We start from the raw sequence: 72089 nt of genomic DNA on the forward strand, positions 1-72089 counted from the left end.
AAGCCTGAACAAAGAGTTCCAGATGGCAACATAGAGTGAGAAAGCCCCATCACCACAGACCAAAAATCTCCCCAAATCCAAAGAAGATTGGAAAAACCTTTAAAAATATTTCCTCTGAATAGAGGAAGGGGGTGAGTGCCACATGCAAATATAAAGTAGGAAATAATGGTGATTAAACCTTAGAGTGAATTCTTTGAAGATGGTAATTAGGGATTTTCCATCTTTGAATGTTCCCCCAGTGTGGGGCCCCTGTAAAGGACAAGGTTCTTACTAAGTGCTGGAGGGACTGAATGGGACTGCTTGCTAGAGAAGACATTGAATTTCACATTATCAACATAAACAATTACCGCTTTATCGAGCACCAGTACGTTTCAGTCACCGTGCTAAGCACTTCACATGTATTATAAAATTTAATCCTTACAACACTATGCCAACCTTATTTCATCCTTCATTTTTAGGTGCAGCAAACCAACCTCAGAAAGGTTAAAGAGTTTGCCTGTGATCTTGGAGCTAGTCAGTGATAGAGCTGGGCTCCAAACGAGGTCTGTCTAAATTCAAAGGTTGTATTCTACCACTGTACTAAGAAATGGAAGCAAAGTTCTAAAAATTCCACCTTTTCATGAATAGGCAACTAAAAAAATCAATGTATAAAATTAAGCTTGGCCAATAAAGAAATACTGCCAATATGAGAATATAGGTCAAGAAACTCAGAAAGATATCTCCTGTGTTGGGAAATCACAGGACACTCTGTGTAACAAAGAGGTTTAGTGTCATGAGGTTAGAATAAAAACATCCCCAAAAGTCAGAGGGCCAAGTGTTTAACTCAGCCCCCATACGTGCATTAAGAGGAAGAGAGTTTATATGTATACAGTTTTAAATCCTCACGTAGCCTTATGCAGGTCTGTAGTGTGTATGCTCTCCGTTCTCCTTAACTTAGCAGGAAAATGGGATGTGCAAGTCTCAAGTATAAATGTGAAAACTGTTTAAGTCATTGTTCAATTTTCTTCTGTATGTCAGATGTAATGACAGAGGACAATGATAGAAGTCTTGTTTTCATTACACCTCAGAAATAGAAAACAAAGAAATATAGGTATAGAAAGTATGGACGTCCTCAAATATGGACGGCCGGTGTGGTTTCGTCCCATTGGAGCCACCTGACTCCATTTCAGAGTCTCTACCATCATCTGTCTAGATCTATCATCTGTAAACTGAAGACCCCAATGTTAATCTCACATATCTCTACTAAGCTGCAAAGCCCTATATCCAATTAGCTTCCAGACAACTCCAGTTACATGTCACAAACAGTGCAAATTCAATATATCCAAAATTGAGCTCATTATCTTGCAGTCCAAATACGCTCTTTCTGTGGTACCCCCTATGCCAGGAAATAGCCCAGGTACTCTCACAGCCATTATAGCTGAAGACCCAGGGTCACCTTTGATCCCTCTCTCCCTCCCTCCACATCCAATCAGCCATCAAGTTCTGCCAGTTCCATCTTTGTATATTTCCCGATTTCATCTCTGCCTCTCCCTCTCTCCATTCCCAGTTCCACTCTTAGTTCATCATTATTTTTATATCAAATAAACCAAGTCTCCTTGTCATTCTCCCTGTAGTCTTGTTCTGACATAATTCTCTTTCCATACTGCATCCAGAATGATCTGTATATTTCATTTGGTTCTGTCACCTCACTGGCAGAAAGCTTTAACTTTTTCTCTAGACATTTCTGTGTAAAGTTGAAAAGTCTTCACATGACATACAAGGTCCTTCAGGATCTGTCACCTTCCTTTTTTAACAATTATTTTGTTCCTCTTTTATTGAGGTCTTTTTTTAAAGATTTTATTTATTTATTTGAGAGAGAGAGAGAGAACACAAGAAAGAGAGAGCGTGAGCAGTGAGAAGGGGCAGAGGGAGAGGAAGAAGTAGATTCCCCGCTGAGCAGGGAGCCCAACACAGGGCTCCACCCCAGGACCCTGGGATCATGACCTGAGCTGAAGGCAGATGCTTAACTGACTGAGCCGCCCAGATGACCCTTTTTACTGAGACATTTATATAAAGTGTACAAATCATAAATACATTGCTGGAAAACTTTTACATAAGCATGTACCTGCATAAGAACCATCCAGATCAAGATACAGAACTTTATTAAGTTTTTTATTTTAATTTCAGTATAGTTAACATACAGTGTTCTATTAGTTTCAGGATTACAATATAGTGATTCAACAATTCTATACATTACTCAGTGCTCATCACGATAACCCCCATTACTTATTTCATTCATTCCCCCACCCACCTCCCCTCTGGTGACCATCAGAGGGTCAAAAAAACCCAATAAACTGGTGATCCCAGTTTGTTTTCTATAGTTAAGAGCCTGTTTCTTGGTTTATCTCTCTTTTTTCTTTTGCTCATTTGTTTTGTTTCTTAAATTCCACATGTAAATGAAATCATAAGGTTTTTGTCTTGACTGGCTCATGTTGCTTAGCATAATACTCTCTAGCTCCATCCATGTCATTGCAAATGGCAAGATTTCATTCTTTTTTATGGCTGAATAATAATCCATTCTATATCTATATATGTGTGTGTGTGTGTGTGTGTGTACATATATCGATATATACACACACCACCTCTTCTTCATCCATTCATCTATCAATGGACATTTGGGTTGCTTCCATAACTTGGCAATGTAAATAATGCTACTACAACACAGGGGTGCACGTATCCCTTTGATTTAGTGTTTTCGTATTTTGTGGGTAAATACCCAGTAGTGCAATTATTGGATCATAAGGTAGTTCTATTTTTAACTTTTTGAGAAACCTCCATACTGTTTTCCACAATGGCAGCACCAGTTTGCATTCCCACCAACAGCGTACCATTACCACATCCTCACCAACACCTGTCGTTTCTTGTGTTGTTGAGTTTAGTCATTCTGACAGGTGTGAGAGATATCTCATTACAGTTTTGATTACATTTCCCTGATGATCAGTGATGTTGAGTCTCTTTTAATGTGTCCGTTGGTCATCTGGATGTCTTCTTTGGAGAAATGTCTGTTCATGTCTTATGTCTACTTTTTAATTTGATTACTTTGGTTGTTGACTTGTATCTTTTTTATATTTTGAGTATTAACTTTTTATCAGATATGCGATTTGCAAATATCTTCTTGCATTCTGCAGGTTGCCCCTTAGTTTTGTTGATGGTTTCCTTTGCTATGCAGAAGCTTTTTATTTTGATGTAGTCCCAATAGTCTATTTTTGCTTTTATTTCCCTTGCCTCAGGGAACATAGCTAGAAAATTGTTGCTACTGCCGATGTCAGAGAAATTACTGCCTGTGCTCTCTTCTGGGGTTTTTATGATTTCAAGTCTCACTTTTATATCTTTACTCTATTTTGAGTTTATTTTCATGTGTGGTGGAAGAAAGTGATACACTTTCTTTTGCATGCAGCTGACCAGTTTTCCTGAAACCATTTGTTGAAAACACTTTTTCCCATTGCATATTACTTCCTCCTTTGCTGAAGATTAGTTGACCATAGAGTTGAGGGTCCATTTCTAGGTTCTCTATTCTGTTCCATTGATTTGTACGTCTATTTTTTGTGCCAGTACCATACTGTTTTGATTACCACAGCTCTGTAGCATAACTGGAAATCTGGAATTATGTTACCACCAATTTTTCTTTTTTAAAATTTCTTTGGCTATTCAGGGTCTTTCATGGTTCCATACAAATTTCATAGTTGTTTGTTCTAGTTCTGTGAAAAACATTGCTAGTATTTTGATAAGGATTTCATTGAATCTATAGATTACTCGGCAGTATAGACATTTTAACAGTATTCTTCCAACCAATAAGCATGGAATGTCTTTCCATTTCTTTGTGTCATCTTGAATTTCCTTCACCAATGTTTTATAGTTTTCAGACTACAGGTCTTTTACCTCTTTGATTAAGTTTATTTCTAAGTATTTTATTATTTTTGGTACAGTTGTAAATGGTATTCTTTTCTTAGTTTCTCTTTCTGCTGCTTCATTATTAGTGTATAGAAATGAAACAGGTTTTTGTTCATTGATTTTATAACCTGTAATTATTCTGAATTCATTTATCAGTCCTAGTAGTTTTTCATGGAGCCTGCCGGTTTTCTCTATGTAGTAACATATTATCTGCAATAGTGAAAGTTTTACTTCTTTCTTACTGGTTAGATGCCTTTTACTTCTTTTCATTTTCTGATTACTGTGGCTAGGACTTCCAGTACTGTGTGGAATAAAAGTGGTGGCAGTGGACATCCTTCTTGTTCCTGTCCTTACGGGAAAAGTTCTCAGGTTTTCCCCCTTGGGGATGATGTTTACTGTGCTTTTTTCATATAAGGTCTTTATTATGGTGAAGTATGTTCTTTTTAGACCTACTTTGTTAAGGGTTTTTATTACGAATGGATGCTGTAATTTGTCAAATGTTTTTTTCTGCTTCTATTGAAATGATCATATGGTTTTTATCCTTTCTCTTAATGATGTGATGTATCACATTGATTGATTTATGAATATTAAACCACCTTCACATCCCAGGAATAAATCCCTTTTGATGGTGGTGAATGATTAGTGCTGGCTTCAGTTTGCTAGTATTTTGCTGAGAATTTTTGCATCTATGTTCATCAGAGATATGGGTCTGTAGCTCTCTTTTTTAGTGGTGTCTTTATTTGGCTTTGGTATGAGGGTAATATTGGCCTCATAGAATGAATTCGGAAGTTTTCCTTCCTCTTCTTCTTTGTTGAGTAGTTTGAGAAGAATAGGCTTTAACTCTTTCTTAAATGTTTGGTAGAATTTCTCTGTGAAGCCATCTGGTCCTAAACTTTTGTTGCTTGGGAGTTTTTCATTACTGATTCAATTTCATTGCCAGTAACTGGTCTGTTCAAAATTTCTATTTCTTCCTGCTTCAGTTTTGGTAGGTTACATGTTTCTAGAAATGTATTCATTTCTTCTAGGTTGTCCAATTTTTAGCATATATTTTTCTTAATATTCTGTTGTAATTGTTTATATTTCTGTGGTGTGGGTTGTTTTTCTCCTCTTTCATTTGTGATTTTGATTTGAGTCCTCTCTCTTGTTCTCTCTTTTGTTTTTTGTTTTGTTTCGTTTTATGAATCTGGCTAGAGAGATTTTTCAGTTTTGTTGATCTTTTCAAGGAACCATCTCCTGTTCCTCAAAAAGTCAAAAATAGAACTACCCTATGATTCAGCAATCACATTACAAGGTATTTACCCCCAAAATACAAAAATACTACTTTAAAAGGATACATGGACCTCCTTGGGTTGACTGTTAGGGGATCTCTGCACCCCCTGGATTTGGATATCAGTTTCCTCCCCCAGATTAGGGAAGTTTTCAGCTATTGTTTCTTCAAGTAAAATTTCCACTACCCCCCTTTCTCTCTCTTCTTCTTCTGAGATCCCTATAATGCAAATATTATTATGGTTGATGGGGTCACTGGGTTCCCTAAGTCTATTCTTATTTTGCATAAGTCTTTTTTCTCTCATTTGCTCAACTTGATTACTTTCCATTATTCTGTCTTCCAGATCATCAATTCATTCCTCTGTTTCCTCTAACCTGCTATTTATTCCATCAAATGTATTTTTATTTCATTTATTGTGTTCTTCATCTCTGATTGATTCTTTTTTTGTCTCTTTGTTAAGGGTCTTAGTGATGTCTTCCACTTTTTTCTCAAGTCCATTGAGTGTTTTTATGATCATTACTTTACAGTCTCTACCTCGCATATTACTTATATCTTTTTTGCTTAGGTCTCTTGCTGTGGTTTTGTCTTGTTCTTTCATTCGGGACATATACCTCTGTCCCCTTATTTTGTCTGTCTTTGTCTGTTCTGTGTGTTAGGAAAGTCAGCTACATCTCCTCTTGAAGGTAATGGTTTTATGAAGAAGACATCCTGTAGTACCCTGCAGTGCAGTGTCCTCTGTTCCCCAGGACCTGGCACTTCAGAGAATATCTCCCATGTGTGTTGCAGGTGCCCTGCTGTTCAGTACTGGCTGCTTTTTCCTTCAGTCCAGTTGTCTGCAGAAGATCTCTTTCCCTATTATGGACAGTGTTTGGTCCCAGGCAGGCGTGGGACACATCTTAACAAGGTGTGTGCTGGTCTGCTTGGAGATGATAACTACTGTGCCACAGCATCACTGGAACTGAGGTCCTGTGAAATGCACAGGTCAGGAGAAGAGGTCTTCTGGGGTTTGTGCAGGTCTTCTGGGGGAGGGGGCTTGCAGCACCAGGACTGAGGCTAGTGTGCCTGAGAAGGGTGGATCTGCTGAAGTACAGGGTGGATAAGGGTAAGAAAGTTAGGTAGTGAGTATTGGTGCCCTGCTGGTTCCTGCAGGTGGCCCTGTGCTTATGCTGAGGGGCAGGAGACAGAAATGGTGCCTGTCAGCTCTTTAATTCCTGGAGGGGTTTCCCCATGATCCCCACCTCTCCAGGCCATGAGTAAATAACTCTCCCTCCTATCTCCCCCCAGTGTTTTTCAAAAGGTTGCTTCCATACTCTATCTCCACTGATGTTTTTTGTGTTGTCTCTTTAAGTGTGAGGACTCCACTTCTAAAGCCCTTGGAGCTTTCTCAGAGTCAAGCCTGGCAATTTTTTAAAATTCCAGGCTTTAAGTCCCACTGGTTGTTAAGAATTCATGGGATTCAGCCCCTCTTACTTTCAAAACCAAATGCTATGGACATTTGTCTTCCTGTGGGCTCCCAGATATGATAGCCAGTTTTTCATTCTTCTCCATGCCCCTGACTGCCTCCCCACTATGGGCAGTGAAGATCCATTTCACTCCAAAACAGCATCTTCACCCTTCCTACCTTCTTCAGTGTGGTCTGTTCTCTATTTTCAGTTGTAGAGTTTGCTCTGCCTGTCTATGGGTTGTTTTCTGGGCTATTTATGCTGATGTCAGTGTTATCTGTGGGTTGAGGTGAGCTTAGGGTCCTCTTACTCCATCACCTCCCCAGCCCCTGAGATCAATCTATCACCTTCTTATCTCGCCATTCTTTACCCTTGTCATTCCTACCTTTTCCTTCTATAATCTAGTTAAAGCAAACTTCATACCTTATTTGAAATAGTCTGTACTCTCATCTCTATCATTTTTCTAAAGGCTATCCTTTTAAAAATAAACAAAAAGGCTACACAAATGTTTTCACACCTTTCATACTCTTTTCCTGCTAACTCCTCTCTACTCCTATTTCTGGTACAGTCTCTTCTAGGGAATTTGGATTCGGCTTCCATCTTTGGTTCTTCCATGGTGCCCTGTGCTTACCTTTGTCACGGTACTTACCATACTGTGTTATGACCATCTTCTTAACTATGGTGTATGCTTCTAAAGGACAGGAAGGTGTTGTATTCAGTTTGTATCTTTGTCACCTATTGTAATCTATAAAGCAATAGATGGTCATTAAAAGTTTATAGAATAAATTAACTTAGAAAAAGAAAAGAAAGGAAAAAGGCCTTCTATATGCTGAAAAAAGTTTTTTTTCAGACACATTTTTATAATTGGAGGACAAAGATGATCTGTTACTTTTTGAATTCAAGACTTCAATGGGGGAACTAAGAGGAATAAAGAGAGTCCTGATTTTAAAAATTTAAGTGAAATAAATATCAAAGTGAAATATTTAATTGCCCAAAGAGACAAATGGGTTCCTCGGCTGATAGATAATTGATTTACTGATTGATTTATAGATAGATGATAGATAAATAGATAGATAAGTAGATAGATATAGATAGATGATAGAAAGACAGATAATAGATAAGTAGATAAATATATAGATAAAGTAGATAGATGATAGATTGATAGATGATATAAATAGATATAAATATAGGTGATTGATATAAATATAGATATAGATAGGAAGGAAGGAAGGAAGGAAGGAAGCAGGGAAGATAGGGACACCATACATCTTTGATGGTGAAGTTGCAGCAGTAAGGGTCTGTAGAACAATAAATGGAGGCAAAAAGCATGAGTAATGGAAAGGTGGAGGCCAATGGAGTGTCAGAGGAGTCACCCCATGCCCCAAAAGGAAGTTATAGTCTGATCCCACAGATGCATGGCAAAATCTGTGGGAGACCAACCCCCTGGCACAAAAGCTGGAAAGAGGAAAAGAGAAACTAAACAAGAACTAAATAAGTGGGGAGAACAGAAGGTGGGAAGCATGAAGATAGAGAGCAAGAGCAGCAGAGCAGAGAGAAAATGTACAATCCCACTGAACCTGGAGAAAATAATGCATCAGTACCAAAAATATAGAAGTGAAAACAGCACTAAATTCAAGGCGTATACTTCTGGCTATGATGGAGTAACATAGATTCGATTCACCCTCCTGCCTTAAACAAGAAAATGGAAAATTTTAAATATGATTTTCAGACATCGGACAACAAGAAGCACCAATTATTCTTGAGAGAAGAGAAACAAAGAAAGTGGACCCTGGGATTGCTCCAGCTTATGGATTGGCCAGAGTTCTAAGTTAAGTTACTGTACAGGAAGAGAGAACCTAAACAAAGCCTGGCATTCTCCTTAAGTCAAGTAGACATAGTTGAGAATTCAGGGACGTCAAGGGGGCTAAATTTGCAGAATAAAGGAATGGAGAAGAGGAAGCTTCACAGAAAAGAAAGAGCTACACAGAGAAACTACACAGGGCGATAACTTCAGAGATTTGAAGAAAATTCCTTCCTACTCTTCAGAGGTATACTGATAAGCACATGGATGTGAAGAAACAGTCTGAAGTGAGATGGAGAAGCACCAGAAATGAGTAGGCAGAACAATCCCTGTGTTCCCATGGGGCAAGGGATAGCTGATGTTCTCACAACCAGAGTATAAAAACCTTGTAATACATGGTGAATGGTGCATTGGGTATACTCAGAGAGGGGAAAAAATCTCTAAATCAAAGTTTTCTCTGGTACCCCCTAACCAAGACTGAAAGCAAACTTCAAAGGGAAAGCTCTAGTCCCACCTAACAAAGTTTGAAAGCAAGCTTCAACTGTTTCCAATTTACTCTGCCCCAGAACAAAGCCCAAGAAAATTTAAAAGGAAAAAAGTACCCAACACCCAACAAGATAAAAATTACAATGTCTGACAGCCACTAAAAAATTACTGAACATGGCAAGTAGCAGGGAAATATATTCCATAACTGGGCGGGGGGGGGGGGGGGAGCAGATTGATCAATATAAACAGATCCAGAAACACCATAGATGAAAGAATTAGCAGACAGAGACATTAAAGCAGTTATAAGTGTCTTCCATACATTCAGGAAAGTAGAGAAGAGATTTAACATATTAAAGGGCCACATAGAGGGTATAAAAAATAGCTCTAAATTTGGGAGAGGAGCGCCTCAACGTCTTAGGTATCTCTATAGTATGTGAGAGGGAATCAAGAATATCCACTTGTATTATCTAGAACAATCATAGCATTTGTTGTCCAAACAAGTACACTTTAGAGAGTGAAAGGAGCAAAATTAATAGTTACCTCAGAAACATGAGCATAAATTGAGACTACCCAGGATTAGTTGTGACATATGCTGAGGAAAGGATTGTCTCCCAAAGCTTAGCAAGATTAAACTCAGGGCGATAAAGTGTGTAATACATGACCATTAAAACCAGTTGACAACATAAAGTTCCTCTACTTGAAGAGATGACCTTCAGCTTTTTTTGGAAATCTCAACCATCCCAACTAATGCATGCCATAAATCTGTCTGAAATTAATTTGCCTTCTGTAAGCCTCTCCACTCTGCTCATTACTGACTTTTTAAAGTGTTTATCTTCAGTTAGTTATCATACAGTGTAATATTACTTTCAGGTGTACAATACAGTGATTCAATACTTCCATACAACACCCAGTGCGCATCACAACAAGTGAACTCCTTAATCCCCATTATATATATATATACACACTACATCTTCTTTATCCACTCTTCAGTTGATGGACACTTGGGCTGTTTCTGTAATTTAGCTATTGTAGATAATGCTGCTATAAACATTGGAGTGCATGTATCCTTTTAAATTAGTATTTTTTATACATTTTTTAAAATTTAAATTCAATTAGCCAGGGCACCTGGGTGGTTCAGTCAGTTAAGCATCTGCCTTCAGCTCAGGTCGTGATCTCAGGGTCTTGGGATCAAGCCCCAAGTCAGGCTCCTGCCTTGGTGGGGAGTCTGCTTCTCCCTCTCCCTCTGCCCTTCCCCCTGCTCATGCTCTCTCACTCTCTATCTCAAATAAATAAATAAAAATCTTCAAAAAATAATAAATTGTTAGCCAACGTATAGTTTAGTTTCATTAGTGTCAGATGTACAGTTCAGTAATTTATCAGTTGCGTATAACACCCAGTGCTCATCACATCAGGTGCCCTCCTTAATGCCCATCACCCAATTACCCCAACCCCCCACCTACCTCCCCTCCAGCAACCCTCAGTTTGTTTTCTATGGTTAAGAGTCTCTCATGGTTTGTCTCACTCTCTGATTACTTTCCTTTCAGTTTTCCCTCCCTTCCCCTATGATCCTCTGCACTGTCTCTTATATTCCACATATGAGTGAAACCATATGATAATTGTCTTTCTCTGATTGACTTATTTCGCTCAGTGTAATACCCTCCAGTTTCATCCATGTCAATGCAAATGGTAGGTATTCATCCTTTCTGATGGCTGAGTAATATTCCATTATATATATAATTTTTATATATGTATGTGTGTGTATATATATATAGATAGATAGATGTAGATATAGATATATATGTATATATTTCACATCTTCTTTATTCATTCCTCTGTTGACGGACATCTGGGCCCTTTCCATAGTTTGGCTATTGTGGACATTGCTCTATAAACATTGGTGTGTGGATGTCTCTTCGGATCACTACATTTGTATCATTGGGGTAAATACCTAGTAGTGCAATTGCACTCAACACCCAAACAATGAATAATCCAGTCAAGAAATGGGAAGAAGACATGAACAGACATTTCTCCAAAGAAGACATACAAATGGTCGACAGACACAGGAAAAAGTGCTCAACATCACTTGACATCAGGGAAATACAAATCAAAACCACAATGAGATACCACCTCACACCAGTGAGAATGGCTAAAATTAAATTAGTATTTTTGTACTTTTTGGGTAAACATCAAGTATGATTTCTGGATCATAGAGTAGTTCTATTTTTAACTTTTTGAGAAACCTCCATACTCTTTTCTACAATGGCTGCACCAGTTTACATTCCCACCAACAGTGCAAGAGGGTTCCTCTTTCTCCACATCCTTTCCAACACCTCTTGCTTCTTGTGCTGCTGATTTTAGCCATTCTGGCCGGGATGAGGTAATACCCCATTGTAGTTTTGAATTGTATTTCCCTCATAATGAGTGCACTGAGCATCTTTTCATGTGTCTGTTGACCATATGTGTATCTTTGGAAAAATATCTTTTCATGTCTTCTGCCCACTTTTAATTGGATTATTTCTTTTTGGAGTGTTGAGTTTTATAAGTTCTTTACATATTTTGGGTATTAACCCTTTATCAGATATGTCATTTGCAAATATTCTCCCATTTTGTAGGTTGCCTTTTAGTTTTGTTAATTGTTTCCTTCACTGTGCAGAAGCTTTTTATTTTGATGAGGGAGCATACCTCAACATAATAAAAGCCATATATGAAAAACTCACAGCTAATATCATCCTCAATGGGGAAAAACTGAAAGTCTTAGAAGTCCTAACCACAGCAATCAGGCAAAAAAAAAAAAAAAAAGAAAGAAATAAAAGGCATCCAAATCAGCAAGGAAGAAGCAAAACTCTCACTATTTGCAGATGACATGATATTCTATATAGAAAACCCAAAAGCCTCCACCAAAAAACAAGAAAGAAAGAAAATGCTATTTTTTATTTGATTATTTGTTTCTCATGTATTGAGTTTGAGAAGTTCTTTATAGATCTTGGATACCAGCCTTCTATCTGTAGTGTCATTTACAAATATCTTCTCCCACTCCATGGGTTGCCTCTTTGTTTTGTTGACTGTTTCCTTTGCTGTGCAGAAGCTTTTTATCTTGATGAAGTCCCAAAAGTTCATTTTTTCTTTTGTTTCCCTTGCCTTTGGAGACGTGAAAGAAGTTGTTGTGGCCCATGTCAAAGAGGTTACAGCCTATGTTCTCCTCTATGATTTTGATGGATTCCTGTCTCACATCGAGGTCTTTCATCCATTTGGAGTTTATCTTTGTGTATGGTGTGAGACAGTAGTCAAGTTTCATTCTTCCGTATATAGCTGTCCAATTTTCCCAGCACCATTTATTGAAGAGACTCTTTTTTCCACTGGATGTTTTTTCCTGTTTTGTCAAAGATTAGTTGCCCATAAAGCCGAGGGTTCATTTCTGGGTTCTCTATTCTGTTCCATTGGTCTATGTGTCTGTTTTTGTGCCAGTACTGTGCTGTCTTGGTGATCACAACTTTGTAATATAGCTTGAAATAATCAAATCAAAAAATGGGCAGAACATATGAACAGACACTTTTCCAATGAAGACACACAAATGGCTAACAGACACATGAAAAAATGTTCAAAATCATTAGCCATCAGGGAAATTAAAATCAAAACCACATTGAGATACCACCTTACACCAGTTAGAATGGCAAAAATTGACAAGGCAAGAAACAACAAATGTTGGAGAGGATGTGGAGAAAGGGGATCCCTCCTACATTGTTGGTGGGAATGCAAGTTGGTACAGCCACTTCGGAAAACAGTGTGGAGGTCCCTCAAAAAGTTAAAAATAAAGCTACCCTATGGCCCAGCAATTGCACTACTGGGTATTTACCCCAAAGATACAGACATAGTGAAGAGAAGGGCCATATGCACCCCAATGTTCATAGCAGCATTGTCCACAATAGCTAAACTGTGGAAGGAGCTAAGATGCCCTTCAACAGACAAATGGATAAAGAAGATGTGGTCCATATATACAATGGAATATTATTCAGCCATCAGAAAGAATGATTACCCAACATTTGCAGCAACATGGATGGGACTGGAGGAGATTATGCTAAGTGAAATAAGTCAAGCAGAGAAAGACAATTATCATATGGTTTCACTCATTTATGGAACATAAGAAATAGCAGGAAGATTGGTAGGAGAAGGAAGGGAAAAATGAAGGGGGGTAAACAGAAGGGGGAATGAACCATGAGAGACTATGGACTCTGGGAAACAAACTGAGGGCTTCAGAGGGGAAGGAGGTGGGGGATGGCCTAGCCCTGTGATGGGTATTAAAGAGGGCACATATTGCATGGAGCACTGGATGTTATACGCAAACAATGAATCATGGAACGCTACATCAAAAACTAATAATGTACTGTACGGTGACTAACATAACATAATAAAAAATTAAAAAAAGAAAGAAAGAAGGAAAACTAGAGCTGATACACGAATTAAACGAAGTTGCAGGATACAAAATCGATGTAGAGAAATCCGTCACATTTCTATCTACCAATAATGAAGCATCAGAAACAGAAATTAAGGAATCAGTTCCATTTACAGTTGCACCAAAAAATATAAGATACCTAGGAATAAACTTACCAAAGAGGTGAAAGACCTGTACTGTGAAAACAAAACATTGATGAAAGAAATTCAAGGTGACAGAAAGAAATGGAAAGACATTCCATGCTCATGGACTGGAAGAACAAATATTGTTAAAATGTTTATCCAACCCAAAGCAATCTACACATTTAATGCAATCCCTAACAAAATACCAACAGCATTTTTCATAGAGCTAGAACAAACAATCCTAAAATTTGTATGGAACCACAGAAGACCCCCAATAGCCAAAGCAACCTTGCAAGAGAAAGCAAAGCCGAAGACATCACAATTCTGGACTTCAAGCTATATTACAAAGCTGTAGTCATCAAAACAATACGGTACTGGCACAAAAATAGATACATAGATCAGTAGAACAGAATAGAAAATCCAGAAATGAACCTACAACTATATGGTCAATTAATCTTTGACAAAAGAAGAAAGCATATCCAATAGGAAAAAGACAGTGTCTTTGAGAAATTGTATTGAGAAAACTGGACAGCAACATGCAAAAGAAAGAAAGTGGACCACTTTCTTATACCATACATGAAGAAAAATTCAAAATGGATTAAATACCTTAATGTGAAACCTGAAACCATAAAAATCCTAGAACACAAGCAGTTACTTCTTTGACATCAGCTGCAGCAACTTCTTTCTAGATACGTGTCCTTGGGCAAGGAAAACAAAAGCAAAAATAAACTATTGGGACTCCAAGACTGACTCTGACCTCTCTACTGCGTTGTGTCTAACTCTTCCACTACAGTTCCAGGTTCAGATATGGTCCTTCCTCTGATCGAGCTTAGCCAACCCAAGTCTCTGTCTCACAGGACACTGCTGTTCACTACTCGACAGGAGCTAAGATAAACGAGTTTTGAAAGAGTGAAGGAGCTCTTCGGTAAGACCATTATATCCTAAGTGCTACCTTTTGGAGGAAATGCCTTAGAGCGGGAGTGCCAACAATGGCGATGTCAGGCATTCTCTGAGGGGAGATGAAACTGGCCTTTCAGGACAGCCCTCAAGTCATACAGTGTTGGTATCTTCCTTTTGACTAACTATTAGCAAATCCCCTATCAATACTCTAAATTATTTGCCCAAGTAAGTCAAAATATTAGCAGTTGCCAAAGAGAAAGAATCTCTTTCAAGGTAAGAATCAAGTGTCATGAAACAAAGTTTCAATACACTGGTGAGAAACTTCAATCCAAGGCCGTAGTGTGAGAAGGCACTGGGTGGGTTGATGACTGGAGTGTCTCCCTTTATTTCAATGAGCCTCTGTTCCCGTGACTAATTAGATTATCACAGATCCTGACTTCATGTTATGACTTGATTGAAATCTAAACCTAAACCTGTCCTGGAGCATGTGATGAAGCAGAAGAGCCTGGAGCTCGGTTGTCACCACCTTTTCAAATACAGGCATCTTAATTAAAAAATTATAAGCTAGACTTTTGCCAAGGAGTCAGATAAAGCATCAAAAAAGTGTCTTTCAGTTCAAGTTCCAGGGTTGGGGGATGGGGTGGAAAAATCACCAAAAGGAGGCTCCTGAGACCTGGAGTGAAGACTGACCAAAGGTGAAGCATGTCCCCTGCCAGGAAAACTTTACCATTTTGAAGAGGAATTGCACTATACTGATGAACATGTGTGAAAACAAGCTCTTTTCTCCACTCCCAAAGCTTGCCTCCAAAAGCAGGCCTGTCCCAGCATGTGGGAAAAAACATACAAAGCATGCTGAGCTCAGATATGAATCTGAATGCTCTGGAAAATAGCCAAAAAAGTGGCATCTTGTCAGCCACTGACAATACCTTAGATGCCTCTGTTCCTTTCAGGTAAATGAGAACTAGAACTCAGCCCCGGCTCCCAGCAGAAAATGGTTTGACCCAGGGAGCATCCAGTGGTCTAGAGCCTGGTAATAGATGCGGGGAAAAAGGTCAGATTTGTTAGTAGCAGATACCGTCTTGGAATGACAAAACTGACAAACACCAACCCTGCAGCCAAGAGAAAAACTATTCCTTCCCTAGTAATAGACTGACAGCAACCCGACAGTCTGCAAACACGTGCGCATTTGAATCAACAGATTTTTGTAACATGTCTCATTAACAGCTAAAGGTTGTCAGTGAAGGCTGGAATATTAAGAAGATAAATGGCTGGATTTAGTTTATCTTGGGTGCTCTCAATTTTTACTTCCTCTGTCTTTCCCTGTAAGGACTGACCACATCCTGGAACTTAAGGGACCTAAGCAGAACCAGGGACAACCAGCAGATGACATTCAATGAGGATTCACCCCAGCCTCCCTTCAGTTTGGTCCCCAAAATTCGTTCTTTTCAAAGATTCAGACATACAAGCTTCTCCACTTAGAATGAGCTTATTTAGGATATTTAAGTCCATAAGGTAAACCCAGAACATTTTTTCCTTGGGCAACAATTTCACCAGAAGATTTAGAGGAAGAAGGAATTAATTTTGTATTTGGTTTAAGAACAAGTCTAAGGTTTTTTATATAAAAGTATGAATGACTTATACATAATTTGCAAGAAATTTGAATTTGGACATTAGATTCCAGGGTATTTTACTTTGTGGTCAGTCTTGTGGGGTATTTTCTCCAGCCCTCCTGTTGTACTAGTCCTATCTTTTCATTTAGGTCCAGAAGTCTGAAATACATCACTCTAGATGAATAGAACTGCCCTGGATAGCTCCTGCTCCTGGTTCATTGCTCATTTTTCTTCAGAAATTTCAGAGAAACCTGTAAGAATCAAGCATCGTTAACAATGACCAAATATGGATGGATGAGAAGTACCCATCAGCATGGGTTTATCAATTTCTTACCAGAAGGTTTCCCAGTTATGGTATGGAGGGGTCTTGATGGTAAATTAAATTAAAGATCAGGCAGTCATGACTCTGGATGCCCACAGGTTGCCACACTTGATAAGATGTAGAGCAGATGGCAGAGAAAAATTCAGACTGAAGATTCTTCCCCTGGGTGTCCCCTGGGCCAAACTGCAGCAGAACCAGCAACTAGCAAGTATAGCAAAGTGGCCACTGCCTGGAACTGTTTCCCAGGATGCCCAGCAGGTCAGACAATCTCTAAGGACTGGCCGAAGGCCAAGGACGACACCCACCCACCCCAGGTATTCTCACAGCTCTTCACAGTGCCCTGGCATTCCTATTGCCCTGGCCTCCCAACCCCGTCTATCTGGGACCACATTCCTGAAACAGGAGGGCAGAAGGAAAGGTTGCCTTTTGCTTATGCCTTCTTTCCCCTTTTATCTACATCCTCCTATTATTTCCTTTCTTGGCTTCTTCCCAAAATTTGTTTCTTTGGGTATAAATTCAGAAACAACAAACTGTATCGTGTAACTATAAGAAATCTACATGTAAATCTTCCATTTGGCTAAGGGAGAGAGAGATCGAAGTGTTTGGTTTTTCCATTTCCCATTATCATGTGCACAAAGGTATATGTGTGTGTGTGCATGTGGGTAGGTGGTGTGTGTCCGTGTGTACTCACTACTCTTCAATAGGCATTCAAGGAGCATCTACTCTGTGTAAGGTGTGCATAAGGATGTGTGGTGTGCGAGTACATACATATTCAAAGTTCATGAATTCTGTCTGGCATGCCTTCCCCGTATATACAGATAACTTCCTCACCTCCTTGACGTCTGTTTAAATCAGTTTTCCCCAATTTCCACTCAACTTTTTCTTTTTCCATAACGCTGCCAACCTTTTAATCTACTATAAAATGCACTCATTTCATTTGTCTGTTGTCTATTGTTTTAATTCTCCTTAGTGAAATTCATATTCTATGAGGATAGAATAGGGATCTTTCTTTTGTTCACCAAATTATTCACCTAAAACAGGGTCTAGAGCATGTCAGAAAACTTATGTTGAAAAAATTAGTTTTATATCTTACTCTCTAAAACATTATTTCCATAAATGAAACCCAGTTATCTCTTTGATCATTATATTTTTAGAATAAATAAATGGTATATTGTAAGAATGGGGAGTGTGAGAAGCTAATTTTAAGGAAGAAAATAACTAAGATTTTAAGGTTTTATCAGTGAATATGTAGAAGTCCTGAACTTCTTTGGGTTTTTGGCATCTTGACATTGTTTCCCAGAGCCAATAATTTGTTGTCCCGGTAGGAAGGCCCCACCTTTTTTTTTTTTTTTTTATTAGCCATGTAACAACATCATCAGCTTGACATCCACACATTTCTTTTCATCCAGTCTCAATGAGGTAGTTTCCCATCTGGCCAAAATAGGGGCTCAGCTGAAAATGAGCTGGCCAAGATTCAATCAAGATAAGATAAAAGTGTGTGCTTGAGCGAAGGAAAACACTTGAAGAGCCATGGGAGAAATCTTTTCCATATGTTGATGGGATGTATTTAATCCTTGCCACTGATAGTGACCATTGTCTCTCAGGGAGGCAGCAAGACCCAAGGAGATGACACTAGATTAGAAATCAGGACTCCTGGGTTCCAGCGTTGGCTCTCTCACTAACCACCTGGAGAAGAAGGCATATTGGAGAAGGTTTCACTTTCTTCATCTGTAAAATGGCAGGGTTAGAATAGGTCATCTCCAGGGTTCTTTCACCTCTAATTTAATGTTTCTCCAGGCATCTCTGGGGATTTCTAAGGTCACCTGGATACCACCTTATTCTGGTGCCGAGATTGCTAACTCTTCTAACAAATGCTTGTCTGGGTGAACTCTCAATTTAATTAACCAGAACCATTATTGATGAACTGAGGCTGTGTGTTCAGAGCAATTGCCAAGAAAATAAGACACAACCAGTCTCCATATGCTGCAGAAGTCTGTGAAGTCCCCAGTCTTGCTTTGCAATGTCCAAAGAAGCATGGGCACCACACTTCCAAGAGGGGTCAGGTAAGATTGTCTACTGGACAATTCCTCAATTCTATCTGCAGAGAATGAAGCGTCACACAAACTTTCCCAAAAATAAAATAAAATAAAATTTTTTTCAAAGGACTCTGATTGGCCAACCAAATACCAGACAATTTGTTTATAAGTAGAGAAAGTACAACTGAGTTAGCCAGAGCCTTGGGAGAAATCCACTCAGAACGAACCTTGATTAAAAACTATCTGGAAGAAGAGCCAAGAACATTTTGACCAAAGAAGAAAGAGAAGGCATGCCCCATCAGCTACCAATACTGTAAAGGTGCAATAATCAAGACAGCATGATACTGGAGTAAGAATCAATGACAAATCAATTGAATAGAATAAAATATAAAATCAGACCCAAATACATACATATATATGATAGTTTCACATATAATAAATCGGAAATGTATCATTTAACAAAGGACTCTGTTCTTAACATCATACACCAAAACAAATTTCAAATGAATTACAGAATTACATACTGAAAATTACCAATTAAAAAACTAGAAAATAATATAGCTAAATACTTATCTGATCATTAGCAGACACAGTGCTAAGAGGCATATGCATAAATATATATATGTATACATATATACAAATATATACAAATCTACATATATATGCACATATGTATATATAATAAAATATGTAACATTATATATATGTATATAAATATATAATAAAGGAAAGGTCAATGTGCAGGACTATGAAAATTTGAGATTATTTATATAAAAAAAGCATTAATGAAATTAAAAGATGAACAATAAACTAGAAGGAGAGAACTTAAAACAATTGAGAGGCAAATCATTAAAATAATACACAAAGCTCTTTTTTTATAATAATTTTTTATTATGTTATGTTAGTCACCATACAGTATATCCTTAGTTTTTGATGTAATGTTCCATGATTCATTATTTGCGTGTAACACCCAGTGCTCCATGCAATAAGTGCCCTCCTTAATACCCATCACTGGCCTATCCCAGTCCCCCACCCCCCTCCCCTCTGAAACCCTCAGTTTGTTTCCCAGAGTCTACAGTCTCTCATAGTTCATTCCCCCTTCTGTTTACCCCCCCTTCATTCTTCCCTTCCTTCTCTTACTGATCTTCCTGCTATTTCTTATGTTCCATAAATGAGTGAAACCATATGATAATAATACACAAAGCTCTTAATCAGTTTGCATTTCTAGCTGTGTGAGTTTGCATGGGTCATTTAATCTTCATAAACTTGTATCATTTTAATAAGGATAACAATTGAATATATCTCATAAGATTGTGAGGATTAAAAGAGCTAATACATGACAGCACTAGCACAGTGAAAGATACACAGTAAAAGCTTACTAAATGTTCACTGTCATTATACCACTATTATTTTTAAGATATTATCATAAATAATATTAAATATTTATATTGATAAATAGCAAATAAATTGTTACTATTAAATACAACTGAATTATGAATAAAAACTTAAAAAGCTGGTTCATTCAAACCAGAATACAAATGGAAACAAATGAATAGAAAACTTATCACCTAGTGAAACAGACATGTTAAAACAATAATATGTTTAAATGACAATTTACAGAGTATGCAGAAGAATTCTCATACCCTGTTGGTGAAAGTGTAAATTAGTATAATCTTCCTGGAGGGCAATTTATCAAAATGTATCAAAACTTATTAAATTATATAAAATGATATTTATATAGTTTGATCTAATAATGCTACTTCTAGAATTTTATCTAATGAAACACTCAGTTATCTGCCAAAGAAAGATGTATATCAAGATTATTCATCATAATAGCAAACACCGGAAACGACTTAAGGTCTAATAAAAGAATGCTGGGGCACCTGGGTGGCTCAGTTGGTTAAGCATTTGAGTCTTGATTTCAGCTCAGATCATGATCTCAGGGTGGTAGGATTGAGCCCCACATCAAGCCCTGCGTCAGGCTCCATGCTTAGCAGGGAGTCTGCTCGAGGTTCTCTCCCTCTCTCTCTGCCTTGCTCACACACATGCTCTCTCTCTCTCTAAAATAAATAAATAGATAAATCTTAAAACACACACACACACAATCTCTATTCCACCCATGTAATGGAATTCCATTTAGCAACTGAAAATCAAATTGTAGAAAATATTTACAAGCACAGAAAAATGTTCAAAATACTTATTCAAAGGGGAAAAAAGTTATCTCTGTTCTATATTTCATCTCAATTTTGTAAAAACATTTTTAAAAATACACAGACCTATATAAATAAATGTACATATATACATGTTCACATATATATCTGAAACAGAAATACACTTTCTATTTAGATGGTGAAAATGCTATACATTTTTTATATTTTCTTTGTGTCTTTATTTTCCAAAATTTCTATTTATGTGTATTACTTATTTTCTTATTAGAAAAAAATGCAACATATATTTTAATAGCTCCTGAGAACATTTTCATTCTTATCTCGTATTATTTTCCAAGCTAATATTTTTATCTCAAATTGGAAATCAAGAAGGTCCATCAATCACTCAGTTAAGGGGGTGCCTGTGTAGCTCAGCTGGTTAAGTGTCCGACTCTTGACTTTGGCTCAGGTCATGATCTCAAGGTAATAAGATGGAGCCCGAGGCAGACTCCATGCTCGGCATGGAGCCTGCTTAAGATTCTCTCCTTCCCTCTCTCTTATCCCTACATCTTTTCTCTCAATCTCTCTTTCTTAAAAAAAAAACAAAAAACATTCAGTTGAGGGTCTTATTTCCACCCAACCTATGGTGTGAGTCCCTCTCTCGTGTAAGTTATTTCTAGACCCACACAATCACGCTGGCCACCTCTGCTAGTTCCCTTTTCCCTTTTTGGGAAGTAGAGGCATATGCAATTATGGAGCGGAATTTGGAGCCTCGTATTCCTGGGATAGGATTCCACCTTCCTGACTCCCTTGACCTTGGGCTTAGTGTTGTGAATGATGCATGTGCTTGGGAAGAACCCTGAGAATTTCCATACAAGATAAAGAGCTTGTGATGTAAAGTCAACCTAGGGAATCTGGATTTTCTTCTATGATCAGCTGGAGCTAAAGGAAGTTTTTAATGCAGTATAATTTTTTGCTTAGCAAAGTATCTCTACCAGATATTTGGAAAAAAAAAAAAAAGACAGAAATGGGAGGAGAAAAATGATGACTGCTCAATAGTTTGGGAAAGATAAGGATGGATCCAAGATGCCATAAGTAAAGAACTGATGTTAGATTAGTGTGTGTGAGTATGAGTGTTTGCTTGGATGTGAAAGGAGAGAGAGAGGAACCGATGATGAGTCTTGGATTTCCTGTGAAGGAAATTATTGGGCTGTGAGTACTACCTACCCACTAACTACTCTCCCTAACTTCCTTAGTCACAGAGCCCCAATTTCATGCAGGGTATCAATATGTCCAGCTAAAAGATTACATTTCTCAGCCTCTCTTGCAACTCAGTGTTACCATGAATATTGTTAATCAAATGTAAGTGGATCTAATAATGAGTTTCTTCCTCTCCTTCCTCCTTCCTCCTTCCTCTTCCCTCCTTCTCCCTCCCCCTCCCCTTTCTTCTTCTTCTTCTTCTTCTTCTTCTTCTTCTTTTCTTCTTCATTTTTTTATTTAAATTCAAGTTAGTTAACATATAGTGTATTATTAGTTTCAAGGTAGAGTTCAATGATGCATCAGTTGCATATAACACCTGGTGCTCATTAAATCAAGTGCCCTCCTTAATGCCCTTCAACTAATTACCCTGTCCCCCCACCTACCTCCCCTCCAGTTTGTTCCCTATAGTTAAAAGTGTCTTATGGTTTTCCTCTCCCTGTTATTTGTCTGTCTTTATTTTTCTTTCCCTTCCCCTATGTTCATCTGTTTTGTTTCTTAAATTCCACACATGAGTGAAATCGTATGGTATTTGTTTTTCCCTGACTGACTTATTTCGCTTAGCATAATACCCTCTAGTTCCAGCCACGTTGTTGCAAATGGCAAGAGTTCACTCTTTTTGATGGTTGAATAATATTCCACTATTTATATATACCACATCTTCTTTATCCACTCACGTGTCAATGGACATCTGGGCTCTCTGTATAGTTTGGCTATTGTGGACATTGCTGCTATAAACATTGGGGGTGCCTGTGCCCCTTCGAATCATTGTTTGTATCCTTTGGCTAAATACCTAGTAGTGCAATTGCTGGATCATAGGGTGGCTCTATTTTTTAACTTTTTAAGGAACCTCCATACTGTTTTCCAGAGTGACTGCACCAGTTTGCATTCCCACCAACAGTGTAAGAGGGTTCCCCTTTCTCTGCATCCTCACCAACATCTGTTGTTAGTCCTGAGTTGTTAATTTCAGCCATTCTGACTGGTGTGAGGTGGCATCTCATTGTGATTTTGATTTGAATTTCCCTGATGTTTAGCATTTTTTTAATGTATCTATTAGCCATCGTATATACCATATCTTCTTTATCTAATCGTCCATCTGTGGACATCTGGGCACTTTCCATATTTTGGCAATTGTGGACATTGCTGCTATAAACATTGGAGTGCATGCATCCCTTCAAATCACTATTTTTGTATCTTTTGGATAAATACCTAATAGTGCAATTACTGGGTTATAGGGTAGTTTTATTTTTAACTTTTTAACTTTTTGAGGAAACTTCATACTGTTTTCCAGAGTGGCTGCACCAGTCTGCATTCCCACAAACAGTGTAAGAATGTTCCTCTAGGAGAATTTCTTAAAAGGACAATTGGTCCTTTTAGTGCGCAATTGGTGCACATTTCTGGTCCCTCTACTCCTTTCTCCTACATCCTACTTGGAACCTGGATGTGATGTCCAGAGCTCCAATAGCCATCTTGGATTATGAGAAAATATTGTAATGGAATCCAGATTTTTAAGAGTGATGGGACAGAAAAATAGAAGTACATTGATTTACTTAAGACCACTATACTTCCATTCAAGCCCTGTGCTGCCTTTATCCAAATGTCCTTTATATGCCATGTTTTATTTAAGACAACTTATTTGTCTTCTTTTAAGTGTTTAATTAGTCATCATTAACTAATATAAAGAACATAGGAAGTAGGCAAATTTAGGCAGATTTAGGATTTGTGTAATGTTATATTTGAGGCACTCATATGATACCCTATTAGACTTATCCAGAAAGCAGTTGAAAATATGAAGTATTGGTTACAATTGAAATTTTAAACAAGATCATATCAGCTAGAGATGGTGTATGCGGAAGAAGAAACAGTTTAACCAACATTGCATTATACGCTGGAGATCACCTGGAGATCACCAACATTGCATTATAATTCTAAAAATGTATTCCTCTAATAAGAGAGCTTCAAAATACATGAAGTAAAACTGCAAGGATAAACAGACAAATTTACAATTATACTTGGAGATTTCAGCACTGCTCTCAATAATCGGTAGAACAAGTAAACAGAAAAGCAGTAAGGACACAGAGGATTTGAGTAACAGTGTCAACCAACTACCTAATTGATATTTATAAAACACTCCACTTCAACAGAGTACACATTTTTCAAGTGCACACAGAACATTTACCCTGATAAACCATATTTTGAGCCATAAAATAAGTCTCAAACGAAATACGCAATGGAATTAAATAATGAAAAAAATAATGGAAACATATCCGGAAAGTGACCAAAGATTTGGAAACATGTTAACATATGCTTAAATAATCCATGGATCAAAGAGAGAGAGAGAGAATTAGAAAGTCTTTTGAAATGAATAAAAATAAAAACACATTTTAGAAATTGTAGGATGCAGATAAAGCAGTATTTAGAGGAATGTTTGTATTACAAAAATGCCTATCTTAGAAAGAAGAAAGGTCTCAAATAAAAAATCTCAGCCTCCTACCTAAAATAGTAGAAAAAGAAGAGAAATGAAACTCAGAACAAGCAGAAGAAAGGAAATAATAAAGATCACAGAGGAAATGAATGAAATAGGAAACAGAAAGTGATAGGAAACAAAATCAATGAAACAAAAAGATTGTTTCTTGAGAACCTCATCAGTCAGGTCTGATATGTCTCCTCCTCAGCAAATGCTCTCCTTAACACTTAAAGTAAAGCAGGTGTCCTCCTACTCTTATTCTTCCTCTAATTTCCTATTCTTTTGTTTTTTATCATATATTTTAATTTGTAATTTTATTGTCATTGGTTTCTTTAAGATTTGTCTCCCTCATACTCTAGACTTCAGGAGGGCAGGAACCATATCCAGTTTTCTCATTACTATATACCCAGCATCTAGGACAGCTTTTGATACATGGTAGGTATTCAATAAATACTAATAAATCAATGACAGGAGAGTAATTGTGAAATGATGAGAGCTTGAAGAAGAAGAAGGGGAAAAAGAAGAAGAGGAGAGGAGGAAAAGGGGGAAGGAGAAGGGGAAGAAGAGGAGGGAAGAGGAGGAAAAGGAGGCTGAGGAAGAGGAAGGGGGAAGGGAGGAAAGAGTGGGAGGAGGGGGAGGAGGAGGAGGAAGAGGAGGAGAAGAAGTAATGAATTAACATGCATAGAGGAAAATGAGGCTCAAAGGAGTAGCATTTTTCACACTTTCAAAGTCAATAGTCAAGAATGACCTTCTTTAAGAGGTGAGGACTGATTGTCCTTAAAATACACATCAATATAGGTAAGTAGATGGGATGAGAAATGGAAAAGAGAATCTAGTTACATAGAACAATATAAAAAAGTTTAAGAGGAATAAAAGAAAATGACCCATTTGAGAATATGCCGGTAATTGGACATGGCCAGAGCACAGAATGTTGGAAGGAGAAATAAAAAAAGATGTGGACCAGGTGGTGTAGCTGAGATTCTGATCCGTATGCTCTGATAAGGAGTTTGGACTTCACCTAGTAGGTCTTTGGAGTCTCTGAAAAATTTTAAGCAAGGAGTGACTTGAGCAAATTTCTGTTCTAGAAAGCTGATTCTGACATTCTGTGGAGAATAGCTTGGAAGAAAGGAGGAAGTGTGGAAAGGAAGAAGAGAGAGTTTGACCGAGGCATGACAATTGAGCAAAAAGACAGAAGTTAGTGAGAGTTTTGAATTGGGAAATGGGTGCCATGAGGGAAAGTCTAGGTTGACTCCCAATTACTGAGCTTAGCCAACAGAGAAAATGGTGTACAAATCAATAAAATAAGAAAAATAGGAGAAGACTTTGCAGGAGCAGCATACAATGAATATCCTTTGGGCAAGATCAAATGCTTCATTCTCCATTTTAGAGCCAACTACCTTCATTCTGCCCAGTGGCATTCAGTTAATTAATATATAGTGTTATCATTAGTTTCCGATGTAGTGTTCAATAATTTATTAGTTGCACATAATACCCAGTGCTCATCACATCATGTGCCCTCCTTAATGCCCATCACCCAGTTACACCATCCCCCACCCACCTCCCCTCCAGCAACCCTGTTTCCTATAGTTTAGAGTCTCTTATGGTTTTTCTCACTCTCTGATTTCATCTTATTTTATTTTTCCCTCCCTTCCTCTATGTTCCTCTGTTCTGTTTCTTAAATTCCACATACGAGTGAAATCATACGATAATTGTCTTTCTCTGACTTTTTTCACTTAGCATAATACCCTCTAGTTCCATCTAGTTCCATCCACACCATTGCAAATGGTAGGATTTCATTTTTTGATGGCTGAGTAATATTCTATTGTATATATGTATATATCACACCTTCTTTTCCATTCATCTGATTGACCAATGGCACTACTAAGGCACCCTATCTGACCTTACCTAGACCACCTGACCCTCTCACCAGACCAAAACTCACCTCTTTCTAGGTGTCGTTCCTTTCAGACTCAGAAATCTACTAACTGGCAATGAAATAACTGGATAAATGACCCAAGGCAACACGTCCAGGTATTATCAGCCCCAGGTTTCAACTGGGACCTAGTTAAAAAATAAGCATGTTAAGTAAAATTAGTTTGGTTTGTTGGGGCTACCCAACTATAACTGTTTTTTAAAGTTTACTTACATTAATATTTTTTATGTAATAAATAAAAATCTAAAATGAAAAGCATGATGGCAGGAAATAACAAAAATTAAAAGCTGTATAATAATGACAATTTTTTTAAAAGAAGGACTTTCAGGGGCACCTGGGTGGCTCAGTCAGTTAAGGGTCTGCCTTCGGCTCAGGTCGTGATCCTGAAGTCCCAGGACTGAGCCCCACGTCAGGCTCCCTGCTCAGTGGGGTGTCTGCTTCTCCTTCTCCCTCTCCCTCTGCCCCTCCCCCTGCCTGCTTGGGCTAGCTCTCTCGCTCTCACTCTCTGTCTCAAATAAATAAATAAAATCTTAAAAAGAAACGAAAAGAAAAGAAGGACTTTCAATAGTGAAGCTATAGAAACCATGTGGGAGATATCAGAGCTGTTCCAGACATAGACTGTTTCCTCTCCTGGCTCCTAAAGTCAAAGAACAGAAGTCTAGTGTCCTGATCACTGTAGTGACTAAATTAACAGGATGTCTCTGGCCTCAAAACATACTGAAGATTATATCCCAACACCGCCACTTCTGAACTCTGCGACCTTAGTATCTGTTTTGTTGTGCCTGTTTCCTTTGCAGTTATTATCTGCAAAACAATGATAATAATTTCTACCTCATTAAGATTACATGAGACTGTACAGAAAGCACCTGTAAATGTTAGCTATTTTTAGCAGACTTCCAGGGAGTATGTGTGCATTTTCATGATTTTCTGTATTTATATGGTTAATGTCCTCATGTTATCATAGGCTGACAACCGTCACATTTCTTTGTCTCATCCTCAAAGAGTTGGAGACAGGGTGAGCTCCTGAGCGAACACCACAATCCCTAAGAAGCAGGAAGTAAACAATGTGAAACACAAATAGAATCCAACGCCATGTAAACAACCGCACAAAACTCACAAAGTCTTTGGTGATCCTTGTAAAGACAACAGGAACAATAATTACGACAGCGAAGCAACAATTATGGCAATTAAGTTTAATGGAGATAATTAAGCCAACTTAAATGAGCATTCTTGAGCTATCTTGCTTACTTCTTCCACTTACTGTTCTTAAAATTCAGAAAAGCAAAGCAAACATAAAAGCCAAAGTTTTCCTCCAGAAGTTTTAGGGAGAAACCACCAAAGCCGCAGAAGTACTGCCTGTGCCCACAAACCCTTCTAAGGGGGTACAGCACTAAAGATGGGGAGATGGGTCAAGAACTGGATACTGGTTGTTCACATGGGGCTCCTAGGCAGGTCAGGCATCTTTTAATAGTTTCCTTGTTTTCTCATACCTGGAGAGCTACACAGGAACTGCAGCGCCGAGGTCTCTGACAGTGACCATGGGGTATCTAGCAGGGTAAAGACCTTTCTGCTTCATCTCCCCTTCTCCTTCTCAGCAGATGCTCTTCTGAAGCTGTGCCTGCTTTACAAGCACCTGGGTGGAGAAGAGAAAGAAGCCTCCGTGTTTACAGCTTGAAAGAAAGATAACGAAGACCAACCTATCTCAAATGACAATCAAGCTGGCGTTGATGAGGCTTAGGGGAAAACATGGAAATACATACATGCAAAAGGAAGGAAAACAGTATCTATTATCTCGAACACTTCCCCACCTCACTTCCCGAGTCCTGCTCATGCTTGAAAATAGTCAAATAGGATGCCTAGCTACACCGGGGATAGAGGGTCGTGGAAAAAGCAAGGACTCAGATTGCCTGCGTCCAAATCATGACTCTGTCACTTTCTCATGTGTCTCATCTCGGTCAAGTTACTCGATTTTTATTTCCATTTCCTAATCTCTAAAATGGGAATCATTGTAATATCTGTAAGATCGTTTACAGAATTAAATTGAATTAATCAATGTAAGAACCACCCCTGACCTATACGAAGCGCTCAGTAAGTGCCACCATGGAACAGCATGTGCGCTGTTAACTTCATCGTCAGCTGTAAGCCGACTTCATCCTCCTACTACCAAATTATACCCTATCATGGGAGCTACTCAGTGCATATGCAATACTTTCTATTTTTGTTACTGTTTCTTTGGGGAAGGGGAGTTCCTTTAAACCCAACTTATCGGGGATCCCTGGGTGGCTCAGTTGGGTAAGCATCTGCCTTTGGCTCAGGTCATGACCTCAGGGTTCTGGGTGAAGTCCCACATTGGGCTTCTTGCTCAGCGGGGAGCCTGCTTCTTCTTCCGCCTGCTGCTCCCCCTGCTCGTGCTCTCCCTCTGACAAACTTTAAAAAATTAAATCCAACTCGTCAAACACTATATATTCGATTTAGAAATCTCTCTTAGATGACAGAATCCGGGATTTAGTGTGTTTGCTTTCGATAATTTGAATGTACATTATTTCCTATCTCAGCCATGTCTTCAGCCAGGTCAACCTTTTTCTAATTGTGCCTCCTATTCTCGACCCTGAGCTTTCGCCCATGTTATACCCAACTCTTGGAACAAATTTCCCACTCCCTGTTGAGAGACAATGGTCCATGGATATTTTCGTGTTTCTGCATGGTCAGAACTCTTTGAGCAAGAGTTACTGGCACACTGGGTTCAAGGGTGATTGTATGGCAAACAAATTAGAAGTTAAAGAAACTTCTGGAGGGAGTTAGAAAAAAATCTGTTTACATTCCAAGGATTATAAACCTAGAGATGTCAACCTCTTTCTCTCCATCTTTCTGTCTTTCTTGTCTGCCTGAGCCCCCACCTCTACCCAGAGAAAAGGAAAGGCAGATGTGCCAGCAAGTCCTATATAAGCTCTGAGTTTCATAATTTTAAACCCCAAATGCACAGATACATCTGGTGGCTTTCACATCACCCTGTGGTAAATTAAAACAGGAGAAACCAGCACAAATTGCTCTACGCGTGAAAGCCCTGTTTCTTGATTCAGAGATCTTGTGTTTAAATATACTATAAATTCCTAAAGGACTGATATCCTAGTGTGCGCACGCACACACACACACACACACACACACACACACACACGGTGTGTACGCATTGATCTATTCATCTGTCCGTCTGCTGTGGCAGGATAACTGGTTAGCTTGCAGGTGGCATAACAGGTCAGACTCTTCACAGCTTCAGACTCAAAATCTCTTGTTCACCAACATTCAACTCGTCTCCAAAATTCACCTTCTGTGTGAATCCATCAATGGATAATATCATGAATTTCTAAGAGACTAGCTCTACTATTTATTTTTTTTCCCAGAATTTGGTACCCTCCCCTTTTTCTAATAAAGAACAAATCCATAAAGGATTTTTTAAAGCACTCAGCAAACTAAGTAATAAAAAAAATTCAAATCCAAATATTCAAAGACTCACAAAATTACGCTGGTATTACACTGGGTTTGGATCCCTGCTTGGCTGTAGGCCAGGAGCCACTAAGCACAGGATCTTGGGAAGTCATTCAGATTTGTAGGACTCCTTCCATAGTCAGCCCTTCCCTCCCTCCATTGCTTCCAGCTCTCCTTTTCTATAAAATAGGGAGAGAGTGGAGCTCAAACTCAGACACCTTCAATATTTATAAAAATTCTAAAATGGCTTTGTAAGAAAGCATGGTTGTTGCTTTGTTTTGGTTACATTTCTTGCCTGAAAGCCAAATCTATGGTGGCTGTTGTTAGATTTGGGAGATAGCATAGAGTGAGAAGGGATGGCAGAGGGAAAGATCAGAGAAATATTTTTCTCCACTCTAAGCTTCAGGGCCTCTTTCTGCTACTAGTCACCCGTGTGTGGGCTGAAAGACAAGTTGGTAAATGAGTTGGTAAGAAAACAAGCTGATGCGTGTCCTACTCTTTTGCCCAGCCCTGTCCTAAGAGAGACACCCAAGGATGACAGGTGAAGTGGGACCCTCCCCCCAAAAAAAGAGCAGAGAGGTAAGTGCTTGGGAAGAAGAAACAAGATTGGGGAAGAAGATGGTGGCTTGGGGTTCCATTAGGAGTAGGGACTTGAGCAACTCCCCTGCAGAGACCCATGGAGATGGGAAGAATCTCAAGGGGTCATGGCTGCAAGGACAATTCATGAGACTGTGCCCTGGGCGTGGGGCTCCCAGGGTAAACTTGGCCAGAAAGCGTTAACACTGGCCTTTAGATGAACACACAGAGATTGCCCAATGTGTACTCTCCTACTATCAGCAAGCAAGTGGCAGAAGAGAGGTGCCAAGTCCAGACATGGCTAATGCCAGTAAGGCCTCAGAAGCCAGATCCCAGGACCTCAGCTGGCTGTGCAGCCAGCGCCACGCTGCAGGGACCAGCTGGGACTACAGATGCAGACTGAATTTCCGGCTGCCCTGGCTAAGTGGGGACTCAGTGTCGGATTTGGATGGTGAGGGGGGCAAAATGAGTGAAGAGGAATGGGAGGTGCAGGCTTACGATGAAGCGATGAATAAATCACAGGAATAAAAGGTGCAGCATACGGAAAATAGTCGATGATATTGCAATAGCGAAGTATGGAGACAGACGGACGGTAGCTCCACGTGGGGGGAGCACAGCGGAATGTGTAGAATTGTCCAATTACTAGGTTGCACACCTGAAACTCACGTAACAGTGCACATCAACTGTACACAAACAAAAAGAGAGACTTCCAGCTTCGCCTTAGGATGCAGAAAGCCAAAAAAAAAAAAAAGTGTTATGATTTTTGTTGTGGGCTGTGGTGGTGTAAAACTGTATTCCTGCTTCATAAACACGCCTCCACGGCACTGACCTGTCAACGCATTTCAGTAGTTTGCTTTATGAACAGGGCTGCAGTCATTTCGACCTTAACGACCTGAAATCTCCTTTCTTCCTGATTTCATGCAAAGGAGGGGTCATGCCTTGGCCTTTTGTCCCCCGTCTACCTCCTTTGAAAGCTTCTGCAAGTCCTGGGGGCAGTGACGCTGTGGCAATCCTGTCGCTGACAGATAGGCTCAGCCTGCCAACTGTTCACCGTCCCCTCTGCGGCTCGGCTAGACGGCGCGGAAGGAAGTTGTAGAAGCATCATTGGCGCCCGCGGCCAACACCAAGGAGACCAGAGCTGCAGAGTAGTCCCCGCTGTTCTCTGTGTGATTTGAGAGCTTCCTCTGGGCTCTCGAGAGCATCAGCAAAGTCAGCTCCAGCCTCGTGGAACAAGCAGTGGCTCCCTCTCTTCGGCGCCCTCCACACCTGCTCGCTCACCAAGCCCCGGCCCCCGCCAGCTGCCCTGGGGACCCGGCCGCTCGTTTCTGCTTCCTCCTCGGAAGGTCTGCTGCTCGGCGCTTGGAATCGCACAACACGCCAAGCTGGAGCCAGTTCAACTCTAACTAGTTTCGGTTGTTTTATTATCAATACTTCTTGCCTCAAGCTCCAAAGGAAAACTACAACCAAATAAGCCGTGTGTTTTGATAAACTGTGCGCAGCTTCCCCCGACTTGGATCCGGTCTCATACAGCACAGTAACCGGGCGAGGTGACGGCCAAGCAGTAGGCAGCAGAGCATCCTGACCATGGGTCACACACCACACGAGGCCTCATTCCGACCGGCTCACCTTCCTTGTCCTGCGTTCACCAGGAATCGTTCGTCCGGAATCTCATTCTTTGCCCCTGCGATGCTTCTGCGTGTTCCACGCCCCTGGATGCGGCTTCACCCCGATCTGACACGCTGCGGTGTTAGAGGAAGGAGGAGGAGTCTCCTGGGGCCCAGGAGTCGGACTTCACGACTCTGACATCTTAAGTGTGCTGACTTCTCCACTTTAAACATGAAGTTCCAGAAAAGGAGAGTGCTAACTAACAACAAAAGTTATAATCCATCGAGGGTCTCGAAAACAACGTGTGCGTGTGTATGTGTGTGTGTGAGCACGCGTGTGCATGCTTACTCAGTCAATCCTCACAAATGGAGACGAACTCAAGTGCAGAGAAGCTGTGTAACTGGCTCAGGGTCCTGTCAGCCAGCAAGCGGCAGAGGAGAGGGGCAAGGCCAGACGGGCGGATGCCGACGAGCCGACCCGTTCCGCGGCGCTGGCTGCTCAGCCAGAGCGAGCGAGCACAGAGGCCACATGGGGAGACTGGAGTGATGCCACCGGGCTGGGTGGTAGTGCCCAGAGCGAAGTGGGACCCGGATTGGCCCACCTCCCCCCACCTCTTCCGGTACTTCCGTGCCCACAGATAACTAAGGGGGAGGCCAAGCAGAGAGAGCAGCTCATCATCTGGGGGCGAATGACCATGATGCTTCCACACCCACGATGCTGTATATCCGCTCTGCTTCTGTACGGTTCCACCTGAGGTTCTTGGAACCCCAGACAGCTGGAAGCATGGCCCTCGCTGCCATTTCCTGGCAACAGTACTCCTGGGAATCAATCCTCCTCCAGAGAAATACTGCCTTCGAGGCCTAGACAGGTGGTAGAGCTGCTCCTGAGGCCTAAGACAGACCCTTCTCCTCCTCAACCCCCATCTTACATCCCGTATGAAATATGGGCAGTGTGTAGACCTTTCCCACCGAGTTCGATTTGGAAGCGGAACCTAAACTACTACATTCAATGAACTTTGGTGAAGAGATGTCCCTAAGTAGGCATTTTAAACATATAAAGAGAAAAAAATAAGTCACATATTTAAAATAAAGTGATCATTTCTTAATAATAATAGTAATAATACTCTAAATAACAATCTGCTGAAGGTCCACCTTCTTTTCCTTTTGAAGCCCTGTGGTCGGTGAAAACTTACCTTCATCTATGACTCGTTTGATCCTATACTCCCTGGAAATCTCCCAAGAGATCAGTTGCTCATCCTGAATGTATCTTCTAGGATAGCACTTAATTGTTGGCTTATGTAGAAGCCACATTAAGATATAAAGACTACTGATGACAGTTTGACCTCTATGTCATCCACACATTCTCCCCAGCTTTCCATCCCAGTGTCCTCGCAGCTGAGCTTCTCCTCCCCTATCTCACGGGACTTCCGTGCGGCAGGTGCCCGGCTGGTCTCCCGCCTCGTCCTCATCGTCAGTCACAAGATGAAGGCAGCTTTCTGGTCACTTAACACCAATGGCGCTCCACTCAAATGAAGTAAATACATATTCCTTATCTGACACATAAAGCTCCAAGCTACCTTCCAGAATTACCGCACATACGTCTCCACCAGTCAAACTTGATTGTTCATTCTTCCCCTAAACAAGTGCTGTGTCTTTGCTCATTCAGTACCTTCTATTAATGCTATTCCCCTCACTTCTTCTTGTTAAGGTTCTGTGGTTTTTAGCCCTGGGGTCACCTGGGGCATTTTTAAGCAGGGGCAAGCCCATCATCACACCTGTTCAACAGAAGCAACACCGCTAAGGGTACGGGCACCAGGATTTCATAAAAGCCTCCCCCAGGTGACAGTTAAGATTGGCCAGGATGAAAGCTACTAGAAACGCCCTTGAAGACCAGTTCCAGGTGCTCCCTCTCCACAAGGCATCTCCTGAACCTCTCCTTCTCCACCACATCTCCTGTGTGCTTTGGGCCTCTTTGCACACACAACGGCACTTGTTAATCTCCTGTATGAGCCTTCCCAGGGTCAGGTCTGAGATCTTCCATATTCCCTCCACTGGACTGCAAACTGCTTGCAGCAGGGGTGTGTTCCCATCCTGTACCCCTGCGAGTGCCAGCACAGGGCTCAGCCTGGGACAGCTGCTCAAAATGTGCACTCGGGCATATGTGGAGGACGGATACATCCCACACACGGCAAGTTCCCCATGTGATCTGCACGGCTTACTTCTTACCACTGCCTCCCATCGGGTGTCAATTAAAAACATTATTTCCAAACTTCACTTCCGTAAATGTGGTTACTAGCGAGTTCCTCTAAACAAGAACACTATGCAATACATGGCAATATTGATCTTAAAAATTAGAAAACTTTGTGGCATGAGTATCAGGGTGGAAGCTGAAAGTCAGACACAGACCAAAAAGACTTCTGTATTTCGGAGGAAGAGATGTGAGTGGAACAATGAGGTTTGCTGTGAGCAGAAACGAGACCATGAAGGCCTTGGCATCACTTTCAGGATTTCTGCCTTTATTCTGAATGCCATCGGGAGCCACTGGAGGTGCTCAGTGATACATTTTAGGAGATGCCTGCGGGGTGACCTGCAGGGAAGAATACTGGAGGCAGGGAGACAGTTAGGAAGTGGTTGCAGGTAACTTCTGCTGGAACTAAGAGAGAGACACAGAGATAGAGAGACCGACTAACTCTCAGCAAGTACCTGATGTGGGTACCGGAGAGAAAGAAGAAAACTGAAAGGCTTCTGGTCTGGTCAGCTGTCTAGGTGAGGATGCCACACACTGCGGCTGAAGGACCAGAGGAGAAGCAACTCCAGCAGGGTAGTCAGTTTTGTATGCCTGAGGGACATCTGGTGGCAGGGCTCCAGCAGACAAGTCAGATGCCTGAACCCAGGGCTAAGGACCACATTCAGGGCTGGGGTTTATATGTGGGAGCCAGGATCATGTGTGCGCTCCCTGAAACCACAGGAAAGGACGGGCCACCCAGGGGAGAGAGCAAGATAAGAAGAAAGGAAGCAGAGAATGAAGTTGGAAGGAGTGCCAATATTTTAGGGACAAGACACAGAGGAGGAGCAAACAGAAAAACAACTGGACAGAGGTGATGGGAAGAGGGACAGTCACCTTGCTAATAAAGACCTTAGGGAGGTCCTGCTGGGAAGTCTCCAAGGTGAGAGGATGGGGGAGATGCGTCAGAAGGGGGCTGTCCAGGCCTGATGGTGCAAAGGAAAAGAAAGTGTGAGGCAAGGTCCCAGCTGGTCTGTACCAGAGGTCTCAGTTTCAGAGCAGAGTGTACCAATTAATGCAGATCTTGGAAAAATGAGTGTGCGTTGGGAAAGCTGCATTAACAGCAGGGGAACAGCTGAGAACTGCAAGAGAGAAGGGGGTACACAGTGAAGAAGATGGAAGTTACCACGTGATAAAATGCAAGAGGGGCACCCCTGTAATCAGGTGGTAAGCCTAGAAAAGGGCAGCCCCTCCTTCCATCAGCATACGTGCCCGAGGCGCACTGAGAATGCAAGTTTGGACAAGCTCACCCCTCCCTGACTGCAGCCTCCATGCCTGGATTGCGGCTCTCCTTCAGTCCCCAGTATGTGAGAGTACGAGGGCTGGGGGGCTCACTCCTCATGTTCTCTGTGTTTGCTGGCTGATCCAAAAAGAGACACGTTTCCTTGCTCACCCCCTCCACTTTGAGTAATTCTGTTTCATTGAGAGTCCTCCCTCTGAGGACCAGCCGGAAGTAGCATAAACTAGCTGCACGTGACTTGAAACACTAGAAAGTCAACAGCCAGTATTTAAATTGACCAGATTACGGTAGGTCTACAAGGAGTACGGGCTTGATCATGAAATCCTCGTTTAACATTTAGTAACTAGGTCAAGGCCAAGGCCAAGTACATTCCTGGTGTTAATTATCTAAGATGTATTGATGCTCTTGGCACTCCAATTCGCGTTCATAGTATTACAAAATAATTAGGAGCAAGCTTTATGTGAACTAAAGTGACATTTAGTTTACTTGGGAGTAGATTTTTAAAATAAATCTACACGTTATCCTTTGCACATGAATAATATTTAACATTTATTACGACCTACAAAAATGTATGCATCATAAGCATGGCCCACTAATTATCTCATTTAACCCTTAACAATGCTATGAGGCAGGTTTGTTTTACTCACTTATTTTTATGATGAGTCAAGATGCATGCCCAGATGAGCCTGACTTCTAGACCCAAATGCTGAGCCACTGTGCTGACCTGCCTCTCATGTCTTTGGAGGAAATGGCATTAATGATCAACCCTAAGTAGCTTTGCTTATGACACTAGTAAGTGTGGTAGTTGCCAAAAGAGAGCTCCGTTCACCAAGCAAAACTTAGCAGTTAGCAACTTGAGACTTCTTTTTAAGTTTTATTTTGTTTTTTGTTTGTTTTTTTGAGAGAGAGAGAGAGCAGGAGGAGGGGGAGAGGGAGAGGGAGTGAGAGAATCTTAAGCAGACTTCTTGCTCAGGACAGAGCCCAGAGACTCCCCTTGGGGCCCCATCTCAGGACCCCGAGATCATGACCTGAGCCAAAATCAGGAGTCAGACACTTAACTGACTAAGCCACCCAGGTGCCCCAGAAACCTGAGACTTTTTTTATATTTATTTTTTTTAAGATTTGCTTATTTATTTGAGAGAGCGAGCGTGGTGGGGAGGGGCAGAGGGAGAGAGAGAATCCTCAGACTCTGCAGAGTGTGGACCCAACAGGGGCTCGATCTCACGACCCAAGATCATGACCTGAGCCGAAATCGTCGGACCCTCCTCCCAGGTGCCCCAACTTTTAATGAGATACTTTTAATGAGAGAAAAGTGGAAACAAGTGTAAACTGTCATGGTGCCCTGATTAAATTCCTCCAATGACTTCTTGCTGTGAGTTGGGTTTCTGATTCCTCAGCAGAGTGAACCGGCTGCCTCAGGCCTGTCCCACTTCCTGGCCGGCTCCCGCAACTGGGCATTCTCTCGGTCCTCAGAGCCACAGCATCCACGCACCAGCACTTTGAACAGACTGTTCTGTTCCCTGGCACGCTTCCCTGCCCCCAGGCTTCCAGAACCAACTCCTAACCCTTCTATTCTCAAATTAGGTTATAACCTTCCCCAGACCTACCCACCCCATTAGGTTAGGTCCCCCATCAGTGACACACTTGGATAGCCCACTGTAATTTTTCACGATAAAATCGATTAATTTGGTAGTTAAAATACTCATTTGTTTAATCTCGGCCTCCTCTCTCCTCTGCTAGGCTCTCAGAGTATGAAGACAAGTGCCCTGTCTGTTGTAATCTGCTACATTTCAGCCCCTGGCATTGCACCTCGCCTACAAACACCTGTCGAAGGATGGAAGGAGGGAAGGCAGCCTTCTGCATCCCCTCCATCCGCTGGCACCGCTACCCCTATGGGTGCGCACCCCGGGCCGCCACAGGGGCGCGTGAGCGGAGCTGAACGACGTCTAGGCTTCTTCTCTCATTCACAGTCAGTGCCCTCTCCACCAGCCGCAGCCCCGCGAACCGCCCTTCCTGTACGAGACACCACGATTGTCGCTTTCACGTCCCTCATTTCATCTCCTCCATGACCCCATGACTTAGGTCTGATTAACACCATGTAGGAAAACGGCCCTCAGAGAGATTAATTTGCCCAAAGTGTTCCTGGCCTTGCTCAAATGTCAGTGTTTTCACACACACGGGTAGTGTTGTCACATAAAACAGAGAACATGCCATTTAATTTGATTTTGGGATAAACAAGGAGTAATGTAATGTAAGTATGCACTGCATGAGATCTACTGAAAAACAAAACAAACCAAAAAATCTTCTTTTAACTTGAAATTAAAATTTAACGAGGGGTCTTGTATTTTGATTTGCTAAAACTACTAATGCTATCCGCTCAATCGCACTACTACACTGAGGTATAAAGCCTGGGGGAGTATGAACTCCTAATATTCAAATGGTTCTTCACCACTCACCTTCTCCACTTCTAAAACCCTATGGCTGGCCGTCTGGAAGGCCAGATGGAAATGAGAGGATTTCACCTCTGCAAACTCAGACACTTTCTTCCCCTCCTCCCGCCCCCTCCAGCCCCCGGCAGGCTGGGTGCTCCTGGAATTGCCAGCCCTCCGCTTCTTCTTCATGACTGATTGCTGGAAACCTTCACCAACATCACTAATTTCACCTCTGACCTGCCTGTTACTTTGCCTCAGACACACAACATCTCTTTCCTAGTGGACGGTGATATTGCGTAGCAGGACTTATTCGTTCCTTTCTTTATTTCTTCTCACTTTCCATTTTAATCAGCTTTTTAGATCAGCCCCCAAATGTTTACCTGTCTTTCTAAATAGCATGAAATCCTGACCTTCCCTATTAGAACTCCCGTGGGCGTTGCTTTTATTATCATCTGTTACTCTGTACCGATATAGTATGTATGTACAGAGTAATAGATTTGTTTCTCTTATTTGTTAGCAAAAAATATTAAAATCAAAACGAAACAAATACACAAGTCCAAAACAGTCCTGCATCGGAGACTTCTGGGTGACTTCTGGGGCATTCCTATCCTCAGGTCTTTCTGCCAAACGGTGGCTGAACTTCTTGTGTCTGAGAAGAATTGGGGTTGGGAAAAGTATTATTGAATTCCTGGCATTCCACTTGATGTGGGACTAGAACCGGGGAAGGCAGGACACAGAGAATAAAGAAAAGGAGAACTGCCCTCAGCCATAATTTACACAACTTAACCTTCCGTCCAACCTATCTGTCACGATAGTCTTTCTCATTGAATATATTTGGCATATGACGTTGTGTAAACGTAAGGTGTACAACCTGTTAATTTGATGTATTTATATCTCATGTCATGATTGCCATTTTAGCGATAGTAGCACCTCTATCACATTACATACTTTTCTTTTTAGCTCCAAATGGATCAAAGACTTGAACATAAGACCTGATACTACAAAACTCCTAGAAGAAAACATAGGGAAGAAGCTTCTCAACATAGGCCTTGGCAATGATTTTTTTGGATATGACACCAAAAGCACGAACATCAAAAGCAAAAGTCAGTAAATAAGACTACATCAGTTTGCCCTCAGTCAGAGGGGAGGGGGGTGGGGGAATGGGATAGGCCGGTGATGGGTAGTAAGGAGGGCACGTATTGCATGGTGCACTGGGTGTTATACACAACTAATGAATCATCGAACCTTGCATCAGAAACCAGGGATGTACTGTACAGTGACTAACATAATGTAATAAAAAAACATTAAAAAAAAAAAGACTACATCAAACATAAAAGCTCCTGCCCAGTGAAAGAAACCATGAACAAAATGAAAAGGCAACCTCCAGAATGGGAGAAAAGTTTTGCAAACCACGTAACAGGTAACAGATTCATATCTAGAGAAAGACAATTATCATATGGTTTCAGTCATACGAGCAATATTAAGAAACTGTGCAGAGGATCATAGGGGAAGGGAGGAAAAAACGGAATGGGAAGAAATCAGAGACGGGGACAAACCATGAGAGACTCAACTATGAGCAAGAACCTGAGGGTTGCTGGAGGGGAGGTGGGTGAGGTGATGGGCATTAAGGAGGGCTCCTGCTGTAACGAGCACTCAGTGTTATAAGCGACTGATGAATTACTGAAGCCTGCATCTCAAACTAATGATGGTCTATATGTTGGCTAATTGAATTTAAATTTTTAAAAAGGGGTTTAATAGCTAAAATATATAAAGAACTCATACAACTCAATAACAACAACAAAAAGGCAGTCTTTTAAATGTATAAAGTGTCTTAAAAAAAAAAAAAGAAGGGGTTTGGATAAAGCACAAAGCACTCATGCCCATACTTTATACCTATTCTCCAACTTCTTTTTTTTTTTTTTTAAGATTTTATTTATTTATTTATTTGTTTGACAGAGAGAGAGAGACAGCCAGCGAGAGAGGGAACATAGGCAGGGGGAGTGGGAGAGGAAGCAGCAGGCTCCCAGCGGAGAAGTCTGACGTGGGGCTCGATCCCAGGACCCCGGGATCACGCCCTGAGCCGAAGGCAGACGCTTAACGACGAGCCACCCAGATGCCCCTGTTCTCCAACTTCTGTGTAACATGGGCGTGTCAGTGATTTTTAGGGAAGCTCAAGGCCAGCAGGCTCCCAACGGGCATCGCGTCCTCATCCCCCCTCTGCTCAAAGGTCACCTGTCCAGAGAAAGAACCCCTCTCCTTACATGTCTCAGCTACCTGGCTTTTTCTCTGTATCCGAATACAATGTTATTGGAGCTCCATTTACTACTGGTGGCAGCTCGAATGGAACTACTTCACGTTGCACAGAGGGTAGTGGTGGAGGGAACCATAAAGGGTAAAATTTTGGCTCAACCACTTACTGGATATATGACCGACCGTGGGCAAATTACTTAACAGCTCCTCAGCCCGTCATCTGATAAAAGAGGAGAATTATGGTGGTAGTGAGGGGTCAACAAGAGGCAGAGTGCTTGGTATGGGGCCAGGGACAGTAGGCACTTGATAAATGTTCATCGCTTTTCTCTTAGCACCATCTCATTCAAATCCTGTTTTCTCCACTATGTTAGTCGAACTTCACAGAAAGACATTTAAAGCTAGTTTTCTAGACTAACATTTTCCTGTTTGGATGTAGTTTTCCCCAGGGTGAAATAATGGCCCAATTAGCCCTGTAGCCATATAATTGAAATCCTGTTAAGACTTGATAGAGGTAGTGAAAGAACCAGATTCAAAATGCCCACGTTCTAGGTTCCAAGTCTGGTAATAACTAGCTGTCAGTTCTTAAGCCATTGGCTTCTTATCTTTAGTACTCACCTGAAATCACGTTTCCTGATCCTCCCAGCATTAAAATTAAATTCTCTGAAGTGTCAGGATCCGCAGACTACAACTACACTGGATTTGTCAGAGATTGTTAATAATGCGGAGAATGTACGTACTAAAAAGATTACCTATGTCAAGACCACATTGTTTTTAAAAATAAAAACAAAATCCTGTAATTAGAAACTTAAAATAGTGCCTAAATTGCTAAAAACAACTCGCAAACCACAGGAATGCGTCTGTGAAACTTGCCCACCGAGTGGTTCCTGTTATTCTGTAATGCCCACTCGTGTAGGGAGCTGCTGTAAACAGGAGTCCAGGCTTCTTTCGGAACTTAGCCTGGGGAATAAAACATCCAAATTCCTGGGGGTGCCTTGGTGACTCACTCGGTTAAGTGTCGGACTCTTGATTTCAACTCAGGTCACGATCTCAGGGTCATGAGATCGAGCCCCACGTCAGGCTCTGGGCTGCGCATGGGGCCTGCTTGAGATTCTCTCTCCTGCTTCCTCCACCCCACTTACGCGGGCATGCACACTCGCGCTCCCTCCCTCTCTCTCAAAACAAAACATTCAAATTCCCATTTAATGCAATGGTGTGCTCCCAGCTCCACACCAGGGACTTTACACGGGTAGTTTGAAGCCAAACAGTATTTATACTACAGAAATTGGCAAAAGGGGGGCGCCTGGGTAGAGCAGTCGTTAGGCGTCTGCCTTCGGCTCAGGGCGTGATCCTGGCGTTCTGGGATCAATGCCCACATCAGGCTCCTCCGCTAGGAGCCTGCTTCTTCCTCTCGCACTCCCCTGCTGTGTTCCCTCTCTGCTGGCTGTCCCTTTCACATAAATAAATAAAATCTTAAAAAAAAAAAAAAAAGAAAGAAAGAAATTGGCAAAAGGGACAAATCACAGGCTTTTGCTTCAGTCTCTCCTCTCCAGCTGATTATTAGACATTTACTAGCACACCTTATTAGATGTTTAATTGGGTCCAACTAAACCATGCAATTTCAAACCAAAACTAGAACTTACCTTGAATTAATCTTCTAATTCATGGGATCCTTTATGGAGACTTAGCATTCGAGTGAAGTAGAATTTATTCTACTATTATTTAAATATGTGTACATATACATATATACGTGTATATATGCAAATATGTGTGCATGTGTGTGTCTATGCACTTATATTTAAAATTAATATTTTATAGGCAGACAGAGGCCTGGCCCAATGGGAAAACCAGGATAAATAAATAAATAATGCTTACCACAAAGCATATTTAATTATCTTCCTTATCTCACGTCTTGCCTGGCCTTACTCTTAAATCTCTAAATTTCTCTCCTTTCTTTCTTATCTCTTCTTTCTTTTTTGTTTTTTCTCATTCATTCTCCTTGTTCTGGGAAGAATTTATACTACATATCTGTATGCTAAATCGTTGTAACATTGATGTAAAGTCTAGCCTTTAAACGTAGACAGAACACATGAGCAAAGACAGAGCAGGGGTATTGCAGGGTGCACTGGGTGTTATACGCAAGTAATGAATCATGGAACTTTACATCAAAAACCAGGGGTGTACTGTATGGCGACTAACATAATATAATAACAAAATATTATTAAAGTAAAAAAAAAAAGACAGAGCAGGGGTAGACAGAGATATAAGGTAAGCAAGATGAAAGCAGGAGTTTAATATTAATATCAAAAAATATGTAACTTAAAGGTATTTAAAAGTTTCTTTAAAGCATTAAGCAAGATAAAGACTATTTAATAGCCACAAACATGTAGTCACCAGAAAACAATATGGCAGGATTTAATATACTCCTTACAGAATTAAACAGATCTAAGAGAAAAAATTAAGTTAGGATGTTCTGATCATAATCCAATAAAACTAAGAAAATATAATAAAATAGCAATAAAAATAGTTTAACTGCTGAGAAACTAAAATATGCCTTTCTAAATAACCCATCTAATAAAATCAAAAATCAAATTAAAATTATATCTATCTAGAGAGCAATCAAATAATATTTTATACCAAAACAGAGATATAGGGGCACCTGGGTGGCTCAGTTGGTTAGGCGTCCGCCTTTGGCTCAGGTCATGATCTTGATGTGGTTCTGGAATACAGGTGAGGTTCAGTGACGTGAGGTCCGCAGCCAATGACCAAGAAAGAATTCTGGAGACGTCTTTGGTGTAAAATGGTAGTTTTATTAAGGCATGCAGCAGTACCCACGGGCAGAAAGCACGGCAGCACCAGGCTCTTGAGGAGTGGTGATGATAGACTCAGGAATTGGGGGAAGTAAGGAAGAGGGAGGTTTCAAAAGAACTTTCATATGCTAAAGAGGACCAACCTACAGGATTCCTGAGGCCTTGCCATTGTCAAGTTAAAGTTGTTTTCCCCTCTAGCAAGGTATTAACAGTAAGACAGTTGGGAGATTCCTGGAAGAATGTCACACATGTCCCACCCAGGAGTGAGGGGGTCAGAGGAGTTTGCAGGGTGTCAGCTTATGCTTTGTCTTCTGCTAGCCCTCTGCTCCCTCATCAGTCTCAGGGTCCTGGGATCACAGCCGGCTCCCCACTCAGCAGGGAGTCTGCTCCTCCTTCCTTCTCTGCCCCTCCTCCCACTCAGGCTCGCTTGCACTCTCAAATAAATAAATAAAATCGTAAAAAAACAAAACAAACAAAACAGGTATAACTAAAGCAGTACAAACTGCTTTATCTTACATTAGAAAAAAGCCTAAGAAAATAAAGTAAAAAGAAAAGTAGGAAGAATCAATAAGGATACAAGCATTGAGAGTAATAGAAATAAAAAAACAAAAAAAAATGTAGGAAAAGTAAATAAATTCTAAAGCTGATTATTTGCTCTAACCATTCATTAAAAATAGATAATCCCTTCATGGACCTGATTAAGGAAAAAAGAGAATAAAAAATATACAAAAATCAAGAAAGAAAAAATACAGATATAGAAGGATTATAAAATAGTAAGTAGACAGTATCTAACTGTGGAGATGACGTTGAAACCTAGAGAAAATTTAGCGATTATTCTAACAAATATAAAAAAATCAACATTTCCCCATGAAGAAGAAAAAAATTGGATATGCTGAAAACGTGATTAAAAACCTACCATTGAGGGGCGCCTGGGTGTCGCAGTCAGTTAAGGCTTCGACTCTTGGTTTCAGCTCAGGTTGTGATCTGAGGGTCCGAGAAAGAGCCCCACCTCAGGCTCAGCAGAGTCTGCTTAGGTTTCTCTCTCCCCTCCCTCTGTCCCTCCCACCCACCTCTCCCTCAAATAAATAAATAAATCTTAAAAAAAAAACAAAAACCTACCATTGAAAAGGATCACAGGGCCAGTTGGCTACAAAGGTGCATCCTATCTAATATTTATTTAATGTTAATTGTAATGTTATATACATTTGCCTATAAAAAGATGAAAATCTTCCTGATCCATTCTATAAAGCTAGTATATCCTTAATGACACAACTTGATACTCAAAAAACCCTATAAACAAAAATCATTTGTGATTTAAAAAATTTTTAAATTCTAAATAAAAGATTAACAAGTGAAATCTACAGTGTTTCTAAAGAATGAAAGGATGATCAAATCAGATTCAATCCAGGAATGAACATGTATATACTACCTGAAAACATAGCAACAGAATTCATTACATCCACAAAGAGAGTCATACAAGCCCACCAAGTGATACTACAAAGACCTTTTGTACCAATGCAGCAGCTGTTCCCCTCAACAGCTCAGTTAAGTAAGAATAAAGATTGAATACTTAAGGTAAATACTGTAAGAGTAAAGATTACTTTTCTTTCCTCGCAGATAATATGACTGCACACATACAAAATTCAAGACAGTTTGAGAAAAGAATTAGAATAAATCAAAGCATTTGGTAAGTTATTTATTATTACACAAGATAAACATACAAAAATCTATAGCTGTTTTTCTATACTGATATTAAATAGTTAAAAATGGATATCAGGGAAATGTTTAATTCATGATAGGGATAAGTTTATAAAATAGGAAAACATTCAATAAGAAATATTGTTCAGGCCATGTAAAGAAACCATGAAATCTCATTGAAGGACATAAAACAAGTTCTGAACAAAGGTGAAAATATATCATGTTCTTGAATGAGAAGATTTAATATAATAATCGTCAGTTATAAAAAATTAATATATAATGCAATTGCAATTTTACTTCTATTGGATTTGGGAAGAATGTGAATAATTTGGGAATTTGAGGGTTGAATAAAGTTATCTTAAATTTCATACGGAAAATAAATGACCAAAGATAACAAAGAAAAAAGGTTTTAAGTATGTGGAGTGAGGGGACAGGGATGTGCCTTACCAGCTACAAAGGCATACTATGCAATCGCCGTAACACTATAATCAAAATAAAAAGAGATTGGCATAGAGAGAGACAAAGAGGTAAAGGAAACAAAACAGAATACTAGAAACAGATCTTAATTTATATAATAATTTAATAAATGACACAGTTGGTATTTCAATTTGGTGAGTAGAGGTTGGCTTATTAAATGATGTTGGCACAAACGGCTATCCATCTGGAAGAAAAGGAAGTTGGACCACCTCATGCTACATATAAACCTAACATTAAATGAAATGAAGATTTAAATGTAAAAAAATAAATTAATAATAATAATTTGGAGTAAATTTTAGGAGAATACACGAATGACCTACAGGATAGATTGATCTGTTGACAAAAAAAAAAAAAAGGAAAAATCAGGGAAACTCAGAACTTATATAGAAAATGTTTATACATATATATATAGCTAACTAGAGAACAATATTTTTTTAAGATTTATTTATTTATTTTAGACAGAGACCGTGTGTGGGGTGGGTGGGGGGAGGGGAGGGGCCGAGGGAGAAAGAGAGAGAAACTCAAGCAGACTCCAACGTAAGGCTCTATCTCACGACCCTGAAATCATAACCTGAGCTGAAACCAAGAGTCGACAGTCTAACCAACTGGGCCACCAGGCGCCCCTACAGAAAAGTACTTTAAATATGCAATTTAAAAATAGTATAAATAATCAAAAGACAAATGATACACTGAGGACCAATATCTATAATGCATATTATAAAGGGAATCATCTGTAGATAAAGGCAATTATCCATGATACACACAGTGCTTGCTCAAATTGTTAATATAAAGAAGGACATACAACCCGAAATAAAGAAAAAGTGATTCACAGAATATAACCAAATGGTCACCACAAATCTGAAAAGACGCTCAACCCCACTGGTGGGAAATGAAAGAAGTAACAACAAAATACCACTCTCAGTGAGGAAAAGCATTTGAACCTGGTTAATATCCTACCAACAGAGAAGTTGGTAAAAAAAAAAAAAATACACACTTCTGGTGGAAATGTAAATGGTTGCAGCCTTTCTGCAAAGCAGTCTGACAATAGTTATTAAATAAACAGAAAGAAATACATGTCCTTCAACCTAGCAATCCTATTTCCAGGAATCTAGTTGCCAAAAATAGATGCATGGGTAGATTGAAGGTTTTTTCAGTCAATTTTAGCAATACTCATAGCAACAAAAAGCAAAAGAGAGAAAGAAATCAAAATATCCATCAGAAGAGAACTATTTGATAAAACACTTGTCCTGATGAGCACTGGGTAACGTATGGAACGTTGAATCACAGCTGAAACTATTATAACACTGGATGTTAACTAACTTGAAGTAAAATAAAAACTTTTAGGGGCACCTTGGCGGCTCAGTCAGTTAAGTATCCAACTCTTGATTTCAGCTGGGGCGGAGGTCTCCAGTGGTGGTCTCAGTCATGAGATAAAGCCCAGTGGGGCTCGTGCTGAGGGTGGAGGCTGCTTGGGATTCTCTCTCTCCCTGTCCTCTCTATCCCTTGCATGCTTACATACTCTCAAATAAAATAAAAAATAAAATAAATTTAATTAATTAAATTAAATTACAACTTTTAAGAAGAATATTAGACAACCAATAAAAGAACTATTTGAATAATTTTTTGTAAATGTATGCAATAAAATATTATAGTCATTAAAAAGAATAAGTTGCATAGCAGATTTATATATAATAGCCCCCAATTGGAAACAGCCCAAGAGTTGGTCAACAAGAGAATCAGCAAATTAAGGGTGGCATATTCATGAAATGAACCACTGTTCAGGACAAATCCAGAGGGGGAGAAGGGTGGGCAAGCTACTGTAATAATCTGGATGAATTTCAAACACATCATGGTATGTGAAAGAAACATAGCACGAGTACATATTGTATAATTCCACGTGTACGAGCACACGCGCTCTCTAGAGTAGGCAAAACTCATCTATGGTGGGGAAAAAAAAGAACAGAGGTTGTCTCTGGGATTGATGGGAAGGGATCTGGGTTGCATAGGTATATGCCTTTGTCAAAACTCATCAAATGATACACTCAAGACTAGTGGGTTGGATTGTATATAAATTTTATCTCAAAGAAGAAAATATTGAACACTAGCTAATGACCTGGATGCAAAGTATTTAGAGGGAAATATACTGATGTCCGCAACTTACTTTGAAGTACATTAAAAAATAAAATAAGACAGAATGATGGACATTCCGTCCATCATTGGTATGGTATGGATAGACGGAAAATCAAGGTTAACTACTAGAAGGTTGATGGTAGAATCCAGGCAGTGGGTACAAGATTGTTGTCTATAAAATTCTTACCGCTTTTCTTTGTGTTAAAAACGTGCCATCATACGATACGGGGGTGGGGGCACTCAGTTAGATCTCTACCAAAGGGCTAAAGGGATCTACAGGGAAACTAGCAAACTGTAGCAAAACTGTACAGAATAAGATTCTATTTTAGTAAAATAAATGGCAAAAATACGTGTGTGTGTCTATCCAAATAATCATATACTGTATATAATTATAAGAACATGAAGACAATTATATAAAGATGCTCGGTCCCTCAGGGACAGAGGTGGAGAATGAGGTGAGAGGGTGAGAGGACAGAGGGTGAGAATATTTCTGCACTGCACACAAGAGATGCAAGAAGTGTGCTCACCAACAGACCGTTGTTAAATCAGGGCGGTAGAATTCCACATGATTTTAATTAATTTTCTTACAATTTTCTGTATGGTTTAAAAAATCTTTTCTACACGGATATTTTATTATGTGTATAATTTAGAAGCTATCTTTATTTTAGAAAACCATAAAACCAAACAAATAAAAAAGAAAACGAGAGAGAGAATTTTTGTATTCAGCTTCTTAAGGGATCCCCCCAAATAATGTCAGCCTTGGGCTCCCAGAAACCCTAGACTGCTCGGCCAGCAGAACGCGGACAAGTTCATCGTCTCCGCTCAGCTCCGTGCAGCCACCGGCACTAATTCCACTCAGGAAACCGGATCCTGCACCAGCAAGGTGTGGTCTCTGCGGCCTCCAATCAGCCCGATGCCGGACAGCCATGAAAACTCGGGAAATCCTGCTCCTGCTGGCCTCGCCCAGGGCATCTGAAACCCCCGAGTCATCAGAACTGGCAGCAGCGTTCCAAGGGACTGGTCCTGCAAACTCGGTCTGTGCATTGTCACCCCTGGGGCCTCTGCAGTGCTTGCTGTCCCCGGCTCACCGGAGGGTCATCACAACCTGGAGGCTGTGTACAAAAGTGGGCAGGGGGAGGACATTTCTCGTTGTGGGCTTGGGCACAGGACGTGGCTGCCACCCATGGGCCCAGGGGCAAGGTGCAAGCATTCCCGGGTTCGGCGACTGAGAGGGGCAGAGTATCTTCCAGACCTGCACTGAAGGAAGCAGCCCCTTCTCCCCTCCGCCCCCCACCCCACCCCAGGATCCCGCCAGGAGAGAGCAGGGTCATCAGCCTCAGGTCCATCACTTGTCCCGGGCACCAGGCCTGGTGGAGAAGGCTAGAGAGTGCACCTGGAGGAGCCAAAGGAAGCTTCCCAGGACTGCAGTCTTCTAGAATCTACACCAGTGACAGGTGTCCTTCCTCCACATAAGTGAAACTCCAAGGATTCCAGCATCTGCTCTCCTTCCCTTCCAAAAGCAAGGGCCACAAAAATGCTGCATGCATCTTGAGTCAGAAGAATGCCCCTTGCTTTCATACTTTCTACCTGTTTGCGGATTCCTAGCCCTTCTAATATGTCCCAGAAGCTTCAGGAGAGGTGAGTGAGGTGGCAGCTGAGGGGCAAAGTTCAAGCAGGCAGCAATCTCAAAGTGGCGGACCTCCAGTTTCACTCTCTTCCCGGCGACAGATAAATACGTCAATGTGGATTTGGGGATGCCGGCAACATTAAGGACCTCTGCCCACAAAGTTCCTATGTCCAGGTGACACCCTAAAACTCATGTCACTGGGACAACTGGTCTTGAAATGGCTTTGCATTGGCATGTCTCTATAAACAGTTTCACCAGTGCTATCTGAGCACCACTTTTCTCTGGTTGAACCAGCTCGACGTTTAAAAGAAGTATCTCAGATGGCACTTGCAAAACAGAAGTGAAACCTATCTAGGGTAGTGGAGCTGTTCGTCCTGCTGTGCTATGTGGCGTGAGGTTGAGAGCCCGCCTGCAGGAGGCGGCTTGCTAGATCTTGCTGGCTGTTTAACCCTGGGCAGGTGACTTACCCAAGCCTCATCCACAAAGCGGAGATGAATGACAGAGTTCGCCTCGGGGTGTTCGAGAAGCTTAGGTGAGATAATACAAATAACGTCTGAAAGAGTGAGGGGTCGACCAGCGCTAGCACTTTCATTATTATTTATTATTGTACGCAGATTTTTAAAAACATTTTTGTCATTTTTCTAATATGTAAACTGGCCATCAGTGCTTCCGCCCTCAGTTCATTGCTGCCAGAAGAAGGATGGTGCTGTTTGAAGTACTTTTGGCCCATTCAGTGGGGTGTTTTCAGGTATGATAGAAAAATAATAAAAACTAAATTAAAGAATCTAACACACAACATACTCACCCATGGGTTTTCCATTGAAAATATAATTTCCTAACAAGAAAATGGCATTTATAGCAAGTTTGTTCTTTTGTTTTGTGCGTGTGTGTTGGGGGGGGTTCTATTTTTGGGTTTTTTTTTTGTTGTTGTTGTTTATTTTTTTGCGACTCAGTTTTTAACTATACCAGATAAGAGCAAGAATTTAAAAAAAAAGAAAAAGAAAAAAAACACCCTTTCTAAGCATGAGTTGCATAGCCTTGTCACTAATTAACTGTTCCACTTATCTAAACACGCACTTGCCTTTGAACCTGCACCATTATCCGGCCCTTGGTGGGGAAGACCTGCCCCGGGCCGTCTTCAGCTTCCACTGCAGCTGTGTGGAATGCTCAGTCCCAGCAGGGGCCTCCACCGTACTCCACTCTGTAGCTCCAAAGCCAGCGACACAATAACTGGTTGCAAAATTTAAGCTAAAAACCCCTTGTTATCCTCCCGATTCATTCTCCCCCAGCATCTGGAACCCTAAGCCTCTGAAACGCCCTCCCCAACGTAGCATCCCTCCGTGAGCTCCTCATGCCTAAAGGGCTGACTTCACCATCTGTCTTCAAAAGGAGCTGTTTAAGGAGCTAGAAATCTTTCCTATAGCTTTGACAAAGCCACACTATATAATGTTCCCTGATAGGGTGGTTTTGTTTTTTTTTTTTTTGGATTTTTTTTAAGATTTTATTTATTTATTTGACAGAGAGAGAGACAGCCAGCGAGAGAGGCAACACAAGCAGGGGCAGTGGGAGAGGAAGAAGCAGGCTCCCAGCAGAGTCTGATGCGGGGCTCGATCCCAGGACCCTGGGATCACACCCTGAGCCGAAGGCAGACGCTTAATGACTGAGCCACCCAGGCGCCCCTCTGATGGGGTGTTTTAAAAAAGGATTTTGTCAAAGCCACAAAGCAGGGCAAGGCAGCCTTGAAAGGGCCAGGACTTGGGGCAAGCTCACACCGGGGGTTGGGGAGGGGTTTCCGGGACAGGCTCATACCTGTCCCATAAGCAGGTTTTAGGGCTGAGCCTCAGTGCCACAATTCTCCACCTACAAGAACAACTGGTGAGAGTAAACCTCAGTTCCAAAACCTCGTTCCAAAACTAGTCCAAGGATGATTCTAAAGATGAATTCAGACATGGGGACCAAGACCCATTCTCATCATTAGAACTGAGATGCATGGGGACCAAGGAATAAGTCTGTCTCTCAGAACTGGTATATAGTCACATCTGCCACCTCAAGTGTGACTTGGCCTCTAGTAACAGACTGTTGACCTCAGTCTATATTTTAAGTCAGAAATCCTAAACATACCCTTTACATTTATGAAAATCTACCCAACCATTTGTGCATGATATAGTAACAGAGGAAAAAAATTATTTTCATTGAAAAGATTTATGATGTGCAAGTGTACATTGTGCTGGGCAATTTGTAATGTAGCTTTATTTAATCTCTGCAAACCCTCAGTTAGAAAAACATTATTATCCAAATAAAGAACTAGAATGTGGTAGAGCTGAAACTCAAACTCAGCTTTTATCTGATTCCAGTATTCATGTGCTTTTTATTACATGACATAGACTCTCAACTCAACTATTCCTGTGCGTGGTACACTTGTCTTTATACTTACATTTTAACCTCGAAAGGGGCAGGACTGTATCTTAAGTTAAACAGCATTCCTTGCAATACCCAGCCTAGTTTTTAAAATAAAGTAGGTTTAGCAAATATATGTCAATTAATGTAGGAGTCAATGGTCATCAGTTTTCAGGAAAGCAATTTCGATGGACAGCGTGACCTCACAGTACCTAATCCTCCTTCCGTAAGTGTGAACTCACAAGAGGAGGAGTTTGCACCATCTAAGCAACGCAATGTTGCACAAATATGGAAACTGCCATCCAGACCAATTCTTCGCTTCAGATGCTGTATGTGCGATGTCACACGATCTAGCAGCCACAGTATAGCTCTACTTGCGTTTGCTGATTTCAGCACAGGGAGTAGCCTAGAGTAACCACCTAATGAGAAGCTGGTAGCTGGTTCCATGCCACAAGGGACTGGGCGAGGCCTAAGTGTTGGGTCCAGACTTCCTACCCCACTTCAACCAGAACAATCCCACCACATTTGTCCCCAGCTAAAAGTTAGCATGTATCGTGGTATTACAGTGTGCTGGGCTTTGCAAGTATTTCATTTGCCATTTACAACAGTGCTATATGATAGGTACAATTACTCTCTTTAAAAATGAGAAAACTGGGTCTTAGAGAGTTTTTGAAATGTGCTTCTCACAACAAGTGAAGCGGCAAACCTGGGCTCTGAGCCCAAGAGGACTATCTGTACTCTGTATACCATGTATAAATAAAATGTCTTCCAATTTCACTGGGCAAAGGCCTTTCTTTGGTGCCACTTTATGATGTTAAAGCTTCTAAGTAGAAGCTACAGATAAGGGCCCATCCATGTGATTTCTCCAATTGATCCTTTAAAAAAAAATATGGGCAGACAATGAATGCTAAATATTATAACATTACCTACAGAACACTTAATTATTTGGAAAGACATTAACATATTTTAAAATGAAATAACATATTTTTAATACTTTCGTGGAATTTATGGAACAATGTTGGGAATAGGACATTTTTATGGAGTAATGTTGGAGGCAGGAAAGAGTAGTGGTTCTTAACGGGGAGAAGGAAGAAGATTCGGTTCCCCCTCCCCTGAGGGACAGGCATTTGGTAGTGTCTGGAAACAGGTTTGGTTGTCACCACTGAGGAAGGGGGTGCTACTGGCGTCTAGTGGATAGTGGCCACTATACTGCTACACAACTTGCAATGCACGGGACAGCCCCCCCATAACAAAAGATTATCCAGTCAAAAACATCAATATGCCAAGGCTGAGAAATCTGAGAGAGAGAGACGGAGATGTAGGTGGTTCAGTCCACAGGTAAGTAATTAAGTAGGTAGGTGGATGGATGGATGGATGGATGGATGGATGGATGGATGGATGGATAGGTGGGTGATTGGATAAGACTGTGCCCTAGAACTTACCTTTGAGTCAAAAGGCTGACTCACAGTATCATGATTATCCTTCCAGTTTTGGTATGATCTTGTCCTGTGGTTACTGGTTCAATCATTCAAATTTAATATGTCTTCCTAAGCATGTAATAATGTTACCATTCATATTTAGAACTAACTTATCAGTCATATTAATGAGTAATGTGGAATCTTATAGAGTTGATGAGTATTTATCATCATCCAAGATGTAGTTATGTGAGAAGAGACAGAAAAGAATATATAAAAAGTTATTTCAAGATTTTGAAACTATTTAATTAGTAAAGTAATGACATCATTCATGGAAATAAAGAAATTGGGAAAAAAGACCAGTTGTGTTATTGTGGCTTTGGACATGTTGAGTTTGAGATGATCATGATATGTTCAAGCAAAGATGCTTGGAAAACAATTCAGAACATGGGGCTGGAAAGAGAATAGTTCTAAGATGAGAGGCTCAGCTTTGAAGTAATAGCTGAAGTCATGAGACAAGAAAATTATTTACTAGGAGCAAGAAATCATCAACATTGATCGAACACGGTTTTGGAGAGCATCCCCAGGGAAGAGCCAAGAGGAAAGGAAGTCACTAAAGAGTTAGCTTTGATGTCACTATGTTTCAGGGAGGAGAGAGTTTAAAGAACAGGGTGTGGTCATGAGCACCAAATGCTGTAAGGAGTTCAAGAGAAAAAAGGTGGAGGAAAGATCAGATATTTTGAAAACTGACCACTAGCCTTCGGAAGAGCAATAGGTGCAGATAATTAAGGAATAGGTGATTTTAAAAATGAAGACATTCTAGGTGACCAAATGTTTGAGAAGTGGAACTGTGAAAGGAAACTAATTTGGATGATACCACGGCACAGGCTGAGCAAAACACATTTTCCCCTAAAATGAAAGCTATTTAAATATGTTCTTTGAAAAGGTGGGGGAGGGAGTGGGCTATAAAAAGCGATCTCAGTTGAATCAATTGCTCTTCTATGAATAGAAGGAAAAAGGAAAGAATGATTATAACTATTTAAAATGTTAAAGTGACAAGAAAAATTTTACTCTACCAAACATATTTAGCCAAGAAGGATCAAATACTTGAATTTATTTCCTAATCTGTCTGAAACAATCAAAATCTTTTGGATCTATTTCCAATTACAAAAAAAAAAAGGAGGGGCGCCTGGGTGGCACAGCGGTTAAGCGTCTGCCTTCAGCTCAGGGCGTGATCCCGGCGTTCTGGGATCGAGCCCCACATCAGGCTCCTCCGCTATGAGCCTGCTTCTTCCTCTCCCACTCCCCCTGCTTGTGTTCCCTCTCTCGTTGGCTGTCTCTATCTCTGTCAAATAAATAAATAAAATCTTTAAAAAAAAAAAAAGGAAAGAGAGAAAGAAAGAAAGAAAGAAAAAGAAAGAAAGAAAGAAAGAAAGAAAAATACTGCAAAGATAACTGGACCAAAGAAAGCTATCTCAGTGTGTATTATACTAACATCTGTAAAAGTTGTTTCTATTTTCCTATTCAGATTAGATTTTACAGCTTCCAGGAGAAACTTACGCAAGATGTTTGGCATGAGTTTGCCAATCAATGCTTATATGTTAAAAGCAAGAGTAATGTATTCGCTTAGTAAACATACTTTAATGCCAATGGGGAAATGGTAGCACTGACCTGGAATGGCTCCAGCGAGTGATAATCTATATAAAACAAAAGTGATGCAATTTGGGGTTATAATGACTATTGGTGATAAGAATAGCAGAGTAACATGTTAGCTGCTTGGCAAGACATGGCCCTGTGTTCAATTACATAAACATCCTTTGTAAAACTTGTTACAGAGTCAGGAAACCCAAATCCAACTACTGTAATTGCAAAAGAATTTTCCACATTCTTAGCAAAATCCAGAAATCTGGGTCAAGGATAGTCATCGTCCACATTTATTCTAGCAACTTGAAATAAAACTGTATCTATCCATTTTTTCATACCCACACTGTTCCAAAAAGGATTTAATGGTAAATTTATTTTCTTTATAAGTATATGGCTATCTTAAAATTCAAAGTATAATATATGACTAAAACATGAGGATACATAGCACAAGGAAAGAATGCTTACATTTTCAAAGGCACAGCCTCTTTGGGGAGGGAAAAAAACATGTAGAGAAGATAGAATCCGTGTTTGAGAATAAGATAAGGACTTAGAGATCATCTAATGCAAACGCCACCTCCACCAATCTGTACAAGATTAGCAAACTGAGGCCAACAGTAGTGAATCGCCTAAAGCGTTGCTTTAACTCTTTTTAAAAGAACTAGAATAGAATTCATAGTTATTTTATCTTCAATATAATTTTATTTCCATTCCTGAAAGTTATCTCTGTGGGTGGCACAGATTTTTGTTAATAATAATAATAATATGAATACATGCATGCATACATACATACATACATATAGCCATAATAATAAACCTTGTTGTTTGTCCCAAGTCATTTTTGGGAAAAAGAGTGATAATTTTCAAAACTCTTGATTTCTCTTGTGAGCTCATCAGAGTAAGAATAAGCTCATTTCCCTCATTCAACTTCCGTTAATGGAGATAGAGAAAAGACTTGATTCCTAAGGGCTCTGCTGGAGGCCAGGCTGAAGATGAGAGGACAGGCAGTAAATTCCCTTCCCAACCTCTGACCTACAAAGGGTAGTGAGCTAGTTGGTGGGAATACAGGATGATGGGGCTTGATTTGGTTGAAATCCCAAGCACAAGGGTCATCACACAGAACTTTGAAGAATCAGGCCAGCGGTGGGATTGACCACAGGGGTCAATGTAGGCTTAGCAAGGAGATTTCTCAGTTTTACTTCGTCTGTAAACTGAACCTAGATATCAGGCAGGTCAGGGGAAGAGTCTTCCAGGACAGTCTTAAGGCGAAGGGAGTTACTCCAGTTTGCAGTGGGAGCACCGTCAGACAACATGTGCTTCACACCAAACAACACCGCGAGAATCAGTTATATAATGAACCTTGACTTGAGCCCCAGCAAGACACCAAAAGTGTCAAACCTCTGCTCTCACTGTATCAGATGACAACACCATCGAATAATCCCCTAAAACCACAAGACATTTTATTTCCTTTTACACAGGTTTCTACTTTGGGGGCTTGAATATCAAATGACAGTCACTTCCAACATATAGGATGGCTTTCTATTTGTTTTCAACCAAGTAATGAAAAGATAAGTAGTATTCTCCACCATGTTCCAATTGTCTTATCACTTTAGGAAAATTATAAAGCCTTTTGTTAAAGTGACTACCGATGAGTGCTCTAAGATTGGCCTCTATCATGTGATCATATGATGCTGGGTATATGGGAACTGTGCCATGCAGAAAAGCGTCCTTAAAAAAAAAGAACAAAAGAAAACCTACAAAATATGTAACTTACTGGGCGCCTGGGTGGCGCAGTCGTTAAGCGTCTGCCTTTGGCTCAGGGCGTGATCCCGGCGTTCTGGGATCGAGCCCCACACCGGGCTTCTCCGCTAGAAGCCTGCTTCTTCCTCTCCCACTCCCCCTGCCTGTGTTCCCTCTCTCGCTGGCTGTCTCTGTCAAATAAATAAATAAAATCTAAAAAAAAAAAAAAATGTAACTTACACTGAATTTAAACTTTTAGATCTCTAACGTTTAACATAGAAATAAATTATGTGTTTTCAATCTGACTTACCTTATCAACCAATCTGTAGTCCTTAACACAGATAAATTATCAATAAAAAAAGGACAGCATTGGAAAGGAAAGAGGGAAGAATATACTAAATTATCAAATACATTTGATGTAAAAACTGCTTCTTGTGTTCAAGAAAATGCATTAACTTGAACTAGGCCAGTTCTATCACTGCTTTATAGATAAATCTATGCAGTGAAGATGTTTAATGAATGGAGAAGAGTTATAATCACCTTATAAATTACTGTGAATCAAATGGTTACTTCCAAAGCAGCATTTCTCAAACTGTGTCCCAAAGGAAACTAGAGCTATGTGTAGGTGTTTGAAGGGAAACAAAGCTTCCATAGCCAGATAGCACATTCTGCATATTCTTACAGATTTCTAAGACACATTACTGTATGGAGAGTCTATTTGACCACAGAATCATGTGTCCCTGAAATTCCTACTAAAACTACAGTGGTCTCAGGCTCCCTGAATGCCTGTTGTGAAACATTATTCTGAAGTCTCTAAAACAGTCCATTCTATAAGTAGTCTGAAGAGTCCACCTCTGATTTGTTTTCAGTAATGGTTTGCTTGGTAAAGCCTTTCCTCAAAGATAATCTCAAAGCAGATTTCTGTTCAAGTTGTCTGTTAAACATCAAAAGGTCAGAGTTGGCAAGATTTGAACCAATGAGGGTTTCAGGACATAGGTATTCCACTACAGAAATGGTGAGGAAATCGCCATATTGGCATACTTCTCTGAACACACCTAATAAACTTTTCTTGTCTGCACCCACCTCTCCCTGCAGCCCAAAAAACAGCAAAACATCCACACCTGGCCACTGGTAAGGCTGTGAACTTCTTGAAGCCTGACTTAGTGCTCTATTCTCTTCTGTTCTCTCATTTTCTACCCCTTAAACTATCTCCTTCTCCCACTTGAAACATACAGCTGTTCCCTGCTTGCTCACTGTCCCTTATCAAAAATCTGCTCTAGAACGGAACCTAACATAGAAATCTCATCATGACTCAACTATCCAATAAAACTTGAAATGTTACCTCTAGTAAAGACATTTACATTTTCATAGAAACAAATAAGTCAATCCCTAGTAAAAGAACACAGAAATTCTAAACTAAAAGGGAGGGACATTAGAGATGAAGCCAATGGCTCAAGACCACACAAGTAAGTAGAAATAGCATCAGACAAGTTTCATTAAAGTCTCTAACTTAAGACTGACCCTCAAAGACTCCATGAAAGTGTTACTTTCAAAACTGTGGAAACTGAAGCCCTCTGCTCAGTTTTTCCCTTGTACATATGACAGAACAGAACAGAAGTTCTAGACCTCAGAGTCATCCGACAAGCACCCACTCTCTTCTTCTCACTGTTCCAGACACCAGGGATATATTGTGCAGATAAGAGATGAAGTCCCTGCCCTGTGGACCTGATATTCTACTGGTCAAGCAGAATAATGAGCAAACATATAAAATACATATAAAATGTAATGTCAGATGGAGAGCAAGGTTATGCAGAAAATAAAGCAAGATAAAGGGAGTGGTGAAGGATATTCTTGTTTCTTTTGTTTTTGTTTTTGGGGGTTTTGTCCGTTTGTTTGAAGGATACTCTTAGATGCAGTAGTCAGCAAGATCTCCCTGAGAAGGTGAAATTTGGTAAAGTTCTGAATTATACAAAACAGCACATGGAAAGTCCCAGGGGAAAAAATCTCCCAGGCAAAGGGAACAGTGAAGGTAAAGGAGCTAAGGCCAGAACCAGCTGAGTGAGCTCCACAAAGGGCAAGTGTCCACCAAAAGAGGCAGGATCTGGGCCTGAAGGGCTTGTGGGCCATGAAAAGAAGCCTAGACTTGATTCTGAGGAGGATGGGGACGTTTAAAGGGGTCTGGTCAGGACAGTGATATGACTTTGACGTGCATTTTTTAAAGGTCCCTCTGATGGCAGTATGAAGAAATCAAACTGGGAGACAGTATGGGGACAGAGAGGAATAGCAAGATCAGGCAGTGGACCATTGCAGTAGACCAGAGGGAAGATGATGGCAGCCTGGACCCGGGAGCAGTGGAGAGGGAGGGAGAGGAGGTTGAATTTTAGAGATGCTTTCAAGGTAGGAGTTGATGGGATTTGGTCCACATTAGACATCGAGGGTGAGGAAAACAAAGGAATCAAGAATTAATCTTGTATCAGAACAATTGGTGCTAATCCCTGAGATGGAGAAGAATGGGGAACAGAGGCTAGGGTGAGGTGGTAGGAGTGCAGAGTTCTAGTTTAGGCATTTTAAAATTTGAGGTGCCTCACACAGTGTCTACTTAGAGGAGTTATGTAAACAGTGTGGTTACAAGTCTAGGACTGGGGAGCGAGGACAGTGTGGGAAGGAGCAGAGGGTGTTTGATTCAATCAATGGCACTTCAGGTTATGTGAGACCTCCTAGCGAAAAGAAGAAGGTGATGCTGAGAAAGATCCAAAGCCTATGTCTTGGACACGTTAGCATTTATAGAGCAGGAAGAAAAAGGGTACCAGCCAAGGAGACTGACAGGAAGCTAACCATGAGACCAAAAGTAAAAAAAAAAAAGAAGAAAAGAAAAGAAACAAATAAACAAACAACAACAAAGTAAGTTTGCATGTTCCAGAAGCCAAGGATGGAAGAGGGAAGTGATCAACATCAATTATGTCAACTGCTGTTGAGTGACAGAGTAAGATTGGGACTGGGGATCGGACACTTGTTTGGGCAATATGGAATTCACTGGGGAATATGTTAGGAACAGAAGAAGTGGAAAGTCCACACAACTATTTGTGAAGAATTTTTCTGTGAAAGGGAAGAGAGAAATAAGGTAGCCCCTGGCATGGGTGGTGGGTCAGGAAGGATTTTTTATTAGTGGAAAAGAGTCTGGAATGTTTGTGTGCTCCTTGGATGACCCAAAAGGGGAGGGGAAATTAATGATGGGAGAGAAAGAGGACTTAATTGCAGGTGTAAGCTCTGTAAGGAGGTGAGAGCGGAAAACAGGTGCAGAGGAAGAAGAAAGTCAGCCAGCCATCTCAACCTTCAGGGAATAGCCAGAGACCACCCGGGAGTCCAGCAGAAAACCATGCAGAGAACACAGAGAATGGTACTATCTGAGAATGTATAGTTTGAAGGAGATGGGGATTTTCAGGGCTAACAGAAGACATGATGGGGAAGCCCGAAGCAGGAGCAGGGTGACCATTTACCTCCAACTCTCGGTCTAATGCTTCATGAAGTTCAGGAGAAAAAACAGCTACTGCTTGGGCATTGTAGGATGAACGATGTCCCCATGGGCCTGCAGGCTGCAGGTAGAGCAATAAGTGAACTAACTAATAATGGGGCCCGTGGTTTTAGAGTGACACAGAGAGAAATGTCTCAGAGTCATACGTCTCAGGGTTTCTCAACATGAGCACTGTTGACATTTGAGGCCAGATGAATCTGTGCTGTCGAGGCTGTCCTGTGCATTGCAGGGTGTTCAACAGCATCCCAAGGCCTCTACTCTGTAGTTGCCAGTAGCGCGCGCGCACACACACACACACACACACACAGAGCTAATTTCGACAACCAAAACCATCTGCAGATATTGCCAAATATCCCCTCGGGGATACAATCACCCTACTTGGGAACCTCTGACTTATCCCTAATGACCTTGGTGCCATTCCTCTTTGACCCTATTAGGTGTCTAAGATGAGCCATTGGAGAGAAAAAAATACATCCTTGTGAGGGACTAGCTTCTTCAGTGAACATACATCAAGCTTTCCTGTGGTCCAGTATTATCCTGTTTCAGAAGCAACTTAAAGTAGGCTACCTAAAGAAATCACTATTTCTTCCACATTTTCCACCAGCCCTAAACACTGGGGTAGATCTCTCTAGGCTATTCCATACTTACAGAGAAAATTTCTCAAATGCAAACATAAGCCAGAGAAATTACTATACAGGTCTCTGCAAGGTCATATGGAAACCTGCCACTGCATTTTCTAGAAAATATTAGCCTTATCCCTAGAATTACTCTGCAGATTCCGCAAGGAGCAATGTGCCTCCCTACCACATTCAGAGGACTGATGTGAACCAATGACAGTGGGGCAAGCACACTGATCCTTGCAAACAGCATACTTCTGGGCCACAGGCTGGCAGAGTGCCAGATGGTTGCACCACTACAGTACCCCCATTGTGTAACCCGACTCTCCCTCTGTCAGCGAACTAGCCCAATCCAGAATCACTGATTTACAAAGAACAATGTCATCACCTGTAATCCATGTGTTTAAGAAAGGAGAAGCCACACACATACAAACACACACCATTTCCCTGAAGTAACCAGAATGGCAACCTCTAAAACAAAGAGTCTCCTTTGGGAAGCTCATTTCACCGAGGTGAACCGTTGATGGGCTGGGGGAGTCCCTTTGCACACTGGGTGCCCACACTCAACGCTAAGAATTAAAACCCCATCAACAGCATGTCTAAGAGGTAGTGTTCCTCAGGACCTGCTCAAATAAGAACAGATTTCCTAGAGATCTGTAGCCCAGAGGTGGGGACTTACGGGTGGGTGACCCATGTTTATGGAGAAACCGTACTTCTGTCCTTCTCAATGCCTGGAATTCATTCTGTCCTCAGGATTTCATTTGAACTCACACTCTAAGGCTCAAAGCCCACAAAGGCTACATCAGATGGACTTAGATATTCAGCAAACGCATCCTTCCCCTGTCTTGCACCTTTATCTGCTGGCTGGTGGATGCTCACTGAGGCCCAAGCCCTCCAGGGGTTGAGCAAGAGAAAATGACCGTGAAGCCAGAGAGGTCTGTGGCGCTGTTACTGAGCCATTCTTCAAAGAGGCGTGTGGGAGGTGAAATTGCCGGCTGGAGCAAGGCTGGGAGGCGCCATGACCTTCACAGAGCTGTGCTCCCCAGCCCTCCACTATTGCAGCTGTCTGGTACTTTTCTGCATATTTCCAGCCTGGAACCTCCCAACTTTCTCCAGGAGGGCACAGTCCTGTGGGTGACAATTGCAGGGCACTGAGCAGCAATTTTTGCATCATCTCCCTTTTCAAAAGGCACACTTTCCAGATGAATCCACTGGCCAAACACTCCATTCTCTCGCAGGGCCTGTAGAGTGGGGAGGAGTGCCCCTCAGCTGACTTGACTTAGCAGGCTTAGCACCCCTCCCCTCCCCCACTCCCACCCCGTCCTGTCTCACTTCCTTTCCCTGTGTGGGAACTGGGAGGCTGGAAAGGACAACATTTTTCTAAAAATAACAATTCGGAGCAAAAAGAACTTTTAAACCTGAAAGTAGGATTGACCTGAAGGAGGCTCATTTGATCAGAGAGCAATAAGTTTGCGCAGAATTCACAGGATACTTGGAAAGTTAACTGGGTTCCCTGATTTTGTCACCAGGTTAAGAGCAAGGGCATTTCTTCTTCCACCCATTTCTTCAGTTAAACAGTTTGTCAACAAGTGCTTCTTGGCACCTGCTAGTAATCTAGCCCTGTGCTACGGATTTAGAAACAAAGACAGAATTAATGGAAGACATTCATTCTTTTAACAAGACTTGAGTGCCTACTATGTGTCAGGGCCTCAATCTACAAAGGCTAATGAGACTCCATCCTTGCTGATGAGAGACTCAGTCTAGTAGGAAGGGTACATAGGTAGACCAGTTTCTCAACCTCATCACTGCTGGCATTTGGGGCCAGATCGCCCCTTGTGATGGGACTGCCCTGTGTGTTATGAGATGTCTTGCCACACCCCTAACCTCTACCCACTAGAGCACCTTCCCCTAACTTGTGACAACCAAAAATGTCCCCAGATATTGCCAAATGTTTTCTGGAGAACAAAATTGCTACTCCTAGCCCCCACTGAGAGCCAACGATACAGACAAATATTTGCAATACAGTATAATAAACGTAGTAGCAGGGTTAGAGACAAACTATGGATGTAGCACGAAAGAGAGCCTGAACACGATCATGATTGCCTGAGAAGGAACTCAGAGGAGATGATGCTGAACAGGGCCTTGAAAAGAAAGTAGGAACTCAGTGGGTAGACAGAAAGTCTAGGGCTGAGGTGGTGCCATTCAGGCAGGAAAAAACAACAAAAAGGCAAAAAACAGTGTGCATAAAAGCCAAAAAATGACAAAAGAACTGCAAGCACATGTAGGTATGAGAGATGGCCAGTGTGAGAGGCAGCCAGGGGGAAAAGGAGCAGCCAGATTACTGAAGGCCTTGGTAACAGAAAATACTCTGGCTTCCTTTCAGCTGAAAAAGATGGATACAGATGGAACATTTTAAGCAGGGCTTTGACATGAATAAAGGTTCTAATTTTTTTTTTTTTTTTTTTTTATCCCATTGACAGAAGGACATTGCCACCGCTCTAAGGAAAACTGAAATCTAGTGTGGAAAAAAGACACATGGCAATGTTACAAACCATATAGCCACAGCCCATACAGATACAATAAATAGAACAGGACAGAATAATCATCATTAGTGTGCTAAAAAAAATTTTAAAAATCATCTTATAAATCATACTAACGTTATTGTTTGTATTGTTGCTTTTGTTTTTAGTAAAGCAGCGTCTGGTGCCTTCCCCACCAGACTGAAGTTTTTCAAAGTAAGGGCGGTGTCTGGTTTCTCTCTATGCCCTAACACCTAGTAAAGAGCCCGGCATGTTGCAGAGCCTTGATAAAATCACTGCATGAATGACGTTCTAAACTAAAGGTCAGCGAGCTTTTCTAAAGAGCTACATAGTAAATACTTTTGGCTTTGCCGACCAAGTGGTCTATGTCCCAACAACTCAGCTCTGCCCTTGCTGTGTAAATGTAGCCACGGGTTGTGTGTAAATGAATGAGCAAGACCCTGTTCCAATAAAACTTTATTTATAAAAACAGGTAAAGGCTGGATTTGACCCAAGGGCTATGGTTTGCCAACTTCTGCTGCAGACAAAGGTATTCTCCGTGTGTTTAAGAGGGGCAACTACTCAGGAATATATATTTTCCCCAAAGTAAACATCGCCACAAATACAGGGAAGGCAACCTCTTCATCCTGACCTCAACTAATTGATCTGTTCTTACAGACACATGTACCCAGTTGCACTAATAAACTCGAAGTGATAGAGCGCTAGAAACAAAAGATCTAAATTAACCCCTTTTTGACTGCTAAGAAAAGGAGGTCCTCATAATCCAGAGTGCCTAGCCCGAAGTGCCTAGTGTGCTCTGAAACGACATACGTGGAGGAGAAAAATCAACCCCAATGACTTCTAGGTTCAGAATTTGTGTATATCCACTGCCTCATTCTTGTCGGAAGTGAGCCAGGGAGATACTCTAGGACTAGAAACGAGGCATTCATGAAGCCAAGCTAAGGTGGGATGTTTGGCAACACCATCCTATCTTGCATCACACCCAGCGCCGGAAGGGCTGCAGACCCAGCAGTGTCTGTACTTAACACCAACGCCAGGGCCACTCTAGGGTTCCAAAAAATACTGGGGAAGAAGGAGTGTCTAGCACCTGACTCAGCGTGTACACAAAGCAAGGAATGATCTATTGAACTTGGACTCATGATAAGGAGGGCCTGGACACCAGCAGTCTTGACAATGGCACTCCTCTCAATAACATTGCACCACAGACCCAACTCAGGAGATCTTTAAGAATCTACTTACTGCTACTTTGGCAGAGAGATGTCCCAGAGTACTGTAATTTGGTTCCCAGCACAGAGCTGACTTTCTAACATCATACTAGTTACAATATTGTCTGAATCTCTGCGGTACCTGAAGTTCTCAGGCCAGCTTCTCTTCCTAGCCGCACCCCCCACCCAAGATAAAAACAGCCTTTAGTATTTTCCCTGTTTTACAAATAAAAAGATACGGGCAAGGGGACCTGACCTGGACAATAGCTCTTCCCAGGTTGTGCAATGGCCCAGCATATCTCTCTCCCCGCTGAGCTTGTCACTGCAAGAATTAGGGACATTCTGTGGTTGGAGAAACCTGTGTTCTTTATTGATTTCATTTTTGTTGTAATCTTTAGGGTGGTTCCCATTCAAAGATTCCAAAGTAGGTAGATAGCTAAGGCAACTTGCAGAAATGCCATTTCAAGTGGGAAACAGAGGAATTTAGGAACCCAGTGTCAAAATTTTCCTCGAAACAGTTCAGAAGTGAGAAAGGTAGAGTTAGAAAGTGCTATCAAGGTAAAATCCCAGGTGCATTCCACAACAGGACAACAATATAAGATGGTATCTTCCCATCTCCTGTCAACAGCTCCTGATTTGTTGAAGTGAACCACCCCTATCCTTAATGCCTTGGTAAATCTGGGTTATCAAACTGGCGCACCCATCTTGTATAAACTGCTTTACTAAAGCCTGCACACCCCAACCTTAACCCTCGAGTGAGAGATCCTTGCTAGAAGCTTAGAACAAGTCAACGCGTAATCTACATTTTCACTGAAAAGGTTTTTATGGTTGGATGGCACCCTCAAAATGGGATAGAAGTAATAGCCCCAAAGGCCCCCCACACAGCTGCTTATGTCGTTTGAATACGAACAACCTCTTAGGGACATTAGGACGGATAAACCTATTATTTTGAAAGTGCTGTTATAATTAATTTGATCTCAAGAGAGTCTCTGCTATATTTTAATTTAGGAACTATCTGAAAACATGGACACTGGGGGACACATTTTTTTTTCCTCTCACACAATTTTTGGAATAAATAAAAATGAACTGGGGCACCTGGCTGGCTCAAGCAGTAAAACATGAGACTTTTGATCTCAGGGTCATGAGTTCAAGCCCCAAGGTGGGCCTAGAGCTTATTTTTAAAAAAAGAAAAAAGATGAACTGTGTTTCCAGCAATGCTTCATGTAAAATGTTACAATGCATGGCATCCTGTCTATGCATCACCACCTCCCCACCTTATCCCCCCAAAAAATCTTAGTTGTTTTATTTGTCCCAGATTCCCAACAGGGAGCAATCTGTCTCTTAAGGAGGACCTAACTAAGGCAACTTCTGGCGGTGTCCAGAGACATTTTTGCTTGTCGCAGCTGGGGAGGAAGGTGTTACTTCTTTACCTACTCTAGTGGGTACAGGGCAGGGTTGCTGCTAAATGCCGTACGGTGCACAGGGCACACCCCCCAGCAAAGAATTATCTGGCCCCAAATTCAGTAAAGCTGGGGTTGAGTGTGTATTTATTTGAATATGCGATTTATTTGAATGTATGATTGCTATGAACCACACTATGAAACCAACCAAAACCCAAGGGCCATTTAGACTGTATTCACAGTATCTACACTAAGAGAGTTAAGATTCTTCACATACGAGGCACTGGTCTCCCGTGTTGGAGGAGGGCTGCTCAGAAGTATGGAGGGGTGGGACGCTGAGAAAGCTCTCTGGGCACAGTCCATCTGTGGAGGGCCAGGATGGTTCCAGTGACTGGGCTTTGTTCCAAAGTCTGTCTGGATTTGGGGCACTTTTCAGCAGAGGGCATGACATCAAGTGACCTTTCTTTTAGGAAAGATGATTGAAAATGTGAATGAGAAAAAGTTTGAGCATAGACTGATGTCGCTTTGTGACCTTATGAAACTCTACAGAATACTTTAAATTCTGAAAGGGATACATTAAGCTTCCACAGGACCAAAAAGTTGATATTAACAATAAAATAAAAGGCAGTAATTACATATACTGGTGAACTGTTTTGCACATAGAAAATAATACCTAAGGTCTTGTCTGAACACTGGATCTTAAATGTTTTAATTAAAATATTTTTATGATTATAAAAGTGGCACATGTCCAGGACAAGGCTGGAACTGGACCCCAGGCCGACATGCAGCATCTTGGAAAGGCTCAAGAACAAAAACCACTGGACACCCTCAGAAGCTGGAAAACTTCAGGTAAGTTATAGGCTTGTGGCAAAATGCCAGAGGAGGGTGTAGTAGGACCATGAGGACGGAGCCTGCCTGCACTCTCTCTGACAGCGGGGTCATTTGCCTGCTGCTTGACCAGCCCTCACAGTGGCTCTTCTGAGTCCACTGACAGTGGTTTTGTGAATGCACCTGAAACGCAGTCATTGTGCCCAGAGCCACACTGCAAACTCACTCGAAGTCCCTTGCAGCCGTCTTCATCTCTCTCCATGAAGTCTGGGCTGAGATATTTCTCAATCACCTTGATTCTCTCCATTTGGGCATGAAGACAGTTCTCCCTGATGGAAAATATGGAAGCAGAACACAGGGTCGAGAGCTGCTTTTCTCCCTACCCTCTGTTAGCACCACGTGCCCTAAGCAGGGGCCTGGGCCTCCTCATTCTTCTCGTTGCTCCAAACCAGTACCTGTCGAAAATACCTTTTTATTCAGCTCTGCCTCTTTTGTAAGCCTCCCTGCCTCAGGGACTCAGCCTTCCTGACTCCTCTTGGTCTGTGCCTCTTCTTTACCTTCACCTTTGGGAGTGAGCAACCTCTTCCACATTTACAGACTCTTTTTCTATCCAAGCCCATCAGAAAATTCCCAGTCCAGTCCCTTTGGGTTTTCTCACGTCAGAGGACGAGCACACATCCTTGAACATTCAACCAAGGGGCAGGACTTACAGTGTCTGAGCTGATTCCTCACTTTCCATGACCCACCACCTTCCCACCTCTTTAAAGGTCAGACTGCCAACATCTACACCTGGCAAGACTCTACCCATTCATCCAAGTCCATTCATTCCATTTGCAGGGCCTACATTGACACATTTTTGCTTGTCACAGTTGGGAAGGAAAGTGTTCCTGGCATCGAGTGGATAGAGAGCAGGGATGCCGGTGAATATCCTACAGTGTACAGAACACCTCCCCCCAGCAAAAGATGATCTGGTCCCAAAGTCAATAAAGCTGAGATTGAGACCAAAAAGGAAGGAGAACCCCAAACTGGAAGCATGTGCAGAAATACATAGGAACCGGGGAGAGGAGCTAGGAAGATAACCAGTGCCCAAATGGTACCCAACTGTAGTTCAAGCCAGCATCAGTGCCCAAGGGGGTGTGCCTCAGTAGGGCAGCCATGGGTACTGTAGGTTCTAGGAAATACTATTATCCCAACCTATTTGAAGGAGGGTCTCAGGAACCAACCAATGAACAGTTCTACGTCCCCTGGGGGAAACCAATGAGTGTTAAGGAAAGTTAGGTTTTATGGAGAGGAGCAAGTTGGAGGGCAGGTGAGCAGGCCTGGGTTTGAGGCTCCATATGACACAAACAGAGTTATTAAAATTATCAGGGTGGGATAGGACGCCTGGGGGCTCAGTCTGTTAAGCATCTGCCTTCAGCTCAGGTCATGATCCCGGGGTGCTGGGATGGAGTCCCACATGGAGCTCCTTGCTCAGCCAAGAGCCTGCTTCTCCCTCTGCCTGACGCTCCCCCTGCTTGTGCACACTCTCTATCCCTCTCTCCCTCTCTCTCTGACAAATAAATAAATAACATCTTTCAAAAAAATTATCAGGATGGGGGAAGGGGAAAATTTTTCTACTAACAGGAATTTCAGTCAAAATTACCTCAATCACCCATTTTTATGTGGCCATAAAAAGCACTCCCAATATTCTTTAATATTTCTATGACTCCCTGGGAAAGTTATGTCCCATAGATGTCTCAGTTCCTTCATATCCTGAAAAGAGGTTAGTTGCACATCATAACTTCACATCATGGAGAGCCTTCCTCCATGCCCAAAGCAATCCATTGATCAGATCAGGAACTTACACGTTTACCATGCAGGCATTTCTGTGGGGTTACCGAAAATCACCCTAAGCAGTACCTGGTCCTCGGCTGCCTCCCTGCCCCCTCTCCACTGACTGTCTCCCTTCAGCATCTCCTCCAATCTTGCCAGGACCCTCTGGAAGTTCCAAATTCTTCTTCTTCCTTCAGAGCAGCTTTAAGAGATAACTCCTGATTTTGAGTTCTGGTACCACCCCAGCACCAGCTCTGTGACATTGGCCCAGTGACTTACCCTCTCTCTTAATCTCAGTCTTGCTAACTATAAAATGGGAACATTCAAAAACAAAAAAGCAAACTACAAATAAGAATGCTTTTTTTTCCTAGAGAAAAATTAAAAAGCAAAACAAAATTTAAAAAAAATGGGAGGGGTGCCTGGGTGGCACAGCGGTTAAGCGTCTGCCTTCGGCTCAGGGCGTGATCCCGGCGTTATGGGATCGAGCCCCACATCAGGCTCTTCCACTATGAGCCTGCTTCGTCCTCTCCCACTCCCCCTGTTTGTGTTCCCTCTCTCACTGGCTGTTTCTATCTCTGTCAAATAAATAAATAAAATCTTTAAAAAAAAATGGGAATTTTCATAGTACCCACTCTGAGGTTCAAATGAAAACATCTAAGAAAAATGCTAGCACAGCATCTGGCCCGTGGTAAGTACTCAGTGAATGTAAGCCATTATTATCCTTAATATTAGTTCCTAAAGCCATGTGATCTTGACAACCACTGTCCATCCTAAAGGCCAAGCCAATTACTTTTCCAAGTGAGTAAAGAAGTATTTCTCTACTTGTTACCTGGAGAATGAGGAACCCTCATAGAATCTGATAAGACACTGAAAATTTAAAGCAACTCTGTGTGTATATGTGTGTGTGTCTCCCTCTTCCTCCCTCCCTCTCTCCCACTCTTTCTCCCTCCCTCCTTCTCCCTCTTTTTCTCTCCCTCCATCCCTCTCTCCCTCTCAGTCTCACTCTCTCCGTCTCTCTCAATCTCTCTTCCTCTTTGTCCCTCTCTCTCCCCCTCTCTATCTGCCTTTCTCTGCCCCCCCCCCTTTCTCTCTGTCTCTCTCTCTAGCTGACCATTCTCTTACCTTGGGGCAGGACTCCTTGTTCCCATGTACCTACAACAGCAGCTCCCCCAGGTCCATAGTGCTGTGCCCTCTGGGCTCAGCTCTGCTCATCTTGCCTCAACCTTGCCAACACTGTCTGATGAAGACTCCAGGCCTCTTCTTCAAATTTTCAAGGTTAGACATGATGACTCAGTTTAAATGAGGTGTTCACACTTAGTCTGCTTAGCTGTGGCCAAAGGAACAGGGCAATCTGGCACAACATGGCCCCGAGCCCACCTGTTGGCAGAGAAATGGGAATGCACGCAAGCATAGGATGTGGCTGACCGCCCACTTACGTTTATCAAACAGGAGTCCTGGCGGAGCCGATGTGCCCTGGCTGTGCACACAGAGCTGGGCTCTAGAGCAAGCCTCCCCAGGCTTCAATGACATATCAGCCTCCGAGCTTCCCTGGTGGTTCTGACTCTACACATGTTCTCCTGCCATGCCCAGAACTGGATCAGGCACTGAGGGGTCAAAACCTAAGCAGTGCGGGACATCAGTGCCATTCACGAAGCAGGCAAGCATGCAAAAGGAAGGAAGGCATTGAACCTCCAAACCAAAGTGGTGTCCCCCCTTAGAATTCCTTCCTCTGTAGTATGTCCCAAACAACGTTTGAAGAAGCACAGATATCCCTGAGTCATCACCCAGTGTTCCCCACCTCACTTCCTTTAAAGGGTCCATTCCTATTAAGGAGGGCACGTGTTGTAATGAGCACTGGGTGTTATACGCAAACCATGAATCATGGGACACTACATCAAAAACTAAGGATGGACTGTATGATGACTAACATAACATAATTAAAAATAAATAAATAAATAAATAAATAAATAAATAAATAAATAAATAAAGGACCCATTCCGTAGATAGGCTTCAAAATCCCGACAAGGTTTACCCCCCTGAAAAATGTGTGCCCATTAGCGCACAAAAGCTCTGGAAAGTCTGTGAGAATAAACCCAGCATTCCCCAAACATATTTGACAAAAGAACACCTATTAACATCACATAGCACCTCCTTGGAATACAGTTTGGATAAAGCTATCCCATAGCATTCTGTTTTATTCCGCCTTCTTTGGGGGCTGCTTATGTTCCTGTATAATCTGCCCCACTACGCTATAAGCTTTTTGAGGACACAGAACACCACATCTTCCCTGGCCTCGCTTCCCCGCACTGCCTGGCACGGAACCTTCACTTTCTCCAGCACAACCCGCTGTAGACTGTACCTCCTTCTTTGAATTCTCTCTTCCGCCTCGCTTGGATTTTACCTTCAGTGACGTCATGTCTTCCTCCATTCTCTAATGTTCTGTTCCCCAAATTTACTCCTCACCATCTCCTTTTCTCCTTGAGAAATAAGATGCCCACATCTTCCAACAGCAGCCCCATGCACACGTGCTCTCACTCCTGCCTTGGTCCTGCTGCTCCCTTACTCACTCATCATGTAATGGCCCCCGATCCGGTAGGGCTATGGCTCTGGGATTGGGGTATAAGGAGGAATCAGCCTCATTCCCTATGCGTTCCCATTCTGAACAGGGAGTCAGGATAGGTAAACGGTAAGGACAGATCAGCATGACTGGTGAAGGATAAAGATCCACAGGCTGCCAGAAGCAAGCAGAAGAGGGAAGCATGAGCCAGCCTGGAAGGACAAGGGAAAGCCAGACTATAGAGAGGAGGCCAGGGCTGAATGAAGCCTCAGACAAGTAGTGGGAAGGGAGTGGGGCTCCAGTGTGAGGGAGGCAGCTGGAGCAGTCCAGTCAACGTACACGGAAAGCCATGGGCAGTTTGATGTTGCTGCAGTCCCATTTTGGATGCAGAGAGGAGTAGAGAGGAGCCCTCAAAGACCGGCCTGAGCAGGGTCTTGTCAGCCCAGGTGAGGACTCTGCACTTGGTGGTATAGATTGTGGGCTCCAGTGCTGGGCTTTCCTCACAGTGGTGACTTATCTAGTGCCCATCTTAGAGAGATCGCTCCTACAGCTGGGTTGACCAGGTGGTGAATTAGACAAGGGTTACCAAGACCTGGGCAGATGGGGAGAAGAGACAGGACTACGGATATTTATGAGGGAAATCAGCTGTGCTTCACTGAGCTTCTCTAACTGGATGCTGCCCGTCCTGCCTCATTCTTTGTTTACTCAGAATCACCATTTTTTAACCCAAACATTTCTCCCCATCTACTTTCCCATTTTTCCTTGATTTTTCAAGTCTCCAGGCCAAGAACCTTAAGGCTATCTTTGACCCTCCCTCTCCAAGTCCCGTTCATCCTTCCTTTATCCACATGCTCTGTCTCTGTCCCTCCCTCTCCATCCAGTGGCCTCCTCCCTAGCCCAGCCACCAGCACACTGGATCATTGTTCCTACAGTCTCCCGTCTGGACCCCTTGTCAGCATCTCCTCTCTCTAATCCACTGTAATTCACTCTCAAAGCAATGACACACATTTCTCTTTCTGCCTTGCATGATATGGGCCTTAGATATATTTGCACTTCTCTCTCTGTAAATCTTTGATTCCAGCCAAACCAATCTTCTCAGTTCCCCACTCTTGCAGTCATGCTTTTTCCCTGCCCAGAGTGCTGTTCTCTCTCTCTGCTTGGACCTGAGGCCCAGCCCATTGCCACCTCCTTGGGAGGACTTTCCTCTGAACGGTTGTATCTGTACCTTCTGCTCCACTGCTTGGACCCTGACCATGTGCTTTCCATGTGCTTTCCTGAAACTTACCTCTTTATGTTTAGGTCTTATTTCGGCAGCTAGACAGAAAGCCCTGAGATAAGGGAGAGGCTTTATTCTGGATTTTGGCCCCTTCTCCCCTAATATACACAGAAGGAGCATATTAATGTTGTTGATAAGAGACTTTGTGCTCCTATTTACTCTATGGGCCACTCTTAGCCAACCATGGTCTCCCATGAGTAAATGTAATTTTCTTAGATTCCTACTGTGGGGAAGTGATTCAGGAAATAGGGAGAATCTGGCTCGTCGGCTTTTTCTATAGATAATTTTTGTAAGTACTAGAATTTTTAGTCCTCTAATTTGCTAGAAAAGAACCTGATCCAACAAATAACA

At 41.5% G+C, this 72089-nt stretch overlaps 1 long non-coding RNA gene across 1 annotated transcript; it reads right to left on the reverse strand.

The window, feature by feature from the left end:
- Window positions 1-2577: 2577 nt before the first annotated feature.
- LOC125283580 (uncharacterized) lies at window positions 2578-27797 on the reverse strand. The gene is made up of 3 exons (XR_007191501.2): window positions 27661-27797; window positions 7289-7384; window positions 2578-6277 (listed from the first exon to the last, which is right to left on the reverse strand). It is a non-coding gene; the product is annotated as an uncharacterized LOC125283580 (long non-coding RNA).
- Between the last annotated feature and the right edge of the window lie 44292 nt (window positions 27798-72089).

Source organism: Ursus arctos, unplaced genomic scaffold (assembly GCF_023065955.2).
Source record: "Ursus arctos isolate Adak ecotype North America unplaced genomic scaffold, UrsArc2.0 scaffold_31, whole genome shotgun sequence".
Lineage (NCBI taxonomy): Eukaryota > Metazoa > Chordata > Mammalia > Carnivora > Ursidae > Ursus > Ursus arctos.